The 72089-nt window shown below is 41.7% G+C and overlaps 2 protein-coding genes and 1 long non-coding RNA gene across 4 annotated transcripts; 2 read left to right on the forward strand and 1 right to left on the reverse strand.

Annotated features, from left to right (window-relative positions):
- Positions 1-1645: 1645 nt before the first annotated feature.
- LOC121869984 (titin-like) lies at positions 1646-28490 on the reverse strand. Its single transcript, XM_042371653.1, has 10 exons — positions 28373-28490; positions 27744-27835; positions 13800-13841; positions 13545-13601; positions 12738-13327; positions 12413-12487; positions 11234-11376; positions 7224-10720; positions 5871-5983; positions 1646-4006 (listed from the first exon to the last, which is right to left on the reverse strand). Exons 4-10 carry the CDS (start codon positions 13576-13578, stop codon positions 3665-3667), a joined length of 4794 nt encoding a protein of 1597 aa, XP_042227587.1. The 5' UTR covers positions 13579-13601; positions 13800-13841; positions 27744-27835; positions 28373-28490; the 3' UTR covers positions 1646-3664.
- A 6888-nt stretch (positions 28491-35378) lies between these two features.
- On the forward strand, positions 35379-46756 carry LOC121869985 (28S ribosomal protein S31, mitochondrial-like). 2 transcript variants are annotated; one of them, XM_042371654.1, is made up of 7 exons: positions 35379-35512; positions 35905-36460; positions 37342-37462; positions 38895-39036; positions 40374-40535; positions 41787-42022; positions 45350-46756. In XM_042371654.1, the coding sequence occupies exons 1-7, from the start codon at positions 35460-35462 to the stop codon at positions 45589-45591; spliced, it is 1512 nt and encodes a 503-aa protein (XP_042227588.1). In that variant the 5' UTR covers positions 35379-35459; the 3' UTR covers positions 45592-46756. The 2 variants fall into 2 exon arrangements, with proteins under 2 accessions (XP_042227588.1, XP_042227589.1); XM_042371655.1 differs by lacking the exon at positions 35379-35512 and adding an exon at positions 35664-35820.
- Positions 46757-53707: 6951 nt separating this feature from the next.
- On the forward strand, positions 53708-66671 carry LOC121869986. Its single transcript, XR_006089620.1, has 3 exons — positions 53708-53799; positions 64991-65126; positions 65552-66671. It is a non-coding gene; the product is annotated as an uncharacterized LOC121869986 (long non-coding RNA).
- The last annotated feature ends 5418 nt before the right edge of the window (positions 66672-72089 follow it).

A 72089-nucleotide genomic window follows, 5' to 3' on the forward strand; every position in this document is an offset into this window, starting at 1 on the left:
TACACAAGCACCAAGAATGACCTCAAAACCCACAAATGAGAATTATACTAAAAAGTAATAAATATTCTAAAAATCATTTGGAACATTAAAAAGCCATTTGAAAGTTATAATCAGATATCAAATTAAACAGATCCCACAGCATAATTCAGAGACTATACTGAAATTAACAAAAACCATTTTTTGCCGAAAATGACGAAAAACTGTAGTCTTATACCTCAAAGAATCTCCAAAAACACGTTTTCTCTGAACTAAAATTTAATGCGCCTAACTATTTAAGTACATCCAGACACAAGCACACCAAGAAATGACCCCGAAAACCCATATGCGAGTAATTAGCATTGCAAAAACTAATTAAAATATTCTAAACAATTGGAACATTTTCAAAACACATTTGAAAAGTTATAATCAAGATATCAAATTTGCTAACAGATCCTCACAAAAATATTCACAGAGTGTTTGCATTAATTTGAACAAAATCATTTTTTATTAAACAAAGAAAATTGTAAATTATAGCTCAAAAGGATTTTTGACCAAAAATACGTTTTCTCTTCTGAAACTAAATTTCTCAATGTGCTCAACTATTGAAGTGATCCAGAATAAGACACAGCACCAAGAAATGACCTCGAAAACTATATGAGTAATTAGTATTGCAAAAGTACTAAAATTATTCTAAAAATCATTTTGAATATTTTCTAAAGCCATTGAATGTTATAATCAAGATATCAAATTTGTTAATAGATCTCAAAATATTTATAATTTATACTGTTTTTGAACAAATCATTTCGCCGAAATGATTAAAATTAAGTCTAGCCTTTAAAAGGATTTTTACAAAAACATGTTTTCTGAACTAAAATTAATGTGCCTAATTAAGTACATCCAGAATTAGGCTACACCAAGAAATGACCTCTAAAAACCCATATGGGCGAGTAATTAGTATTGCAAAAGTACCAAAATGATTTCTAAAAAACGGCTTGAACATTTTCTAAGTCATTGAACAAGTGGTGCAACTTAGGCCAAATTTTAGAAGCTATCAGATCCTTAAGCAGCACATTCAGGAGCAATTTTATACTGAAATTTTGGAACAAAATCTTTTAGCTTGAAATGATTGAAAATTAAAGCTCATAGCCCAAAAGGATTTTTGGCCAAAAAGATGTTTTTCTTCTGACCAAAATTAATGTGCTTTCAATTTAGAAAGGCATATCCAGAATACAAGCACCAAAGAATGAGACCTCAAAACCCATGGTGGCGAGTGAACATTATGTAAAAGTATCAAAATATTCAAAATCATTTTGGAATATTTTCAGGTGTCATTTAAATGTTATAATCAAGATATCAAATTAAGATCCTTAAGTAGTATTCAGAGTACTCTATATCAAATGGAACAAATCATTTTATTTAAATAAAGGAAACAAAGTCTATATAGGCCTATATGATTTTTTGGCCGTGTCATGTTTCTTTTCCTCCTGAACTTGTACTTTCACTGTGTGCTTCTGAATCTTATTTTTAGTACATCCCGTGAATAATACACACACCAAGAAAAGACCCTCCATTTTTTGGCCGAAATGAAGAAAATTGTAAGTCTATAGCCTTAAAGGATTTTTGGCCAAAAATACTTTTTCTCTCAGAACTAAAATATAATGTTCCTAACTATTTTAGTACATCCAGAATAATACACAAGCACCAAGAAATGACCTCGAAAACCCATAAGTGGCAAAATAGGTCCAAAAAGTCCAAAAACAAACGAAGAAAAAATACGTTAGGTTAGGTTCTGCAGGGTTTTGTCCAACTTGGACAAAATTGGTTGGAATATGTCCGACTATGTCCCAGTAGGTCGAAATAGGATTCCGCCTCAGAATACGGTATGATTCCGCCCAAGAATAGGATAGGATTCCGCCTCAGTTTACGGTATGATTCCACCACAGAAGACGGTCGGATTCCGCACACAAGACATAAGACTGTGGATGTGCACCATGGTGTGTTAAGCACATAGCAAGGTTCGTAATTACACTATTCTAACGACATTAAACAATTGAACGAGATAGAGTATAACTCTGTATGAGTTAAAAAACATTTAATTCACTTATCATATACAGTAAACAGTTTATAACAATGATATAACAAATATGGACATGCCTGCTTATTGACTTAAACATCTACAAGTACAGGTATCATATAATAAATTCTTCATACAAAAATATTACTTCTCTGTACAGTAATTTAATACACAAACTAAAAGGCAGAAATCTAACTAAAACAAGCATTAGAATCTTCTTAAAACTATAATTTGCAATTCTGATCAGAACATCCTAAGGAACTTTCTCCATTTTAATGCTCAAAGCATACAGTACATATATGATTCGGAATTGTAAATAAAAAAGAACACATAGATAGGGATAGCCGTTGATTAATCTTTACAAAGTAAATGACAGTTTTGGTTTTCAAAATAACTGAAATTAATTTGAATACAGTAGAGCCAAATTTGCTCCGTTTCATTTAAGACGTCATTTACCTTCGTAATATAGTCAAATTATATCTGGAGTATGCTAGATAAGGTATTATGTACGTATATCTAAATGATCGTCTATGGTCTGTCAGAAGTTCCAAAGAAAAGAAATACATAAAAATTATCAATATTAAGCAATTTATATATATATATATATATAAGCTAGGCTACACAAAATAATAACTGCATGGGACTAGATTACCACAGTGAGAAATATAAATGGAAACTACACTAGGCTTGGGTATCAGCTGACAAATATATTGTATTTAAATCAAAGTGACCTCCACTGCAGGATGACCTTCGACTATACTGATGATGCATTGTCTCAGTGTTAGTTAATCTTCCTGATAAATTAAGTTTTACACTATAACTTTCCATTGGCCTCATCAAAGCTCTTCTTATTCTAAGAACACTTTTATTTCATTTGTAAGTAAAATAAGTCAATTATTCATGGAAAGTGATGATACTCGAAACAAACTGACAAATCATTGCAACTTTGTCTTTGGTTGATCTAATTGATCATGAAACAAAAAGCTTTAATTGTTTGGATCTGCTCTTAGTGGGAACTCGGTGCTGAAACGAGTTGTGAATAGTCTAAGTATTGTGTGGAAATAAATACTGTACACAACTTCGTTAAATTTTTCTAGAAGACTTTCTTTAACCCCTCCCCTCCCCCAAAAATTATAAATGGATAATTACTAATACAGTCTTACTGTACTGTCAGTGATACCAGATTAATTCTTATATTTTACTCTATGAGGCAGGGTCAAAGATGGATTCACATAATTTTCATTGGGTGTTTGTTTTTTTTCAATAGGATTTGAGCCTGCTTGCCCAGTTTCTCATCAAGAACGATCAATCTTTTTTTAACTTCTGAATGTTCTCAAGAATGAACAAGGATGTAATCTTTCACTATATACAATTTGCATATTCTTCTTTTTTCACAGTTGTTCAACGTTCTCAATTTCACACACTATACTGTACACCATAGTTTCAGCTGAAGGTTTGAAAATGACACTTGCTGGATATCTTACAAGACATAAATAACGGATTTCAATTGATATGGGGATGTTCTGTCTAGCCTAGTGAGGCATAGTTGGGGTCGAGGTGACCCAGATGAGGCTTGATGCTAACTTGTAGATGTGGTGATACGTGTATCGATTATGGTGGAGAGTTCGATGATGGTGGAGAGGCTGCGTTTGTTTCGTGCAGGAGGGTGGCATGGTGAGGGGTGTAGTGAAAGGGGATGGGAGTGGCATGGTGGTACTGTTGGGGATGGAGGGGTGGTAGATGGTGGATGACATGGAGATCAGGCTCAAATGCATTTCTGTGAAGTGGTACGCCAGGGTGACCAATAGCAGCATTTACAGGGTAGAAAAAGGGTGCGTCCTCGCAGGCGAAGTTGTACCACCAGTCGCACACGAAGTACTTCTGGTTAAAGATGGTGCCATTTGGGCACAAGAAGGAATCTTGGCGGCCACTGCGGTGACAGATGTGGAACACCTGTGTAGATAGAGGGATTATACTTACTGTAGGTAAGAAAAAATAACAAGTGAAAATACGAAGCAATTATTCAGAAGGGTGTGCAGAGGACACTGAAGTAGTGAACGAATTGGAAGGAGGCATACTGTATGTGCAATTATACAAAGCAGACGGACGGACATACACTTACTTATCACTGAATAGCGAAATAGATTTGAAACTATAGTCACGTATAGGCCACACAGTCACTGTACAAAGTCTGGTGAAATCGAGGGAAAGTTGACAGAGTGTGAATAAGAAGAATATACAAATTTACCAACTAAATGGCATATTCAACACAAAAAACAATGGAGTTTTTATTCAGATAGACTACCATCCATGGCCCAAGTTTATTGGATATTGAACAAACGATGACCGAAACTATAGTACATAAAACAAATTGAGCATGAAAAAGAATATGAAAATTGAGTACCTAAATTGTAAATAGACTCCAAAAGTAATGTAGTATTTGTTCTGGATAAATTAAACCTTTCACTAAATTCGAAGAAAAAATTATTGAGATATAAGGCTAAGGAACTTTTAAATGGACGGAAAGAATACACCTTTTCACATATCCGTTGAGACATTGTTACATAACTATTTGACAAATTTCATAACCGAATGCCAGAACACATCTCGAATGACAATCTAAAATAATTGTTCGTTCAAACTAATGGAAGTGACTGACATAAGTTATGAAGTTGACAGACGTGAACAATAAACCGACAGTCTACATATAGTTTGAGAATGTAACAATTGGAGAATGACATACCACCAACAGTTATTTTAGATTGTCATTCGAGATGTGTTCTGTCATTCGGTTATGAAATTTGTCAAATAGTTATGTAACAATGTCTCAACGGATATGTGAAAAGGTGTAGTGCAAGACAAATGCTGAAAAATACATGAAAAGGCAGTGTAGAAATCACACACACACACGTGTATCCCGTTTGTTTACACATTCAAATTTAATCCTAAACCTCAACAATGAAGCATTAAACTATACAGTACATTAATTCCATAAGACTAGCCATGATACTAATACAGTCACAGGAAGCGTTTCTACTGTAAACATCTACTACTGTGTATCATTCAATGACGTCAACATACAGTACTGTACTTTATGGGTGGGGCAAATCTTATATTCTTAACACCACATCCACTGAGTCATGAGTCACATTGTATTATGAAGGTGCCAGTACTTACCTTATAGTAATGAATACGGATCACCATTACAGGACCAATGGTGTTAGTATAATGGTACACTGTAGTGGTGCTAGTATACTAGTACACTGTAGTGGTGCTTGTACTGTATAATGGTACACCAGTGGTGCTAGTATAATGGTACACTGTAGTGGTGCTAGTATAATGGTACACTGTAGTGGTGCTAGTATAATGGTACATCATAGAGATGCTAGGACAATGGTACACCGTAGTGGTGCTAGTATAATGGTACATCATAGAGATGCTAGGACAATGGTACACCGTAGTGGTGCTAGTATAATGGTACACAGTAATGGTGCTAGTATACTAGTACACTGTAGTGGTGCTTGTACTGTATAATGGTACACCAGTGGTGCTAGCATAATGGTACACAGTAATGGTGCTAGTATACTAGTACACTGTAGTGGTGCTTGTACTGTATAATGGTACACCAGTGGTGCTAGTATAATGGTACACTGTAGTGGTGCTAGTATAATGATACATTATAGAGATGCTAGGACAATGGTACACCGTAGTGGTGCTAGTATAATGATACACTGTAGTGGTGCTAGCATAATGGTACACCGTAGTGGTGCTAGTATAATGGTACACAGTAATGGTGCTAGTATAGAGCCACACTTACCTGACAGCCAGCCTCCATGTCAGCATAGTAGCCTGGGTAATCAGCTACAAGGTCACAACCGAAGGAGGTGAGAGGGATGTAGCTTAGGATGGGGTAGTCTCTCCCAGCTCGACCTGTGGGAGTGTAGTTCATGAATCAAAACATCTCCTTTTGTTACATAATTCTCATATTACTCAGTGAGGAATGAGCACCTATTTAGGGTATGTGTTACGGAATTATTGTCTGGTTATGAAAAAGATTGCAAAAACTAAGCTCACCCAGTCAACTGTACTGCACTATATTGTACTCTTCACGGATTGGTAGATAAAGGAAGAACCATATGCTGTGTGGTTGATATCTCTTTTATCATTTTATGTATTTATTTTTACGACAATACATGTAAACAAATATGAAAGATTACTATAAATTAAACAATATTAAATATAATATGCAGAAACCTTCCTAATAACTTAAAATACAGTACCCGTATATCTAATCAAGACGAATCTAGGTAAATTTCTCGAAATCAATTGCTCGACAGTAAATTGCTCGAAATAATTTCTCGAACTCGACAGTAAATTGCTCGAAATCAATTATTTAACGGTTGAATACTGTAGCAGTTCGAAGCTCGAAGCACCACGTCAGTTGAGCACTGCGCCTGCGCCGTCTAACGACACGTCAACGTAGCAGGTTATATAAGGAGCCTCAACACTCGCCTTAGCAGTCAGTCTTCTAGGGCTTTCTCTCTGGGCTGATATTGTACATTTTCTGGATTTAACATTAATATAACACCAAGAAAACTTCAATTGTTTCCATCAACCAACCACAAAAATAATAAAAATGTACCCGTTCTTATTTTAAACTATGACGAAACAAACAATGTAGAAGAATATTTAAGAACTGTTGTATAATAGAAATGTACCCGTTCTTAATTTTAACTGTTCAATTAACAATAATAAAGTTGTACTTTTTTGTCTTATTTTTGGATATTTTCGAGCAATCTGCCTTTCGAGCAATTGATCGTTCGAGATATTATTTTTCGCGCAATTGATTTCGAGCAATTTACTGTCGAGCAATTGATTTCGAGAAATTTACCGGATACCAATCTAGACATATGTTTGATGTCATATTTTTCTTTTAACTCTAATCTTTTTTTGCTACTACAAATTATTGTCCACAAGTTGCAAAGTCGACCTTATGAAGAGCAACTTTCTCTTTTTTAGCCAGCCAATCCTCAAAATAACTTACAAAAATATAAATGAGAAAAGAATATGATCTTTTAGCATCGTGCGGTTACCTTATATGCTAAAATAATTTAGTGTTACAAAATGAGGCCATGAATTCAGTTTTGTATACAAAAACAAATCATCTTACCTGGGATGCCGGCAATATACCCAAAATCGAGGATCTCATTGTCAGGGATGTAGCTGGGGTGTCTGCTAAGGTGGTGAGGTCTTCGTACTGGCGGATGATATGGTGCATAGTCGTAGTCATCGTAGTAGTAATAATAGTCATCGACGTCATCGTAATAGTAGTAGTAGTCATCATCGTTGTCATCGTAGTAGTAATAATAGTCGTCGTAGTCAGGCGGGTAGTGGGGCGGGTCAGTCGGAGGATGACGTTGTAGAGGTTCGGCACTGATGGGAAGATCGTTGTACCCGGGTTCATAGGTGGTAGGAGTGTAAACAGGTGGAGAATAAGTCGAAACCTCGTTGTGTCCTGGTGACGAGGAAGGGCGGAGATTGGAGAACACTCGACCAATACCAGGATGACTGAAATCCTGTAGATTTTGCAGTTTAGTGTCGAGTGTAGGCTTGTAGGTGGTGATGCGAGAGCTTGTTGGAGGTGCTGTAGGAGTACGATGAGGAACAGGAGTCTTTGGAGGGACATAATCTGGCTTAGATGTAGTGAGTGGATCGTAGTCAGGTTTTGGGGTCTTCGGTGGAATGTATTCTGGATTAGGAACAGCGGGGGGAATGTAATCTGGCTTAGATGTAACTGGTGGAGCGTATTCTGGCTTAGGGGCAACAGGGGGGATATATTCTGGCTTTGGAATAGCAGGAGGATCATAATCTGGCTTAGGGGAGGCTGGAGGGATGTAATCTTGTCTGGGGGAGGTTGTAGGAACATATGGAGGGCTGACTGTTGTATGAGGCATGATAAGTACAGTGGTGAGGTGTGGTTTTGGAGTCGCTGGTGGGACATACACTGATTTTGGGTGAGGAGGAGAGTCTGTCTTGGGGAAGGATGGCAAAGCATGGGAAGGTTCTGGGTGAGTCGGAGGGTGATAGTCTGGCTCAAGATGTATTGGAAGAACATAGTCAGGATCAGGGGGGGCCAAGGGATGATAATCTGATGCAGGACTTACAGTGGGAGCGTAATCAGGCTTGGAGTAAAATGGAGTAATATAATCCGGCTCTGGATGACTGGGAGGATCGTAGGTTAAGGAAGGTGGTGGATGGGTTGTTATGGGGCCATCATAACCAGCTGGAGCGCGATAGTCAAGATTGGGAGGGAGGTAGTTAACTGATGGCTCTTTGGTCGGCGGTAGGTAAGTGGGGTCGATGGGGAGATGCAAAGGTGGAGGTGGTGGTGGGATATAAGAAGTCTTGGTTGTTGCTATGTGATAATCTCTTACGGGAAGTTCGGGAGCACTGAGAACATCCGGTGAAACTTTGGGGGGAACATAAACTTGGGCAGAAACCGATCTAGCAGTGGTGGGGAGGTATTCTCTGAGGGGTGGCTGGTAGATTCCCACAGGAAAGGAGTAAACTGGGTTTGGTGTCGACTGTGGATTTTCAAGAAGGAAATGGTCGGGTTCAGGAAGATGGTACGAAGTCTCAGGGGGGTGGTATACAGGTTTAGGGGCATAATATGTAGCACCAGGTGATTGATAGACAGTTTCATAATAAGCTGGAGGTTTTGGGCTTGATGAATGCTCCCTTCTTGTGGAATGGTCTGGGTGATAGCCTGGAGGTGGGGTCGGATTTGGGGCATAACCATGAGGCTCATCTTTGTATCCTGGAGGACTATGGCCTTTTTTAATGCTCACCAGCCAATCAGGTAAAACAGTCCCGTGTGGTACAGGTTTCGGTGGCAAATAATCCTTGTTCGGTGGCTGGTATCTCTGTAGGGGTGTTTCGTAAGCAGTAGCTGGTAACGTAGGGTGATGTGGGGGTGCATATTCTGAGGCAGGAATTGGTGTGTGGTAATTGCGATGGGGCGGTAGGTAGGTTCTTGCAGGGAGTGTGTAAAGAAGTGATGACATTGTGGTCATTGAAAAAGAGTCTGAATGGATATGCGAGTCTTCACTCTTTGGAGGTAAATATTCTTTACTAGGTGGCACATACGTTTTTCCAGGTGGAGTCTTATACTCCACTGGTGCTTTGGTAGGATGGGAAACTCCAGGAATGTGAGGGGCGTCAGGCTTTGGAACTATGTATTCTTTATTAGGTGGAAGATAGTTTCTTGTTGGGGGAGTTGGACGTTTCCTGTGCTTCCTTCTTCTATTGCCCGGTCGACGTTGTCGGTGAGGGGGTCGTCCACTCCCCGGTAACCTCCGCTGCGGCTCAAAGTCTATATTTGGTGGAAGATATTTTCTGGGCGGTGCAGCATAACCTTCTCCTGGAGATTTGTGACCTATGGATGGTAGATGAGGTCTTTTGGGTGGCGCCATATATATTCTAATAGGTGGAAAATGGTTTCCAAGCTGTTCTTTGTGAACTTGGCTGGGAGTATTATGTTCACTTTTTGTAGAACCATATTCTCTGGTGGGGGGAAGGTACTTGCGCGAAGGCTCATTGTAGGTCTCATTTGGTGGTTTTGGCTCAGGTTTAGGAGCCTCATATCCTTGGTTGGGTTGTTGATACTTCGGCTGAGGAGGAGTCTGAGTCTTCAAAGAATATTCATACTCACTTTCAGGGGCATCATATTCTTTTTGAGGTGGCAGGTACGTCTGCGATGGCTGAGTGTACGTCTCGTTCCTATGTGGTGAAACTGGGGCAACATATTCGTTACTGGGTGGAAGATACTTTTGAGGAGGTACGTAATGGTCTTCTACTGGGGGCTTGTATTCAGCTTTTGGTTCCTGATGCAGACTCACTGGAGGTATATACTCTTTATTTGGTGGCAGGTAATGGTCGGAGGGTTTAGTGTGGTTCTGTGTCTTTGCTTTGGACGGTGTGGATTGAAGGGGAATATACTCAAGCTCTGGAGGCAAGTACGTTTGTGGGGGCTTTTTGTAACCTTCTGTTGTAGCAGCAATGCTACTGGCATGATCAGGAGTGGCTGTAATGGCAGGTATTAAGTGGGGTGAAATGGAGCTGATGTCGGGGTAGGCCTCGGTAGTGTAGACCCTCTGTGTTGTCGTGGAGTGTTGGCCGGAGTCACCCTGGGGTAATGCATCTGTCCTACTATACTTGAAAGAGACGGGTCGCCGATACTGAAGATGCGCTTGCAGACTCACACGCTCTGGTGCAGGTGTGAAGTAGTGAGGTCCACCAGCGGTTGGTCGGCGAAGAAGGCCGTTCGTACGACGACGCTGACTACCTGGTGGACGTCGAGGAGGCCGGAACACCAGACTAGATTTGTCGGTCCCATGGTTCCTGTTGAGAGGGATGTAAGGTTTGGTTATGCCTTTACCTGCATTATCTGTATACCCTGGCGTTACCAAGGCTCCCAGAGGGACATACTCTGGAGATTTAGGCAGGACATACTGCTGGAACTTTCTGTCAGCAGCAAAGCCATAAACTTCGTCAGAGTAGCCAATGGTGGGCCTGGGGTGAGGCTGCTGGAGGTCCTTGGGCGTAACCGAAACTTCTGTTTCGTAGATGTCTGGGATTCCTATGTCAAAACGGGTACTGCCAGGCTTCCTGGAAGGTAACCAAACGTCATCATACATCGGTAAATACATGAGAATTCAAGAATGGCACGTAAAAGCAGCCATACAAGTAATATGTGTGAGGTAGAATCTGGTTAAAAAACAACACAAGTTTACAATACAGAAATGTTATTCAGAATGATAAAGGAATGAGTAACTTAATTATAGGAACAGTATTTGAAACATTCACTTTCAGTAATTACAAACTTAATATTTTGACACTTGTATTAAATGCTTAATCACAACTTATCTTAGATTTAACATTACATGGTATGTTTCACTGCAATTAAAATCTACTTTGATACTAGTGTTATATGTTCCATTAAAACTGAGTACCCTGGTTCAGCCACGGTGACACTAACCAAATGCTTTATGTATGTAAAGTTTCAGGTTTCCAACTGCTTCATGTTTTGGAGCTGTGGCTAGAACAGACAATCTTACTCGTTTTATTATTATTATTATTATTATTATTCAAATGGAGAATACTGTATTAAGATAATCTTACTTGGACGTATAAATGGAGGGTTTCTTCTTGAGGCGGTAGCGGATCCTAGAGGGAAGGGGGGCATTGAAGGAGGTTTCTAGGTCTTGCAGAAGTTGCTGCCGGAGTTCCAGAGTCTCGTTAGCAGACATACATATCGCCGATTTCTGCAGGTGTGTATTAAGTGTGTTAGCAGACATCTAGACACTCGTTTAGAACGTACCACTGATCAAATTGTACAACATTTATAGTGAAGCGCAATTAATGAAACTTGAGACCACACAACTAACTCTATGACGTCAACTTACCACACAACTAACAGTATGATGTCAACTTACCACACAACTAACTGTATGATGTCAACTTACCACACAACTAACTGTATGATGTCAACTTACCACACAACTAACTGTATGACGTCAACTTACCACACAAGTAACAGTATGATGTCAATTTACCACACAACTAACTGTATGATGTCAACTTACCACACAACTAACTGTATGACGTCAATTTACCACACAACTAACTGTATGACGTCAACTTACCACACAAGTAACTGTATGATGTCAACTTACCACACAAGTAACTGTATGATGTCAACTTACCACACAAGTAACTGTATGTCAACTTACCACACAAGTAACTGTATGATGTCAACTTACCACACAACTAACTGTATGACGTCAACTTACCACACAAGTAACTATGATGTCAACTTTCAACCCCATAATAAGAGCTGACGGCTAACATCAGGAGTTGTCAGATTACATTTATTTTTTAAACTATTACCAAAAACTATGTTAATTTAATGATGAATGACACTTGAGGGAGGATTAAGTAAAGTTTACGATAGTTAAAACTACGTTTTAGTTTCGGCAGCTGGTGATGACATGTAGTGGCGTTTGTCGGTATATTATTCACCCCTATTACATAAACAAACGTGTTGTCGTTCTCTCTTTATATAAACAAAAATTATCTCCTTCCCTTTATTAATTCATGATTTCATTATTAATTATTTATCTAATTTTTTACACTCGTGGAGAGGAAGAAGGATCGTGGCTCGGACGGACACCCACCACTTAAGATTTTCCTTCATAATCCGAATGATTATGGGTTAAGTCACAGATACTGGTACTAAGACCATTTTGTAAGCTTGAAGTGGTTTTTAAACACGGGTTTAATTCAGTGTAGGGTACTCACCTGGGTGTTACAGATGACATCTTCCCCAGGTTGGTAAAGGAATTCCTCAGGTGCAGACACTCGCGTTACCACCACCTAAACCGAACAACACTCGCTGTACTAATTCCAAAAGTTTGATGTCCTCAACAACAAACCAAAATAATGGTATACTTGACTGTCAATAATATGCGTGAAGAAAAATCAGTCATGGCTGTTTACCTTATTGGGCAAAACTTACAAATACTGTTAATGCTAAATGCTGTTCAAGAACGGATGGTTTTGATACAGAAAGTGACAACTATCAACACATCGAAATATCTTCTACACTTGCTGATTTATATTTCACCTTAGATGCGGCCTCGTTCTGACTGCTGTTGGTGGTCTGTTCGACTGCTCCTCCCTTAGTACCACCGTCGACCCCTACTGCTGGTTCTCCTCCCCTGTTGACGCTCTCCAGATCCTCACCGCTCCCGAAGATCTTATTGGTGAGTTCTTCAAGGAGGCTTGTATTCTTGAGGCGCCAGGTAAGCAGGTCCTGGGTACTGGAGGTGGACTTGAACGTTGGAACCGAATCCTCATCTACCAATAACATGCGGGAGGTAGCGACATTCGGGGAGGAGTCACTGGCAGACTCCGCCCCATTACCAGTTACTTCTTCCTTTTTACCTTCCTTTATGGATTCATTTTTTGTTCTTTCTCCTTTATCTTCATATGTTGTTCCATTCTCTTCGTTGTCACCTTTATCGTTATTTTCCGCAGACATTACTTCAATATTGGTACCTTCTTCATCTTTTGCTTCAATGCTCAGTTGTGTTGCAGCGTGTAGTTGGTGGGTTGCTGGCGCCACGGTGTGGATAGCAGCTGCCCAGTTCTCCAAGGTGAGCCCCACTTCACTCTTCTCCCCCAAAGTCCCGGGGACTCCATTTCTCACCAAACCTGCCACATATAATGACATTTATGTTTCGTCTGATTTAACTTTAATATTTAATTAACTGTCAAAGGTAAGAAAACATTAGACAATTGTTTCAAAATAAATTTGGTTAATAATAAACATAAAACAATGAAATATACACCAAAATATTCATACTGTATATGGATAAACCGAGAGACAAGTACACTGTATGATAAAAGGCAGACAGAGGAAATAACTCACCCAGCAGGAGCAACAAGAGACACGCGCCGGCCATCCCGTCTCTGCTCGCCTCACTTACTGTAAACGAAAAGTTATTTATTTTGTTGACGAAACGTATTGTTTGTTTTAGATGGTGCCGTACGCGTCATGGGACACTAAATTCAAGTAACTGATCAGAGATTAACTCTTCGTAGTATATCAGATAATACAGTGACAAGGCGAATCAATAAATAAAATCGCTAGCTTTGATAATTACTGTACCTGTAGGGGACCCACCTGGACACGTTAGTGCGTCATCAAACTTGGAACCCGAGGAACCTGCAACACCAAACACACTATATGAACATTACTGAAGTATTTGGAATTTGTCTACTGAATATTTAAATAATCATATTCACACCTTTTAGTCGGTTTTTACACTGTTACCCCTGTATTTCTCTTTAAAAAAAGAACATGCACACAATCATCGTTTCTGTATCACACACAAACATAAATGTACAATCGTTTATTTTTATCTTCCAAAACTAAATTATGTTCTACTATGGCTTAAGGATCCTTATGAAAGACCCAGACCCATTGAGTACCTACTGTAGGCGATAGAGTGAGGTCGAGGTTTTAAATGAGAGGGGGAGAATCTACGACAGTGAAAGAGAGAGGTACAGTACAACACCGCCATATCCCCACACGCCATCTGGCGTGGTCCAATTGCCTCCTCCTTCACTTAACACCAACCACACTCCCTCCCCGCCCCCAACACCAACAGTCCCTCCACGTCACTAATCTAACATGTTATCACCCCCTTAAAGTTTCTTCGTTATCAAGTAACCATGCTCCCTCCCGTGCCTCTACACCACCAGGCCCTCCTAACCGCTCGCCTCCACACAAGCATGCCTTCCTAGTTAAGTTATGCCGCCACTTTTATACTACGTTACATGTAATCTAAATTTACATTCTAAATTATGTTCACACATTAAGCTTATTCTACACTTCATGGCCTTTAAGTTCATGCTTTATCTAAGTTTATGAAATTTCTTCTAAAATTAATTTAAAGTTTTACCGTAAGACGTATTCTAATTCTAAGAGGTTGCCGTATGCTGAAGTACGTTTATCCCGGGGGAACTATAAAAAACACTTAAATCTAAATAAGTTAAGTACAGTACAGCACATCTTACTCTCGTACTTCCTCTCTTACATTCTTTCACTTCTTCTACTGTATATCTTCCTCTCATTCCTTCACTTCCTATTTCTCTATCTCTCACCACTCCCTTACACTTCTCGTTATGGACCAGCTCTCCTCCCCGAGTCCAAACAATGGCCACAACAGCAGCCGATGGTAAAATATAATAATGTTGTTATCCTATAGCTAAGTGATAACCATTAGCTCTGTCAGTGGCTGTACAGTCCATCACTAATACCAGTCTTTCTCAGGGCCGAATTCAGGAGTGGGCAAAGCGGGGAGCTGCCCAGGAGCCTCCACAATCTGGGGGCCTCCACATATTACAATATTTTATTTATTTGTTTATTCATTTGGATTATTTTTATTTTCATTATTTGCGTAGAGGTTTATCTGATTAATAATGCAAAGCGTCATCTCTCTGTAATAACTAATAATATATTCTTTTCTGTGAAGTCTCTTGAAAATTTTTGACATGTGCGGTAGTAGCTATATCAGGGCTGGTCGACTTGAAACCACATGAATGACTCCAGTCATGTCTCACTTTTGTGTGTGTGTGTGTGTGTGTGTGTGTGTTGGGAATTTGTACACTATCAATAAATATACAGTTAATTAAAAATGTCTCAATGTTTTAATTTCCTCAATATAACTGCATATGGCTTCAAAATTCTCCAAAGAAGTGTTCAAATTACAAAATTTTCCCGGGGGACTTACAGCGCCCCCCGGAACTCCCAGATGTTTAGGCTCGCTTTACTCGCCACCCCACCCTCTTGGGTAGTTATAATGAGGGGGCCTCCACAAAGAGGCTGCCCATGGGCCTCCACAGGTCTAAATCCGGCACTGGTCTTTCTTAGTTGATGACTGGGATGGTGTTCATGTAAGATGGACCAGCCACAGTATCTTGCATGGGTAGTGAGTGAGGTGTAATGCTGACCATGTTCCGGGAGTTAGGTTAGGTGGGCGAAGGGTTCTTATATCTGAATGAGATAACGATTAGTTGTGTATATGCGAGTGACAACAATCCTCGTTGGTCAAGAGGTAGTAAATATTTTATAGATGGTTGGAAAATCAAAGGAATAAATTGTAAAAAAAAAAAGTTACATAAACACCTACCAAGCGAGATTTAACTTCTCAATCAAATTAATATCTTTACCTTGTGTGGAAAATAAATGTCAATCATGTCATCGAGCATGTTACCGCCTGAATAGGGACTCCAAAACTAATTATTTATTTTCATTCAGAGTCGATGATTTTTGACCAGGATTAAAGTATGGCGGCGGCGTCATCTTCGTCATGTATAAACATTCTGTGTTCACGCCCGCTTGGAGATAATACTCACTGATTTACGTTATAAGCATGAGTCTCACAGTGTCACGCCTCGAGTAACTTAAAAAGTGTTTCTTCCAATCAGATGAGGTACAATTGTGAGCTGATATCTGGTATTAGGTTATTTTGTCTAGTAAATAATTTGTGGCAACTTTCCCTTAGTCATGGTTAAAAGAGACACAGATAAACGTGTTAACAGACGGTAAAAAAAATGACTTCGTGTTCCTCATGATTTTCTTGCCATATAAGCGTCTCCTATATATATATATATATATATATATATATATATATATATATATATATATATATATATATATATATATATATATATATATATATATATATATATATATATATATAACTGATATGCCGATTATCTAAATTGCCAAGAAGTTGCCGTTTTTAAGAAATTTTGACCGCGTGAATTTAGGGGAACTTGCCGGTCAAATTTGATCATTGCTACACGGTTTTGGGAGTTCATGTAAAGTATTCGGTGACATTTAGGTCATCATTCCCCACAAGACTGTCATCCAAACACTGGCCACATCTTACTGCCTTATACAATCAAGCGTTGACGAAATGTTATTACAATTTACAACCCTTTAGGGTAGTTTTTCCGTCCTGTCTCTCTATTTGTCTGTGTCCCCCCATAAAAACTAGAGAACGGGCTTATATATTTGACGGTTTTGACCACCATCTGACAAAGTCCACATGATAAACTTGATCTACATCGCAACAAAGTTGGCCAAGCGTTGCCTCGGTTAAACAGTTTTTAGTGTTCTAAAGAAACCGGTGACACGAAGCACTCTCCAACGGTGACTACATTTACAGTGGTTTTTAAATCACTGAGGGCGTAATCAGTCAAACTTTAAAAACAAGATGGCGTATACAGTAATAAAATTGCAAGGAGTACTGGAATCACCAGGGTAACTATTTGACAAACTAACTGTACTGTATTGTAATGTACTGTACTGCGTCAGCTTCCACTCTGATATCAAAACGTACTGTACCTGGAGAAAAAAAAAAAACGTTACAGCTATCCCGTGCTAACTTTGGCAGCAAGTTAACATAGAATGGACATTAATCGAACTTTGAATTCGTTCAAACCATCTTGCGAGTTTGGTCCTGGGCAGAGGAAGACGCTACGAAACCTATACTGTATATTACCAGCGTGGTGGGACTAAACTGATCCACCATATGTTATATATTCTTGACTATTTGGTTATAGGTTTAAATGCTTCAGTATTTTTTTACCCCACTTTACCAACATAATGGTCTGTACTGTACTAGGGCGTAGTCAGATTTTAAGTCATCAGAACAATCTTGCATGTTGCGTTATAGTCTAGTCTCATCCCGGAACTTGTCTTTCCTTTGTCTCAGTGAGCGTAAAAGAGAAAGGATGAGTGATTTATTATACTTAGTAAGTGGCAGAAAGGCAGGGTGACGCAACACTACTACAGCTGGATTGTAAGTGAAAACTGGAGTACCTGTGTGTATGTGTTTATCAGGATTTGTTCACCCAAAACACCAACAGTACACCAAGGTTCACCAGTAACAATCTGTAGGAACCTGCATCATTACCCTATACCGTGACCAATAATACCAAGCACCACTTTCACCAATGTCATTTATCACTGAGAATAGAGAACAGAAAGTGATCGATGGGCTCGTTGAGATCTCTGAAAGCCTCATACTACTGACCAATAAGAGATAACCTTATTTTTTAGTTCGAAAGATGATTCTTTTTTTTTTTCAAATACGAAGATTCTGGTCATTTCCTTTTTATTATGTTAAAAAAAGATCTCGTGTAGATGACAATAACTTAAATCGATAAGCCTATTATTATCCTCCCTCCCCCCCAAAAAGTCAATTACTGATTGAAATATTTTTTGCCAAAGACCAGGCCTTTCATCAATTAAAATAAACAATTGTCTTTATGGATGGTCAACACCTCGTATATAAAGGCCACAGTATTCATTTAAACCTCACAGAACAGAACAGAACAGAACAGTATTGAACCATCATACGAACAGTCAAAAAATATAATATATAAATCAAAAAGAAGGAAGAGTTTATTGCTGAAACGTGAGTAATTTTGTTGGAGAAACATACAATCAAGTGAAAGTCTTCTGACAACGTTTCCATAAGACTACACAGTACAGTACAGTTTCTGAAGTAAATCATCAGTTGGCCTCCATCACTCACTGTCTGAGTCTCTAAGAGGTGTTGTCTGACATTCTCTCTCACTAGTTGTCCACAACTAAAGCTAACTGGTGTATAAAACTCATATAAATGAAAGTTAAAAGCAAATCTAAACTTGTAAGTGCAGACGATGATGTGACCTACCCTACGTCGGTACACTGGGTTTTCCCGACTTCACCCGTACCATGGGGTACGGAGACACCCCATTAAAGAAAATTCACGTATTGTTATTAATTTGCAACATATATCCATATAGCTGTTTCACCATATTCTTCCACTCACTAGGGAGCAGATTGATTTCATTGTAGCTGTTATTTATTAATTTTTGAGTAAAAAATTGAAAAAATTTAATTTTTATTCGAATGCTCATTTATTTTGTGAAGGCGTACATAATTCTGCCTTAAATTATTATAATTTTTTCATTATCATGATAAAAAAGATGAAAAGATAGAAAATATTCTTTACTACATATCTAACTATATTTGGCAGTGTTGTGACATAAAAATGTTTCTTTACTTGGTTGGTTCTTTTGGGGTGATGCCACACCCCAGGAGGAAAAATGGCGTCTAGTCCTCACAAGCAGTAACTGAACTGAGCGACTCTTGCTGCTGCCTTCCCTCACCAAATTAGGAAACTACTGGAAACGACAACAATACTCTAAATACAAATTGGAAAATATAAGCTTTCAAAAAATTTTGGGGTGCCAAAACACCCCAGGGTACTGAATTGGGCTATGTTTTAGATTGATGTATTAGTTAGGGTGATATTTTAGCGTCTGCATCAGTACTGGTCCTAGAATAAATAAAATAGCACGACTATAAAAGTACTATAGAAATTTTCAAATCAACTGGTGAAATTACCAGAATCATCAAACCTTAGACCGAACTTGTACTACAGTAATGGCATATCAGCATAAGTGATGGTCACCTTACTGGTTATTGTCTTATAGTTTGACAATATTTTTGCATTTTATTGTCACTAAGGTTGTCAATGAGTTGTCTCTCAAATGGCCTGGTTAACGTGATAATAATGAGCCTGCTTATATAATGATAGCATCCGATCGCATTTAGAGAAAAGCAAACATCAACCTAGAGAAGTCGACTTGTGAAAGAGACCTAGGGGTACTTGTAAGCCCGGACCTACGGCCTAGAAAACAGTGCGTTAATGTTCGAAATAAGGCAAACAGAGTATTGGGTTTTATATCTAGAAGTGTAAGTCATAAGAGTGCAGAGGTCTTATTGCAACTATATCTTGCACTAGTCAGGCCGCACCTCGATTATGGGGTTCAGTTCTGGTGCCCTTATTATAGAATGGATATCAATTCACTAGAGTCGGTGCAGCGAAGAATAACGAAAATGATTCCGGGACTTAGAAACCTTCCATATCAGTATAGGTTAAAGAAACTAAACTTGCATTCCCTAGAAAGACGAAGAGTGCGGGGAGATGTGATAGAAGTATTTAAGTGGGTGAAAGGAATCAATAAAGGGGATATAGATAAAGTTCTTATAATATCCGAGCAGGATAGGACTCGAAGCAACGGATTTAAGTTGGATAAGTTTAGGTTTAGGAGGGAGATAGGAAGGAACTGGTTCACAAATAGGGTGGTGGACGAGTGGAACAAGCTTAGCAACTTTGTAGTAAGTGCTGGAACGCTGGAAAGTTTCAAAAGGAGGCTAGATAAATTCATGGATGATAGAGAGTGGTAGTAACTCTCGACAGGAGCTGCCATGCACAGGCCAACCGACCTATTGCAGACTCCTTATTTCTTATGTTCTTGTGTAAAAAAAAAAGCTATAGACCAAGAGTATTTCTGCTGTACGTCGTTTAAACGGCATATTTATCATTTAACAAGCAGTCTTAAGTGTCACTGGTCTCTACCCTCAGGTTATACTCTGTAGTGGACAGCTGAACATCCCCAGTTCACACCGCTGTTAATGGGTAGCTAACTTTACACATGAGGAAGTGATTGCAATGCCGGCCACGCTTGCTCTTTTTGGACCGAAGGATTCGTATAAAGTGATATGTACCAGTGGTTCCCAGACTTTAAGTCAATATTCGTTTTTTTTTCACGTGGCTTACTACCTTACTGCCTGAACCACCAACTGTAAACATAATATTGATGGAAGAATATTTACAGTTCAAAAACAAGTTTTATTGCTTACTCAACTCCGGTTCACAGCAACAAACAACATAATGAAAATAGTCGCTAAGACGGATGGGGATACTTACCTGCAGTCAGGATGATACAGTTGTAAGATTGTAATAGTAAAGCTTCTTCGGAATTATGTGTATCAACGAATACTGTATTACCAAAATGCAGGGAAAGTTTTGTTTTTAGAGAAAGACGAACAGTAAGCTCGGCCGCAAGATACTACACGAGAAGTTATCAACCGCAAGACTTATTAATGCCCAAACAAAGGTGTATCGTGGACTGTAAAAAGAAAAAAAGTGTAATAAAAGCTTTCTCTACAGTAATATAGTTGTGTGCCACTTAGGGCTCGTTTACACGATCAGTTACCACGTATGGTGGCCGAGCACGCTTCGGATCAGTGGCGAAGCATGGGGTCGGAGCAGGGTACTGACCACTGTTTAGTGGACTGTGTGTTTACACAGAACTTTAAACAACTGCCACACAGTCGTTACCCGTGAGTGTGTGGTAGACTGCTGGGCAAGAAGTTCATGGCTCCCAGACAGACGAGTCGGCGACGGACGGCCGCACTGTTGTGTGTTTTGGCCGCTGGGATGATACTGAAGAAAAAAAACAAACAAGAAAACGGAGTGTGTGGGTGAAAAACTGGTTAAGGAACAAATCGTGTGGTACTTATAACCAAATAGTTGTTGAAATGCAGCGTGAGGACACACAGGAAGGGCAACGATACATTCGCATGACCCCTGAAATGTACAACACTCACTTGGATAAAGTACGTCCACATATTTCCAGGACGGATACAAATATGAGAGACTATACATTTCCCCATAAGCTTTACATTGTTCATTTTTATTTCTGTATCCATCACTTCTGACCTGCCATAGACATGGCCGGTCCCTATACAGTTCAATAATTTGTAACGTTAACGTCTTTGTCTACTCAAACCTTGACTCCTGAGGGTCACTGGTGGGAGGTGTAGGCGACGGCACAACGTCCATCCTTGCTTTTAACTTGCACGTCTGTATGGAGTGGCAGGGACCCACGTGGGTGGCCACGCAACTATTAAGCCCCGTCCACACGATCGAGCAGTGCCCGGCGGGCTTTGCCCGTTTACCTGGCAAAGCCTGTGTGTTGTTGTACACACGGGGGTAGTTGGCGGCAGTCATAGTCTGGCGCCGGTAGCTAGTAGGTGGTTGGCAGTGGCGGGTGAAGTACGATCACCATGGTGTGTCGCAGGAATAATCGCTGGACAGTTAAAGCGAAGAGCATAGCGTTGTGTACTATAATAATTGCTGCTATGTGCAAAAAGAAGAACCAAATGCAGAAAAGGGAATGGTGCAAAGAGTGGTTAGGTTGAAGAAAAGTATTGTGAAGTCATGCCACGATTTTACGTGAACTGCAAGATGGACATGAGCAAGACTTCACCAATTACATGAGAATGGACCCAACACCCTTGACAAACTTCTAGGGAAAATGGAACCATATATAAAAGAAAAAGGATACCAATATGAGGGAGAGTATATCTGAAGAGGCTCGTCTAGAGGCAACGCTCATATATCTTTCAACTGGGTGCACCTACACGTCACTTCAGTATAGAACGAGGATATCAAAAAAGTTTGTCTCGCATAATACCTGGAACTTGTCAAGCCATGTATGAAGTACTCAAGGAAGATTACTTGCAGGTGAGATTTGTAATACATAAAAATTAATTGAATAATGTTAGAATTATGATATGCATAGACAGGAAGCTATGGGACTAGAGTGGGGAGAGCGGCAGGAACGAAGAACACACACGAATGTCCTCATTACATAATACATAAACAATCTCCCGTTTATTATCACGCCAATAATATACATTGCATAAGCTTATTTGGTTATACACTGGACATCTGGACCAAGCCGGGAACATATACGTATCTCATTTGCAGTACTTAAAGTCGCCGCTCCATATCCGGCAGCAAACCACCAGGCAGGCCCACCATGATTTCTCTCAACGACGGGCACGGGCACTCCGCTGGTTTGCCCGCCAATTTTGCCCAATAACGGGCATTTAGCGCGTGCCCGCCGGGCACTGCTCGATCGTGTGGACTGGCCTTAAGGCTCCCACACGTAACTGCCGGGGAAGGGTTGGTGGTTCAGTGTTGCCATCTACACGATCACTGCTCGAGTACAGCTTAGTTACCATGCTTCGAAAACATGCTCCGAGACTGATCGTGTAAACGAGCCCTTACAGTTTACTCTACTTACAGGAGATGCTCTTCCTACACTAAATAAATACTGTGCTCAATTACACTAAAATTAATGGTCCATCTATACTGTAGAATGGGAACCAGAATAAGATGTGTGTGGAGCATACTCATCTTCCGGATCATTACGTCACGATACAGACCAATAATATCAAACAATGTTATTTGTTGAGCAGTGTGGCGCGTGCGACGCGCGGTGCAGCAAACAATCAACAAGGAAGAGTTGGTTAACGTTGACAACCGCAGGCAAGGCGTTGGTAGGACATTGCTTAATTTGCGGTAACCGAGGTTAAGATGACGGTCCGCACGAAGTGACGGGATGTTAGTTGAAGTACCTTGTATAATGAGAGAGAGAGAGAGAAAGAGACTGGAATTAACAGGTCATTACATAAGTGATAAATATATCGTTTTGTTATATTCGTCCTTTTCTATGTCTCCCATTGTTTACACGCTCACCAGGCAGAAATAATTAGTTGCGTTAATATTTAGTTTTGATGAATATTTGTACAAGTTGCATCTAACATTGTACTGGTGAACCTCTAAACGTGCCTTCATTTCAATTGTATATTGTACGATTTAGTCGCTAAAAGTTCAGGTTTCAGATTCCTCCATAACTTTAAGTATAGAAAAAAAAGGTTATAGTGGCTCCAGGTGGAGGCCGTCCTCGCTGGCTTTCTCAGCCCCGTTAACACTTTCTTTTGAGAGTGACAAACTTTTTTGTTAATCATAATTCAGGGGTCAGAGTGAGAAAGTTGAGACAGGGAGCTAGGAAGGAGTGGTGGTAACATATGGTTGACACAGAGCAGCAGGTGCGGGCCTAATAGCCCGTCCTGTCTCCTGTGCCGCGCCATGCTCGTGTTTCTCCCTCCGTGTTTTATGTTGTTTCGATTTACCTCAGTGAACTGCATGGTGTCGTGACCTACTGGGTATTCAAAAACATTCCCGTTCATTCGTCTGTATTATCCACACATTTATTCATCTGATCCAGATCTTCCCAAACCGAGTCACTTCCAGGTGAAAAATACCTGTTTAGTTAACTGTTTTATATTAACTTTTATACCGCCTGTCTGTTATTCTTAACATTTTCTCTTTTCCCCGCACGTGTTCTCTTTCCTTCTGTCTCTCCTTATTTTAACTCTCGTTATTTTCTATATTTTTTATACCTCTCCTTTAAATGTTACTTATTTGTTTGTTTGTCTCTTTCCTCGACGCAATCTGATTGTTGGCGACAAACTGTACACTAGTGTGGCCGCGAGTCGAGGCCTTCACATCAGGGAGGTTATTCTATATTATGGATAAAGCGTCACAAGAAGATATAAGGTTGACGCTAAGAATAAATAGGTATTTGTTTAACCACCATAACCCTGAAGGACAAGGTTTCATCCCAAAGTTTTTCTCTAAAATATCATAATTGAATGTTACGAAAGTTCCCCCTCACTCCATTCCTAGCAATATTTATATCCTAATACCTCAGAGATTTAGGTGATCCTAACGCAGATCTTCAGTGTTGTATGAAGAGGAAAACCAAGTGTTAATTGTTGATCTTAACAAGTTTGGAAACTAGACACATACGTCAAATACTATTATTGACAGGATACTCGATATAAAATTAGTCAGGAATAACCCGCGTTAACTATGTGGTCCTAGTAACATTTTACAGACTCAGTTAAAAAGCTATCAGTAAATCTCACCAGTCCATATATACTGTAGAGTACAGTATGCGGGGTCAATTAAAATACGACTAAGACCACATAGGTGACACGAGGTATCCCCAGTGGAGGTCACGTTGCCTAATAATAATACGAAGTAGCAGCTTTGTGTGAAATACAACCTGAGACCATTCCCACAGTAAATGTTCAGTTATACCCAAACATACAGGTCATTGCACCACCAAAATAGGTCAAAAAGAGTTTCCCCGTGAACACACCGCAGCTCCATTAATACCTTTCTCTTTAGCCTTGTTACTGGTGAAAGTGTCGGAAAATGTAGAATAAAAACACCGACATCTGTCCAGGTGTTAAGTCAATTAAGGCACCCCCAAATTGACGAGAGCACAGCTGCAGGTTGGCAGATGTTGAACTGGAAGTAGTGAAGGCAGATGTATTTTCTCATGAAACGTCCACACATCTGGTGTCCTTTTGGTTTTATTTTCGCAAGTAAAAAAAGAAAGTTAGAAAATGCAATTGCTTGAACTTACAAACTAGCGTGAGGTGATTTTCTTTTTTACTTTAAACCTCACCATTACTTAAGCTTGTTTATTTAGCTAAACACAAAACGTTAATTTTTGTAGCTAAATTTACATATTTTCAATGGATTTATTGTTCACTACGATGCGTGTATTCAACAGAAATTTTTAATTTTGCCTGATACACAGATGTCTTCGCTGCTGAAATGCCCCACCCATATGGTGGTCTCTGGTGCATTTCTACACCAAAATAAAGAAACTTGAAAAAAAAATGATGATTGCATTACTCTTCAAATTTATCATGTGTTCAGTCAGGTTAATGTTCAAACAATTCTTTCTCCCGTCTCGACTCCGGGTAGTTCTTCCAAAATGTAAATAAACTTAACGAATACTATTTTGATTGAGGTTTTATTGTTGCAGACATTGTGGGGCAAACTTCCGAGAATATTGGTTACTTTATTGTATTATACTGTGTCTTCCAGGCGGTCCATCTGTAGTGTCAGGTATTGTTATCAATGTGGACACAGAATGCAATGAAATACTATAAGATAAATACTATTAAACTGTTCAAATACAACAATGCAACACAGTGCAACATAATATAACAATAAAATGTCATTCACTACAAAATTATTTAATTTAATATACTATAGGAATAGCCGTGTGTCTGTCTAGCTGTCTGTCTGTGTGTCTGTCTGTGTGTCTGTTCCAGGCAGCCGAAACAGCACAATCGTTTTTCATCAAACTTGGTGGAAAAATCGCAAAAAATTCGTAGAGTGGAACAAACCTGGTCCCATGTCGATGGTTTCTTTAGGAAGGCATTAATTAACAATTTCATTTACGATGGAAAATGATGGGAGTCTACAGACTTGGCACACCTTAATTAACCATCCAAGTCTACGGACTTAGCGCACCCTCATTCGCTGTACACTGTCACAAGCGTTCAAACTTTCATAAGGGCACGAAGGGCCCGCGATCACTTGTACTTTACTATGATTTCACAGAAGTCAACTTAAGCCCCCTTTAGCATAACTTGTTTGTTTACTTCACTTTTGTATAGGTGTGTGTGTGTGTGTGTGTGTGTGTGTGTGTGTGTGTGTGTGTGTGTGTGAGAGAGTTCTATTTTATGAGAGAGAGAGAAAGAATGTCTGTCTATGAATGACACCAAAGCGAAGGTAATGTTTTATCATCATGTTCTCATTGGAGGCTGTGCACCACATAGTTATGTTTGTAGTGAAGTTATGTCATTTTAAGTAAGTACTGTACTCTTTCTCTCTCTCTCTGCTTAAGCGTCTGACAGCTCTCTCTCTCTCTAAACCGCCCACACATCCATACCACCCACACATCCATACCACCCACACATCCACATCCCCACTCATCCATACCCACATCCATACCACCCTCATCCGCCAATCCACACTCAATCGCCAACCCACACTCGCCCGCCAATCCACACTTACCCACCAACCCACACTCACCCGTCAACTCACACTCATCAGCCAACCCACACTCATCCGCCAATCCATACTCACCCCCCAACCCACTCTCACTCGCCAACCTAAACTCATCCGCCAACCCACAATTACCTACCAACCTTCACTGTCTACCACCCTCACTGCCCACCTCCTGCCCTGCCCACCACCATAACTGCCCATCACCCCTTACTGCCCACCACCCTCACTGCCCACCACCTTCATTGCCCACCTCCTGCCCTGCCCACCACCTTCACTGCCCATCGCCTTCACTGCCCTGCCCACCTCCTGCCCTGCCCACCACCTTCACTGCACACCTCGTGCCCTGCCCATCACCCTCACTGCCCACCTCCTGCCCTGCCCACCACCATAACTGCCCATCACCCCTCACTGCCCACCTCCCCAACTGCCCACCACCGCAACTGCCCACCACCCTCATTGCCCACCACCTTCATGTGGCCTTGGCTAACTTCTCCGTGTGGGACATATAATATAAAGTGATCTTGAATTATCATACATCGTTATGAACAAAATTCAAATGTAATTTAAGGAAATATCTCAATTTATAGGGCAAATACCATGCCTAGAATGTGAGGTTAACATTATATGCGCGTGAGGGGGGCAGCATCCCCCTCCCACTCTGTCAACATCAGCTTTCGCAACTCTTGACCTCTCATTAAGGCTTTCTGTATATGACATTAATTTAACCAAGGGTTCTATAAATTATTATTGAACGTTTCTATCAACTCGACTTGTGACTTAACAAAACGATTCCTTCCGACTTGGGTACAACACACTCTTTCCTTGGCGTGTCCCCCGAGTGGTAGTAACTTCTCAGTGCGTCCATATACTACTGTACACTCCAGTGTTCCTTCAAACCAACAATAAGTGTTTAATTAATGCTCTATTGGAATTGTTCTGGATCTTCGTCAGATGGAAGAACATAATGCCCTGACTGACATACACTATGAAATAGTTTAGCTGCGATATGACCGAGTAGTCAACAAGATCATTTTTTAAGTATTGTGCGAATGATATTTGTTGTTAACTATATTCACTGAAGACTGGGAAGTTTTTGTCTCGAAGAAAATTAATGAAATCTAGTGGCAGCGTTATTTTCACCAGAACAGAGCCATATGGCTTTCAAAATTTCTAATTTCACTTCCAAAACGCCTGAGAATCTAAGAGAGAATTCGTAGTTAGCGGCGAAACTCAGCCCAAAGTTATCATTATAAATATTACCGCCACTGTACTCTTATGATTACTTTATTAACTAGATACCAACTTAACGTTTAGTTGTTCTAGCCCCCAGACCATGTTACATTATACGACCACAACTGCACCGTCACAAAGAAAACATCTATCTGGGGGCTACCTGCACCACCTTATATTATACACAATTGTACCGTTACTAGACATCTATCTGGGAGCTACCTTGTTGAACTTGATAATAAAAGTATTCATACCTTGGTGACGAGTACTATCCTCCTGTAGGGTAATCCAGACGTGATACTGTAGGAGGTTCTTGGTAGGCTGGAGTATGGTATAAGAGGTTATGCTGGGAACAAGAAGAAAAATAACTTTGTAAATATGTCTGTATAACAGGATTGTATAATATAACATTGTTTGGTGTGTTTCTGTACGTCTTTCAGTTTCTCATCGCTATTTTTTTCAGTATGAGAATGTCATCTGATACATAAATTCATCCATATCGGTGTTGTATGGTAGACTGAAAGGCTTAGGTGTAAGTATAGGCATTGTAAGTGTTAAAGTTTATGACCAGTAGTTATCTTTTATGGTGAGTAATAGTTGTAGCTGTGTGACTCCTTGGCTGGGTCCTAAGGTCTGAGTTTACTCGTGTGTGTGTGTGTGTGTGTGTGTGTGTGTGTGTGTGTGTAGCTGTGGTTTACCTTGAAGTGTGAGTCAAAGAGAGCAGTGATTATTTTCTTAGTTAAGAGTGTGGCTAAGTGTCTCTTAGCTATGGGTAATCTTTTTTCTTTAGCTGTGGTTGTAGTTAAGTGTGTTTTAGGTGTGTGTCGTTAGCTGTCTCCTTTCTGTGAGTATAAATGTGTGTGTGTGGTCACTGTGCACGTACTTATTTGTGTGGTGTCTAGGAGTGTGTATCAAGCATGAGCGCCGCCAGAGACGCTCCACCAAACACACAAGACACGTGCTCCTTCTGCCGAGTCTGGCTGACGACTGATCACAGCAGTTTCCACTCTCCACTCTGTCACTCTCTCGAGGAAACGACACCCACTTCTTGACTCCCTCCTCCTCCACTATCTCAACCACCGTCCTCCTCCACTATCTCCACCCTCAACCACCGTCCTCCTCCACTATTTCCACCCTTAACCACCACCCACCTCCAGTATCTCCACCCTCCTCCACTATCTCTACCCTTCACCACCGCCCTCCTCCATCACCACCACCCTCCTCCATCACCACCACCCTCCAACACCACCACCACCGTCATGTTAACTAGACAACACCGGCTATGTGGTATGAACTCATTCATACATAAAATCATTGTAAGACAAAAGTAACCATAACGTTAGGTAAGGTAGAGGAGTGTGTTACAATATGTGTAATACAACAAAACAACTCTCTGTATATATGATTAAAAGAAATTTATTTTAGAGATAAAATGTTTAAGGAGTCTGGCTGTTCGCTGGAGAGTTTCTCCTTGATAGCCAACATCGACTCTTCCTTCAACAAGAGTTACGTGGGGGTGATCAGCGCGTGGATTAATTAGGTGCCGATCTGTTCTAAGTGACACGCCTTTACATCAGTGACACTGGTTTTATAGACTACAGACGTCTGAGAGTCCTTAGGAATAACACCTTTGAACCACAGCAAACTGTCAATAGTGAACCTGGACGTAAATTCAACTCCAATCTTTAACGGGATAACTGTCATTCAGTGATATAGTGTCTTTCATTTATGAGTTAATAACTTCAAATATTACGATACAAAGTTTCACAAGCGACCCACAACACAACACTATTTCCTTCCATAAACTTTGATAAATGGATAAATTGTAGAATTAATGTCCTTACTGTTAATACGACGATCAAGGTCCGCAGTCTCTCGTCCGATTCCCGGGCACTCCCAGTTAACCCACTGTAAATGGGTACCGGACACTTCCAGTTAACCTAGCTGTAAATGGGTACCGGGCACTCCCAGTTAACCCACCTGTATATGGGTACCGGACACTCCCAGTTAACCTAGCTCTAAATGGGTACCGGGCACTCCCAGTTAACCCAGCTGGAAATGGGTACCGGGCACTCCCAGTTAACCCAGCTGTATATGGGTACCGGGCACTCCCAGTTAACCCACCTGTATATGGGTACCGGACACTCCCAGTTAACCCAGCTGTAAATGGGTATGGGTACCGGACACTCCCAGTTAACCCACCTGCTGTTAATGTAACCGACGCTCCCAGTTAACCCTCTAAATGGGTACCGGGCACTGGTAAATGGGTATGGGTACCGGACACTCCCAGTTAACCCACCTGTATATGGGTACCGGGCACTCTCAGTTAACCCAGCTGTAAATGGGTACCGGGCACTCTCAGTTAACCCAGCTCTAAATGGGTACCGGACGCTCCCAGTTAACCCAGCTCTAAATGGGTACCGGACGGTCCCAGTTAACCCAGCTCTAAATGGGTACCGGACGGTCCCAGTTAACCCAGCTCTAAATGGGTACCGGACGGTCCCAGTTAACCCAGCTCTAAATGGGTACTTAAATTTACAACTTGGGGAAGTGAATGTGATAAGAGTGCAGCAGCAGCCATGCTGCTTCCTTGTGTACCGAAGGCTTATACAGTGTGCTGTCTCCACATTCTCCTTACCGGGACAAAGGATAAAGGCGGAAGGAGTTGATAAGGTGGAGGAAATATTGATAAGCTTGGGTGAAGAAGGGTGCAGATGGGGGAGGAGGACAAGGGGAGAGGGGCTGGAGGTAGAAATAGTAAATACAAAGAAATAAAAATATATTCTTTTTTTTTGCTATATCAAGGTAAGATACAAAGGAAGATTGACTTAAAGAACAAGACGAACTTACAGACGAAGACCAACAAACAGACAGTGTAAAAGTCAACATATGCTTCATTGCAGGGAAAAGTCGCTATCTAATTTGGTTGCTGGTATTGCAGGTCGCTCGTGTTGTTGTTCGTTGGTAGTGTTGGTCACTGGTGTTGTTCGCTGGTAGTGTTGGTAGCTGGTAGTGTTGGTCGCTGGTAGTGTTGGTAGCTGGTATTGTTGTTCGCTGGTATTGTTGGTCGCTGGTGTTGTTCGCTGGTAGTGTTGGTAGCTGGTAGTGTTGTTCGCTGGTAGTGTTGGTAGCTGGTAGTGTTGGTAGCTGGTATTGTTGGTAGCTGGTAGTATTGGTAGCTGGTAGTGTTGGTAGCTGGTAGTGTTGGTAGCTGGTAGTGTTGTTCGCTGTTCTTGTCGAAGGCTGGTGCTGTTCTTATGTGAGGCTGAAAACAAACATAACTGCCCAGGAAACAATATTAATGCAATTGACTGAGACAAGTATAAGAATATTGTACATCTTATTAAACGTCTCCAAAGTGAGCTCTACTGGTGGGTGATATTACCGATATGTTGACAATATTTAATCCCTCTTTATGGTATAGCCGAGTCGCGATAGTGTGGCGACCCCAGCACTTATAAAACCCTTCTGTCTGACTTCTTCCCGCACGTGTGAGGATATAAGAACTATCGACTAACTGCGGAGAAGAAAACAATAATAGTAATGATATTAACAAAAACAAGTTGCAGGAGAGTAAAATACTTTAAAAGAATTAAGATATATTAGCAAAGATTCACCTCCCAAGCCAATGGTCACGAGTTCGATTCCCGATCGGAGTGGATGACTGGGTTCCCTTGTGGACTCCCAGCAAATGAATGCATAATTGGATCAATCTGCGTGTGCTTCCTGACGGTGGTGGAGGACCAGCAGGTTGAAATACACATTAGGTTTCGAGATCATTGAACACGAACTCACGTAGTACATGCAGGGAGGAATTATGTACACTTAAAAACCTTCCTCCTATAGGACGGCGTCGTACAGTGTACAGTAGAGCCAGCACGGTTTTAAGAGTCAGGTGGGGAAGACTTGTTACCAAATTGTTGGCGAGAACCTCACCTGCTGGCTCGCTCAACCGATCATGCACACGGGAGCTTTGGATAGGTGAGTGACCTAATTATGTTTATTCGCTCTCACTCATATTAATGATAATTAAGGCAGTGTTTCACACGCACGCTCGTTTACTATTTTGTGGTCCTCCCGTCAGATGCACAGACTGTGGTCCTCCCGTCTGGTACACAGACGGTTCCTCCTGTCAGATACAGAGATTATGATCCTTCCGTCTGGTACAGACTGTTCCTCCCGTCAGATACACAGACTATGATCCTCCCGTCTGGTACACAGACGGTTCCTCCCGTCAGATGCACAGACTATGATCCTCCCGTCTGGTACAGACTGTTCCTCCCGTCAGATACACAGACTATGATCCTCCCGTCTGGTACACAGACGGTTCCTCCCGTCAGATACACAGACTATTATCCTCCCGTCTGGTACACAGACTGTATTCCTCCCTTCTGGTAAATATAGACTGTGGTGTCCCCGTTTTACGCCCAAAATGTGTTTATCTTCTCTGGTACACAAACTGTAGTCGTCCGCTTTGGTCGGTCACCTCACTCCCACTCAACCGGACCAAAACATTTATAAAGTTTTTTTTTTACGGGAATTAGCCCACCCGGGCACAGGTCAAACGACCCACAACGATAGATAGAAATAATTAAGTAATGTAAGTTATTAGCAATATACGGCCACAGAAGCATAATCAAAACTTCCGCAAATATTATTTGCAGTTTATTAATACACAGTATAAGTGTAAATTCTTGTCATGCTAACTTGACTGAGGTAACAAGAAGGATTAGGACGAGATACACAGGATAATTAAGGTTATGTAATGCGCTGTATAGTGTATGGATGAGAGTTGAGGTATTCGTTTGTGTCTTTATGTGTATTTTAATGTTGGAGTAAATGTATGAACGTGCATGTGTGTGGTTGAGACCCCCACATAACATCATCTCTCACCCCCACTTCGTCTTCTCCACCCCTTTCCTCGTCCCTCTCCCTTCACCCATCCCTCTCTACCTTTTCACTTTTCCTCCTTACATCACCACTCCTCCCTCCCCCTTTCACTGTTTCTCAGTCCCTCACAACACAGCCTCACAGCTGTTACCTGCGTTACTTTCACCTAATAAACAATAATTACATGTTGGTTTACCTGAGAGAGTCTGCATGATGCTGCTTCCCAAGTTTCTGTCACAAACTCACAAAAATATGTTTATTTTTATGTGCAGCTATTTTAGCTGAGAAAATTTGATTATTTGTTTAATACTTCAGAAATAATTAATACTTGTCTTGTAACTCAATGACATTACCGGTACAGTATTGGATTGTGTTCATGTCTATTTCATAACGTTTTGTGCTGTGCAGACAAAATACCAACAAGCTATAAAGTTGTAACACACGAGTTAGATAATAAATAGCTAATATCATTGCGCTACAGATTCAATAAAGTAAGGAAAATTAAGGCTCATGGTATCGAGGGGAAAGTTTTAAATTGGATAAAATCATGGCTCACCGATAGAACGCAGAGGGTCAGCGTAGATGGTTTTAAATCTGAGTGGGGCCGTGTAACAAGTGGGGTTCCCCAGGGGTCAGTACTGGGCCCACTCTTGTTCATAATCTACATAAACGATCTTGATACTGGGATCAGCAGTGACATAAGCAAGTTTGCGGATGACACCAAAATAGGGCGGCAAATTAATTCAGGGCAGGATGCAAATGCATTACAGGAGGATCTAAATAAACTGCAGGGGTGGTCTGAAAAATGGCAAATGAAATTCAACACCAGCAAGTGCAGCGTACTTAATATTGGAAGAACAAATACTTATAATGTATGCAGCCTTAACAACATCAACCTAGAGAAGTCGACTTGTGAAAGAGACCTAGGGGTACTTGTAAGCCCGGACCTACGGCCTAGAAAACAGTGCGTTAATGTTCGAAATAAGGCAAACAGAGTATTGGGTTTTATATCTAGAAGTGTAAGTAACAAGAGTGCAGAGGTCTTATTGCAACTATATCTTGCACTAGTCAGGCCGCACCTCGATTATGCGGTTCAGTTCTGGTGCCCCTATTATAGAATGGATATCAATTCACTAGAGTCGGTGCAGCGAAGAATGACAAAAATGATTCCGGGACTTAGAAACCTTCCATATCAGGATAGGTTAAAGAAACTTAACTTGCATTCCCTAGAAAGACGAAGAGTGCGGGGAGATATGATAGAAGTATTTAAGTGGGTGAAAGGAATCAATAAAGGGGATATAGATAAAGTTCTTATAATATCCGAGCAGGATAGGACTCGGAGCAACGGATTCAAGTTGGATAAGTTTAGGTTTAGGAGGGAGATAGGAAGAAACTGGTTCACAAATAGGGTGGTGGACGAGTGGAACAAGCTTAGCAACTTTGTAGTAAGTGCTGGAACTCTGGAAAGTTTCAAAAGAAGGCTAGATAGATTCATGGATGATAGAGAGTGGTAGTAACTCTCGACAGGAGCTGCCATGCACAGGCCTATTGCAGACTCCTTATTTTCTTATGTTCTTACGTATATCATTACGCTACAGATTCAATAAAGTAAGCAAAAAAATATTTCCTTCGACGAACCTCAAAAGCAGCCCATTAATTATTCCTTTACCTATCCGTTGCCTTAAGTAAGGTAAAGTTATCCCTTTTCTTATTAGGGAGGAGGATGTATGTATGCTGCTGAAAACTGTTGTTCAGGTGGAATTATATTCACCATAAACTAGTGGTAAAAATAGTCGAGGGCACACTACAAATATTCTATCCATGTGATGTCTTGACTGTGGAAGACGCTGCAACATTGTATATGTGACCATTCTGGGTGTTATGGAAACCTTTGTCCATCCACTTTGAATTTTATTTAATTCAAATAACTATAATTAGCCCACTGGGAGCGCCCTCCTTGATTAAAGTTTGATGGTTGATTCCATGAGGGTGAAATTTAATTCCTGTAAACTGTTTTTCGACTAAACCTTTTGCAGTGTGGCTTTTACTGATAAACTACGCGTAGTAATTACAGAATCATCCCCATTTGCACTTAATGACAAACTTTCATAGAACACCAAATAAGTGTCTTGATAATGACACGCGTGTGGCGAGTGAAGAAAGAAGCAAAACATTATTTACTGTTACTCTTGCGATTTAGTCGTGGACCAGTGAGTGGAGTGGATTAGTTTCAACAAGTAGTAGTGCATGAGACAGACAATAAGACATTTATTCAAAAGTTTACTTGTGTGAAAGGTCAGAATGGTCGACTCCTAAAGTGATTAAAAGATTCAGTTTTGAGGATGATAGTTATATGTCTACTCGACGATAATAATATCTTGGACATGTTTCGAGAGGTCTTATTAAGATGACAACTGTTTTATTTGTCTCACTGGCCCCTTCAGGCCTTTGACATACAGAATCATGATATACTATGTGAAGATTGCTGACTGGTGCAAGTCCACCCCTTAACAACAGTCCAGCGGATAACTTTATCCTCTTCCTACTGATCAAGCTGCTTGGCGACCGGTCACGTCAATGTTGCACAGTGTTGGCGGGTACTCGTGACTTCTTCAACCTATAGTAAAGTTAAGCTGTGACCTCTCGTGAGCCGGGCATCCGACAGCCCCAAGTAATGAACACTTCATTTTTTTTTTACGGGAATTAGCCCACCCGGGCACAGGTCAAACGACCCACAACGGGGCCTGAGATGTTTATAAACTTGTATTAAATCACCCCTTGCCCACCTAGGATATAAGCTAAGCAATTACAGGCGTTGTTATCTTGAATGCCTCTCATAGCGGGCTTCACACTGCCTCTCATAGCGGGCTTCACACTGCCTCTCATAGCGGGCTTCACACTGCCCCTCACATCACGCAGGTGTCAGTGTCTGTATATGAGACTTGTAAACCACTTATATATTTTAATATTAATTTAATTTTAATTCATTATTACCAGTTTATTTTATTATAAATATCTATTAATAAAGGTAACGTACATAATTTCCATACGTTATCTTGTACAACGTAACAATAACAACAATGATGGCCGCCGCCTTAAGATTGTCTGCGGCTTTACGTCTGGTGCTAAATGGGTATGTTGGAACCATTGTGTCACTATAACCATGATCTATGATTAAAGTACGTCAGTAGACATGATGGTGTGAGGCACAATGATAGTTTCTCTTGTAGGGTATCCCGGTCGTTGTGTTCCCCTGCCTAGTTGTTGTGTTCCCCTGCCTAGTTGATGTGTTCCCCTGCCTAGTTGCTGTGTTCCCCTGCTTAGTTGATGTGTACCTCTGTCTTGTCCTTGTCTCCCTCTTCCTAGTTATTGTGTCCCCCTGTCTAGTTGTTGTGTCCTAGTCTTGTAGTTATGTCTCCCTGCCGCTTCGGACTCGTCATGGTAATATCTTTATCATATTTTAACTACAGTAGTATAGTATTATAACTAGTTACTGTATGTTATGAATTTGACATTCTTTTTCAGATATGCTGTACGACCTCAACATCATGCGCGAGCATTTTGTAAGGCTCCACCAGATGATGCCAAGCCAGTGGAAGAAGTCAAGGAATCACTTACAAAAAAGCAGCAAGAGAATGGAGACAAAGTTATAATACTCCAGAGACCTGAAGACTCTCTTATAGATGAGAAGCTGCAGCAAAATACTAAGAAGTGTGAGGAGACTCCCATGAAAGACAGACCACAAGCATTTGAGAATGACAAGGAAGAGAAACCTGAACAGTCATATGATAAAAAGATCATATTCCAAGTGAATCATGACCACCACACAAATGAGAGGCAAGAAGCATCCCAGATGGGTGAGTTGCCAGTCACTGAAGGCAAACATGATATAAACACTGACTTTTCCTGTAATGAAAAACAGGTTAGGTCTGAAGATGAGCTAACAATGCCACAGGATGTTACTGTGTCTGCCTCTAAAGAGGAACAAGTGGTGAAGGAACATTCCCCAGTAGAGAAGTCAGATGACAGAAGGGCGACAGCTCAGAAAAAACTACATGATCTTCTTACATCATTGGCTTCAGTAAGATGGTTCTTCACCCTTTAGTTTAAGTAACTTTAATATTATTTTAACTTTTGCTCCATCATATTACTTCCTATATTATTATCAGACACATCTAATACATACTGATACAGTACAGTCTAGTTAGAAATTAATTCATCTCTATTTAGATTTTTCAAAACTATCCTGAACCCTTGGTAATTTAATGTTCACAAATTCAATAATTATTGTTGATACAGTTGTCTCCAAACAACGTTATGTTACTCTCACAGCCATGCCTCCCAAAACATTTTTCATTCAGAAAAAATCACAAATTCATAAAAAAACATAAAAACAAACAAATACGTACATTTTAAATACAATTGAAAGTTGTGTGTCCCCATCAGACATCAACTGATCACCCAACACCAAGCCTCAGTACTGTACTATAGGATCCCACGTGATAAACAAACAAGAATATAATTGTATGACTACAAATAGAGGTACACTATTGGGCTATTGACTGAATGAGAACTTCTTTCTTCTGGCAAATGAGATGACTCAGTAGAAGCTGCTGGGACATAAGCAAACCAAATTGACTCACTTTTAGAGAACTTTCAACTTCAAATTAGATTTTACTTTATTTTGATATTTGTTTAATTTAATGCATACTGTGATGTTTTCATTGGTTTTTTTTTTAAGTAAACCAAGCATTCAAGTGAGTGTGTGTGTGGAAACAAACTCTAACCTAACTCGGGGAAGAAAATCTCAGGTGTACTGACATCAGGTTTTGTGGTCTGTACCTGTAGTATTTACTATTAATTCAGTGCATTACCTTTTTTTTATAAGACTTCATTCATTAAATCCACTTCATGTTGATGGAAATTTAGTTGTAGTGAATGAAAATGACTTGTCTTTTATAGGCAGATCCTATACCAGTGGAGCCCATGGTGAGGCTCTCCAGGCCAAAAGCTCGTCAGAAGAAAACTGGGACCTTCAAAGAGCAGAAGAAAGCAACTGAACAGCCAACTGAATCAGTCATTGGTAATTTGCATTTTTTTTTTATAATACAGTAATAATAATAATAATTGGTCGATTTGTTTCTCAAAAGTCCCAATTCGTCTAATGACTTCACTAGCGCTTGATATACGACAAAGTCAAGGACTTTTCAATAAAAAAAGAAAACAAACAAAAAAGTAACAGTTCAACTTGTATCATTCGTACATTCTTTTTTCATCATCATCATCATCACTGTTATATGGCCATTACACGGTTAGCTGTGATTACCTGATGGCTGTTTCCAAGTTCATAATCTCTTGTTGGTTCTTATCTCTCACACCCTAACCTCATTTCATTCTTGACTTACCCCTAACATTCCTCTCCTCATTCATCTCTTGACCCAAGTGGCTCCTACATTCTCTCCAAATATCCAAACCATCTCGGCCTACCTCGTGTAACACCTCGCCTGTACCGACACTCCTCGGTTAACACAATATTGCCCGGACATAATTAGAACAAACTTCACACAACACAATCAATATTCAGTTTAACACAATCATTAGATGAATATATAACAGACGTATTGTGGACAATTTCTAAAGTCACCAAAAGTAAATGCAGTTACAGGACTGAGAAAAAAGACATTCTCTAAGGTACTGTACGGTACCTTGGGAAGCTGTTGAGACATTACAGGTACGTATATAAAATGTATATTAAACCACAGTGTGTGTGTCAGGTCTGCAACACATCATGGTGGCATTGCAGTTGCGTTTTCAAAGATGTAATAATAATTTTGTTTTACTGTTATAAGGGCTGGCAGAGCCTATATACATCAAGTATACATCATATTGTAAAGTCTGGAAAAAATGGGTAAAAAAAAAAGTAAAATATTTTATATCTGACATTCTGTATTGTGAGAACCTTAATCTTTTTTTTTCCTTTATCATTCCACCATCATGTTCCTACATGTCTGACTGGGCTCTTCATCCAGGCACAGATATTGTCAGCCTCACTTTACACACCAACCTTTAATGTGACCCAGCATCTCATTATACTACCCCTTTCCCTCATACTGTCTGGCCATTTCCACTCCTCTCAACTCAACATAAAATACTTCCTTTACATTGTTGCTTCAATTTGCACTCTTTCCATTTCAGAACAAGCACCTTCTTCCTTTCTCTGCTCCTATTTTATGACAAGTCACACACATTGTCAGACTAACCCTGGGTCCAAAGATTCATAGATATTTGCCCTATAGTTATAAGAGCTGTCTGACTCGGAACTTTACCAGACAATAAGATTTCAGAATCAATCATTTATTTGTTCATATTTAAGGGCTTGAATATTTTCTGTTTTGTGAACCTGTTGGTATTTCCTCTTGATGGTTATGATATGAGTGTAATTTTGTTTGCCACATGTTGGTTTAAATCAAGAACAGTTTATTTGAACTAAATTCATATGATTAATTTTCTTTCAGAACCTGAACTTGTGCTCGCTACAAAAGAAGTGGCCGAGAGTCTAGGTGGTGACGTGGAGACCACCGAGTCGGAACTGTTATCTACTCTGAGATTACACTCCACAAGTACATCATGTGATGACAAACCTGCCATTCAACTGAGGTATTCATCTCAGTGTTATTTAAGCTAACATACAGTCCTTAGTTTTTTAACTGAAAACCATTCGAAAAGTGATTACGGTAACATCTTTTGAACGAAAGAAAGCGAAAGTCATTGCTTTCGTAACGTTTTATCCCACTTTCCACTGTAATACGTACGTCATTTCAGCAAAATTATTACATTTCCATATTCTCAGAAATAAATAGTAGTTTTGTTGAAACGTAATGTATTTCAATGTAAATGAGGATAAACTACATGAAAGCAAAAGACTTTACCTAACCTTTCGATATTCAAGATATGTTACTCGTTTTTTTAATAGTTTTCGGTTAAAATACTCTTATATTAGTGATATTCTATTCATACTGTGCTTGATATAATACATTCACGGAAATGTAATATTTTTGCTGAAATGATGTACATATTACATTGGAAAGTGGGATAAAACCGTGACGAAAGCAATGACTTTCGCTTTCTTTCGTTCAAAAGATGTTACCGTAATCGCTTTTCGAATGGTTTTCAGTTAAAGAACTGTTGTATTACAATAATATTCCCTCCTAATTGACTTGAATAAATACTTGAATGGAAATATACAATATTTTTGTTGAAACTACCTGCGTTTCAATGTAAAGTGTCATAATAATAAATGGTAAACAATTTGCCTTCGGCACTCGGTGTTTCAGGCACGCCGAGCCTCAGTTTATAGAATGTAGAGCGTTTTTACTGAAGGTTTTGTTGTTCCATTACCCTCAAAAACTTGGGTCGACCTATAAACAAGGAATATCATAAATTCACGATTTTTTGGTCAAAAAATCAGGGTCGATCTACAATGCTGATGTCAACTTAAGCGTGGTTACAGCGAGACTGACTGAGTGAGGGAGCGCGGGGTGGCGTGATGCGTGTGTGTGTGTGTGTGTGGGGTGGCTGGCGTTGTGCGGTGCCGCGCGATTTGAATGTACTTCAATTACTTCAATGTACAGAATATTCCTTCGGCGTGGCAATCCGCGTATTTGCAAATCCATGTATGCTAAACCCGCGTATGTGAAGGGCTGACTGTATATATATATATAAGAAAGGAAATGTTTCTCAACGGCTAATTGACTGTTTCTATTACCACAACTTGTGTTATGTTTGGTGGACAGAAACCATGTGAGTAAACTTACTTCAATCAAAGGTTTTCTCTTATATTTTTAATTTCTTTTTACTCTTATCCCCCCTGGCCCCATTGTGGGTCAATGACCTGTGCCTGGGTAGGCTATTCCCTGTTTAAAAAAATTAATAAATAAATAAAAAACAGTATCAGACATTCCTTGGCACAATTTAAAATTTTTCTATGATTCCAGTGACTTGTTTGTGGGTATGAAAGTAGAAAGAAACCCAAGGAAGCCAGTCAAAGACTTACCCCGCCATAAACGGTACGACCAAGATACTCAACAGTCAAGTCCAAGAAGTGGTGTGGAGTATCAGAAAATGTGGCCAAGGGCTACTGGTAGACCTGTACCCAGGTTAGTGGTACTGTACAGTAACAGTCCTTATTATGTTACATATTTTCTCTTATGTTTGAATTGGAACAACTGACATGTATTTTTTCATAGTCTATAAATCTTGAGTTCACTCAGAGAGAGTTCACAGTCTACTAAGTTTGCCCAAGATCTGCTCACCGGGACTCCTGTCACGTGTGATTGGTCTTAAATAGACAGGCTTTTCAGCTATCTAATCCTGTCAATTAATCCCTAATTCATCTTATCTTTCCCTAATATTACCGCTACAGTCATTCGGATGATAACTGGAAGCATCGGTTTAAACAAGGGATGAAGGTTTGGAAGTGCTACATATTATGTGTTCAATCCTAACCACATGAGCCTTGATTACCATATTTCCAGGCCGATAAAACGCACTTTATTCCCTTAAAATCACCCTGCATCATATCTGTCGAAGGTCAATTTTAAGTTGGGAAGTTCTGTTCCAAAAAATAACCTCCAGAAATGTAAAATACACTCCCCAAATGACCCAGAAATATTACACAAACTTATACTATGTTTTGATAATGAGAAAATTATTACTGTGTAGACTTAAAATTGGTATGATGATTAACTTATAAATATTACGGGGCAATAATTCTCATACTCAGGGAACATTTCCTTTTACTGTCATCTCATATATCTCTGATCATCTCTTCACTTTAAATGTTCCATACATCCAAGGTGCTTATCTTTCTTCTCTCATCTTTCTCTGACTCCTTCCCTACCTCTTTTCCCCACCCACCAGCCCCAGGAGGTAGAGGTAGTGCCCCTCACCAGTGGTTCCATCCCTCCCCCCCATGTGAGGAAGTAGGTCGCTGTATTCTACCTCCACCTGGCTCACTCCTCCTCCCATTCACTCTATCAATTTGTATAAAACCCAAGGTAAATTGTTTCTCTTACTTTGACAACACAACATACATATATCGTTTCTCACTATTAATCTTTTTTTTAATTTTGGTATTTATTTATAGTTCTTTATTCTTATTATGTTGTTGTTATTATTTTATTTTTAATTTGGTATTTTTTATTATAAATTTTATTTACTATGAACTAATTATTATTATTATTGTTATTATTATTACATTTTTGCCCCCAGACCCCGTTGTGGGTCAGTGATCTGTGCCCAGGTGGGCTAATCCCTGTGTAAAAAAAAAATAATAATAAAAAATATATAAATAAATCCATGTACAGTAAGTGAATGAACACTTACAATTACATTTTTATTTTTTTCAGAACACTGGCTCGTGTTGAACTTTTTGGCACCGAGCATCTTGATATTTTTAATGCCAAGTCACTAGAGTGCAAGAAAGAAGCAGTGCCTACTAGCACTTTACTGCCAGTGTGGGAGGTTGCACACAAATGGGAGCTGCAGCAGTCTGTATCCCACCCAAATGACAATGCTTTCACTGAAATGATACAGTGGACAAAGCAAGGCAAATTATGGACATTCCCAATTAATAATGAAGTTGGTAAGACTATAAAGTTCTTTGTTCTATTCTAGGAAATTTTCTTCATTAAAACGTTTGCCCAAACATAATATGCATGCACCTTATTTATGGTCAACCAAAGTTTCATCAAACATTGTCAAGGGTCGTGAGAACACTAAGATTTCAGCTCAAACACTTGCTGGTTAATATATTTGAGCTAAACCATCCAGAGGACTTGAGGAGCAGCTCACCTTTTATGGCTAAGCCTGAACCAGACAACTCAGATTCTTCCCTTCCCCTACACAATGACTTTGAAGTTGGCTAGAAGTATGGTGGGTCCTACATTATTGATCATCGGGGCATCAGAGCTGAGCGTTCTGTTGACAGACAGAAGGTAGTTACACTGTTATTGTGGCACCATAACTTGTCACCCTTCAACTTTGCTTCCAGATACAGTTCTGTATTGTATTCCTTTTTTGAAAGCTGTGCTGAAAGTGGGAGCTTCACTACTTGTGCACAAAGAAATGTACTGTATATTCCCTTTATGTGTTTGCCTTAGGACAATTATTCGTTTACCTGTACTATATACAGTGGGGTATGCTATAACGAATCTAATTGGTTCTAGAACCTTGTTCGTTATAGCATTCGTTCTTTATAGGATTAATCCGTTCCAGGCCCCCAAATACAACCACTTAACACTGAAAAACATAATATTAAATTGTAAAAATTGTAAAAAAGTGCATAAATATGCATCTAAACCCTTGAAATAAAGAATATCATTAATATTTTTAATACAGAAACAATAAATTAGTAAAAAAAAAAAAAAAATTATAATGTTCGTTGTAGGAGTTTCGTTCGGTATAGCATTATCAATTTTATAGGTAAAACCGTTCGTTATAGGAATATTCGTAGTAGGATCCGTTCGTTATAGCATACCCCACTGTATATCTGTGTGTAGACACACACACACACACACACACATATTTACAATACTGGTAAAAGAAATTACTGTCTCTAGAACAAATGGCTCCCTGTCCCAGCCGCGAAAATGACGGCAACTTTAAAACTACTCACAGACATTCTTGGGTACATCTAGGGTGTCATCCGCAAATAATAAAGGACCACGAAATAAAAATCCACAAACTTGGGGGACCCCCTGTATATGGGTCTATAATGTTTTATTGTTGTAGTAGGGGGAAGTGCCTCGATAAGTCGGAATTTGGGAAAACTCGGCAAGGACAGAGCCCCACATGTGCCGAGTTATCGGGGATTTACTGTGTACACACATATATTATGTTAACATATACGCATTCATTCGTAATTTTAAATACATATACAGTGGGGTATGCTATAACGAACGGATCCTACTACGAATATTCCTATAACGAACGGTTTTACCTATAAAATTGAGAATGCTATAACGAACGAAACTCCTACAACGAACATTATTTTAATTTTTTTTTTCTAATTTATTGTTTTTTTATTACAAATATTAATGATATTCTTTATTTCAGGGGTTTAGATGCATATTTATGCACTTTTTTACAATTTTTACAATTTTATATTATATTTTTCAGTGTCAAGTGGTTGTATTTGGGGGCCTGGAACGGATTAATCCTATAACGAACGAATGCTATAACGAACAAGGTTCTAGAACCAATTAGATTCGTTGTAGCATACCCCACTGTACAACATAAACACGAGATTCCGTGAGGTTTCGGAAGCGGAGGATAGAGAAAACACACGTCTCGGTGGAGGGACTCAAGAAACTGGCGAGTGTAAACATCCCATAATTGACCCCCCGAAATATAAAAAATTTTGCATGCTGCATTCTAAATGATCTGAATTCCAGAATGTATGTCACACTTCTCCACTTATCATTCGAGAATGTATGTTGCCGTTATTGAGTTAAGCGGCCATAATCACTCTACTGTATTATGATATGCAGTAAACTGCTGATGCTGTATTTACTACATACATTTACATATTTCCCATCTCTGTTTAAACATCCCACAGGTTAGCATCACATCCACAGTGTTCTAAGAGCTAAGTAGATGTTCACCTTTAAAACATTGTTCTGTTACCAATAAGTGCTGTAATATGATTTTTGTAAGCAATTTACTGAAAATATGAATTTTCTTTAGTAAATACTGTACTATATCATTTGTGAAAGGCTTGTGTCATTGTGACCGCTACTTCAAGATGCTTCTAGAATTACAGACGATATATTGCCATTTAGTGGTATTCATGTGTAGGCATTACACCAGTAACTGATCACAGGGTCAAAATTCTTGGGCTGGTGTACATCTAAGTTTTTATCTTTTACTTCACTTTTATCCTCTTCACCACTGATCGGCTCGTTAGCCACTTGGGCGGTCGGTCACGTCTCTGTTAACCACTGTTGGCAAGTGCTGGGCGTGCACTGGCTCATGAATGTATATGAACCTGCTCCAGTGTTGGTCAAGTCTGGGGTTTGGGTTGAACACATCTCAACTTTTAACATGGGATCTTAGGGGAAATTGGTTCCCACTGAACAAGAATAAAACTCATTATCTCCATTATCGTCAACATTTTAGGGCCATTTTCCACATTGGAATGGATTACCTACGATTACCTGATGATAACTGTTGGGTAAAACTAATATGGGATGTAACCTCCTCCTCCCCCCCCCCCCAAGCCCAGGTACTGTACTGTACCAGCCAGGCAAATGCAGCAAAAGCAGGGGATAAATGTAGCTCTGGTGACCTTGTTGTCATCAGACAAATTAAAGTAAAAGATTTATTGCTGGATGCCTTTCTTAACACACCATCCCACAGAATGGGAACAGCTAGCAAGGCAAGGTCACAACTCCCTGGGGTAATCAAAGATTATACCGGCCTACCTAGCAAACACTTTTCAGGAACACATCAATTGTTAAGTGGAGCTCCTACTTGTAACTCACAAAAAGTGAACTTGTGGATACACAGAATTTACTGTATTTCCAGACAACTGTTTTTGAAAGTATTTATTTAAGTCTAATAAAAAATTAAGTTTTTCTTTTTAAATAATAAGTACAAATATTATGTCCAGGTTTCAAGATAAGAATTTAGAGTAATAGCTAAACTACCCAGGTTTTTACTATGTGGGTATCGTTTTTGTCAGTTCTGCCATCATTTGATAAAAAGTGTACAGTACCTACAGTACTAACATGGCCACCTTGAGAAGTTAGTAAGGGACTTGGTTGTTGTTGAGCTGTAACCATGAGGCCTCTACGAGAAGGTAGAATGGAATACAGGTTTTTTGTCAGACTTTTTGTTTTGCTTAATCCCCCCAACCCCCTAAAGCAAAAAATTTTAAAATTTGTACAGTAACCTTTATTAATACTTGCAGGTTTGGAAGAGGAAAAGAGTGTTGGTTTTCATGAACACATTTTCCTGGAGCAGCACCTGGAGGGTTGGTGTCCACGACGGGGACCTATCAGGCACTTTATGGAACTCGTATGTACGGGACTTTCTAAAAATCCCCACCTAACTGTTGAACGTAAACAAGCTCACATTCAGTGGTATAAAAACTATTTTGCCGAAAAGGAAGAAATACTGAAAGAAATTGGAGCAATAGAAACTTCCCAATAACACTTGGGAATTTTAAATTATTAAAATATTGTTGATTAGTAACCTAAAATTTTGTGGAAAATTAATTTGTTAATTTCTTTTAAGGATAGTCTCAGAAGAGACATGCTGTAATTATTTTATTTATTTTTATCATTGTCCTATTGTTTGAGCACAACAACTTTTAGGCAAGAAACCAAAAGTTATGTAATTTTCAACTTTAAGATTTAGATCTGCTGTCTTCAGAAGTACAGTACTCTCCAATGTTGCAGTTCCCATAATGGAGAATCCAACACTTACAAATAAAGTAAATTAATATACATTAGAGAGTTTTGTACAGTATTACAGGCTGGCAGAGTCAACAGCATGTCCAATCCCCTAGTTGATGCCATGCTCCTTAGTCATTTATGAAGTGTCTTTCCCCAATGTAGCCATCCCCTCCTTCTTTTGTGTCTTCCTCAATTCTATCTTCTTTCTATTTCCTTCATCAACCACATGTGAGTTATCTCTCTAAAACCCAACTTTTTCCTGATCCCTTTCTTCTCTCACCCGGTACAGTCAGACCATACATTACTTTTACCAAGAGTGTGATAGGGTTGCTGAGCGTGATTGTGACGTTATTTGCCTTTTTTATTATTTGAAAAAGTCAATTCATACTGAAAAGTAAATTGCATTTTGACAAGTGACAGAATGGGGTGACTGGTAGCTCCATGAATTACTGAAGTCTGTTATACCATGGGTACGTTATACGTGGAACTCCCATCTAATGTACTGTATATGGAGGTTTCACTGCACTACATTTCATCACTAATTAGATCACCACTCTTATTTAACTAATGATATTGCTCTTGTATGTAAAGAGTGATGTATTATGTTTCCAATTATTCAGAAAGTTTTCCTTGTAAAGTTATTATGAAAAAGGAAATAAATATAACTAACAATAATTGATCATTTAACAGTTTGTTAGGTAATGTCTTAAACGATGGGATACTGTATGTAAAGACACACATCACTCCATGAAGCAGCTAAATTCTTGCCTAAAAATTAATCTTCCCTAAGAAAAATAATTCAAATAACAATGAAGTAAAGTAAAGATCAACTGCAAAGTTTTTGAAAATTATTGCACATAAATTGGTGAAATGTTTAATGTTATCATTGTAAACTATGTAAATAAAACTAATTGTTTTAACCATAAATTTAACTTGTACATTATGTCCTTTCATAAGAACACAGCACACTAGTTGTCTAGTAGCAACACAATCATTAATCAGGTATTACAGTGGTAGTGAGCAGCGAGAAAGATGTAGATTATTGAGACAAGACACATCACCGCACACTAACTAAACATACCATCAGACAATACAATGGATCAGCAACACAAATTAAAGGAAGAACCTTTTCTTCGAAATTTGCATAACAATATAATAAGTGAAGAGCCACACAATCATATCCTATTATATATCATTTCACAACAAAACCAACAAACACTCACTGAACTGTACTTTGTATAATCCAGTTTTGTAAGAAAATGGACACTTGCACTATGTACCACATCATGAATATTCAGAAACTGAGTAACAGGACAGAAATGCTCACACTGTTATGCAATACTGTACTCGTAACACTAACCCAGTTACACCCATAAAGACCCGCGTAGTTAAAGTGCAGTGCTGTACATGTACTGTACTGTACTTTTAACGAATTATTACATAAACGTCACTAGATCCACTTCATATATGTATATAGAGTGGATTGTGTTCACACTCGGGGAGGAAGTGTGGTATGCTGTGAAGTGAGGAGCTAAGCCTAGTCAATGGAAATTAAATTTCAAGTACTGTAGAGCATTTAAATTGTTGCTAATAACTCTCAACATTATTTAAATTAAAGTGAAATGATTCAGATGAAGTAAAGGTTTGGATTACCGGTACTGAGGTACAGTACAGGGGTCCTGAGAACTTTCTTAAGTCGGAACATATGCTAAGTGCATACCGTACCGTACTTACAGATCAATGTTTAAAATCCCACTATATCATAACCTAAATCCTTATATACATCTAAAATCACTTAATTTAACACAAAAGAATAAATAGGATGACAAAATGCAGTAAATGAAAGTAAAAAATAAGTCACCAGGTAAATAAAATACCGTACCGTAAATTTCAAGTTTAACCCCGTTCGTGTTGGTGAGAGTTCATAAGTCGGGGACCCCTTGTAATGTGATTGAGTTGGTGTCCCATTTAATTTCCTGCTACATAAAAAAAAAAAAAAATCAAATCTCCAGTCATATTTACTGATATAACCAGGTCAAGGATTCTCTTGTAGTAACGTGTACATCTGAGAACAACATCAGACTGACTCATTTCGGGTAAAACAAAGCTGATTTATAATAACTTGGTGGATTATATCGTCCACAGTAAAAATTAAAATATCTAATATGCTTATCTTTGAGAACTGAGAATTTTTATCAAGAAAACTAATGGTGTTGATACTTACATGGACTTGCTGATGTTACTGAGGACTGGAGTGCCTGTGACTGACTCATAAGCATATATGATGACCAGGGAGGTGAAGGCAACAGTAGCCAAGATTTCTATCAGCAGACTCACATTGTCTGCTGATAGGTCAGTGTTTACCAACGTTGTTGCCAGTTCCAGACCCATAGTGCCAAGTTGTTCTATGAAAGTTAGGTACAAAAAAGTGGGATATCATTCAAAATGCCCAAAAACTTAGTGAGGAATATGGAATACAACATTTAAGAACATACTGTACAATATTCATAAGTCAAGATCGCACAGTAATGCAGAGGAAACAGCGCAAAGAAATCCTTGTGAGTTTCAAGCAAAATAGAAAGGTATTGATGGATCCCCCAGCCCTACAGCCTCTCACCCAGGAAGAGGTGCACACACCATATAAATAATGATATATCTGATCACACCCCACACAGTATGGTGAGTATAGTAAAAGAGGTGCAGTATACATCTGCTGAGAATGGAGACCAGATCCACTTCTAAGTTTGGAGCCACTACTGAGGACTATTTCTGGTATTTAAGTCATGTATACAAATACTGACACTTTCCTCTATAAGATAGCAGAGTTTGAATGCAATAAAGATCCATCAACCTGATACAGTTGGTGAATATTACCAGCATACTGTAGTGTGTAAAGCACTAAGAACATTACACAAGGTGCCATGATTGAACATCTACTACAAAACAACCTAGTAAAGGACTACCAACATGGTTTTGTGCCGGGACGCTCCTGTTAACGTAATTTATAAGGTGCTGTATACAGATTCAGGAGTGTGGTGGCAATATTGATGATATATATATATATATATACTGTATATATATATATATATATATATATATATATATATATATATATATATATATATATATATATATATATATATATATATATATATATATATATATATATATATATATATATATATATATATATATATATATATATATATATATATATATATATAGACTTTGCTAAGGCTTTTGACAGCATAACTAATGAAAGATTGAAAATTAAACTGGAAGGCTCCAGAATTTGGGGGAGCATCATAGCGTGGATCAAAAATTGTGTTTGTCACCCCAAGTAATGAGTGAAGATTAATGGCACAAAGTTATCATGTGTACTAATGACAAGTGGGTTACCACAGGACAGTGTACTGAGACAGGTTGCTTTTATTGTTTCACAAACCGGTATGCCAGAAGCTTACACTCCTCCATACAAATGTTTGCGGACGATGCTAAGTTATTCTGGAAAATTGAGAACCAAACAGACTGTGAACACCTACAGAAACATCTCTGTCAGCTTCAGGATTGGTCAAAGGAGGCATATCACATGTCCCAACAGGGCGAAGAAGCATCATTAAGTGAGTTCAGATGTAAAAAGGACCTGGGTGTGTATGTTGACAACGAACTGAAGGTCTTGGGCCACTTTGAAAGAAGGTAAACTAAGCAAGTAAGTCTTAAAGAAAGGTGGTCACATAACTAAACGGTCCAACCCTCACAATGCTCCTCCACATTGAGGTGCTTCCCAGTTTGGAGTCTTGTACTGTCACCCCGTTTGGTCCCCGAGATATGCTAGAGACTGTCAGTTGTTTGAAAATGTCTAAAGGACCAGACATTGATGCCTGCACTACTGCACCTCAGGCACGCAGAGAAACTGAAATGCCTTCAATTGCTTAGCTTATACTATAGGTGGGCAAGGGGTGACTTAGAAGTTTACAAACACCTCAGTGGACATTACTCAGTCGAGAGTTCATACTGGCAGGTGCCCGCCCCACTAGGGGTCACAAATTTTAAGTTTTAGGGTAAAAAAAATTAAATTAGCTCACAATCTCAGCATAGGCAGTCCACGACATGCTGATTAAAGATCTATGGTCGAAATTTTGAAAATAATTTGTCTTAATTGGAGTTCAATAAAACTCGCTGCACAAACTTGTACTGAAACTACCGGTGAACTCTAACAAGAGCATAGAGATAAATCTGCAATATAGGAAATGAGGATAAATCTGCAGTTATTAAACGGTCAATGCTCAACACATACAGGTTGTCTGAGTTAAGTAGCGTGTATTAACAACACTTGTTCACCATGCTCGACTCGCCCGCATACTGTACTTGTGACGTTCACCCTAAATGTCTCATCCCTGCCCCCATTTTTTTTTCTGAGAACTCTTCCCTGTCTCTCATTACCTCCCCGCCAGACATTTTTTTTAATGTAATCATCTGTGAGGTGAAATTTCCCTTATCCGTGTGAGAGTTGTGGAAGGATTGCGGTAGAGGAGCCACATGTTACTTTCCTTTAGAGAGTTACTGCCGTCAGGGTAGTTGTCAATAATGCCTCAATTTCCAAGTAAAACAAATTATCAAAGTAAATATCTGCAATACGGGTACATTATTTTATTGGCTAATATTTACGGTATCATGCATATAGAAAAACACGACAAGAAACCATCTTACTTTAATTTTTAACATAAAGCGTAATCATCCTCCGGGTGGGGCTGTTATATTCTTCTGCCAGAGCTATGAGCAAGTGTGTGGTGATCGACGGCGTCTACACACGTGCACACACAAAAAAATAGGAAAATTAAACAAGTTTGAGAAATTATTCATTATTTTCAAGACTCTGCTAGGCTTTCTTCTGCCTTGTTCTACAATATTAGAGACTCTTGGGAGTGACATTGTGTTGTACTTTATAAGAGAAAATTTTAATAATATCTGTTACTTTACCTTTTGTCTCTGATAAATATTGAGGAAATACGTTTAAAATAGTAAAGCCAGTGTTACCAATCTGAGGAGTTGATGATGAAGGGGTAAAGACTATTCAGGGCCGGATTAACCATGAGGCACTTGAGGCACTGGCCTCAGGCCCCCCTACTCTAAGAGGCCCCCAAATGCAAACATTCTCGAAGTTGAAGCATATAAAACATGAACTTCGTTCAACGATGTCTTAGCAACGTCTCAATTTTCTGTCTCTTATGAACATTGAATGTGTTATTTTGCAGAAGCTTAATATTGATGATTGATAAATATATATATATATATATATATATCATGTAAATCCACAATGAAAACGTGGATAAGATAAATCTTGATAAAATCACACGGGAAAATGGAAACAACGGAGCACCTTAGCTTTCGTCTTTATTCAAGACATCTTCAGAGGCAACTGGATTACATGGACAGAGAGAGGCTTAAATATACAGGGTGACCTTAAAAACATGAGGTCAGGTCATAATGATGTCATCCACTAATCCCCACACCAACACACACGTAGAGGAGCTTAAGAGAAGGGGGGTGACGTGACTAGTCAGGTCACGCACTGTTTTTCCAGGCCGTAGGTCCGGGCTTGCAAGTACCCCTAGGTCTCTTTCACAAGTCGACTTCTCTAGGTTGATGTTGTTAAGGCTGTATACATTGTCAGTATTTGTTCTTCCAATATTAAGTACGCTGCACTTGCTGGTGTTGAATTTCATTTGCCATTATTCAGACCACCCCTGCAGTTTATTCAGATCCTCCTGTAATGCATTTGCATCCTGCCCTGAATTAATCTGCCGCCCTATTTTGGTGTCATCCGCAAACTTGCTTATGTCACTGCTGATCCCAGTATCAAGATCGTTTATGTAGCTTATGAACAAGAGTGGGCCTAATACTGACCCCTGGGGAACCCCACTTGTTACACGGCCCCACTCAGATTTAACACCATCTACGCTGACCCTCTGTGTTCTATCGGTGAGCCATGATTTTATCCAATTTAAAACTTTCCCCTCGATACCATGAGCCTTAATTTTTCTCAGAAGCCTCTGATGCGGTACTCTGTCAAATGCTTTGCTAAAGTCTAAGTAAATAACATCGTAATTTTCGTCATTATCTACTACCTCGAAGACTTTCCTAAAAAACGTCAGCAGATTTGTTTTGACAAGATTTTCCCTTTGTAAACCCATGTTGCGAGCCGTAGATCAATTTGCCTTTCTCTAGATGCGATCGGATGCTATCTGCTATAATTGATTCACTAAATTTCCCCACTACTGACGTCAAACTGATCGGCCGGTAATTTGACGCTGATGCTCTGTCTCCCTTTTTGAATATGGGTACTACATTTGCCTGTTTCCACAAGTCTGGCACAACTCCCGCGTCTAATGATTTTGTAAATAAATTTACAAGGGATCCGCTAATCTGTTCCCTTCACTCTTTTAAGACTCGAGGGAAAATTTCATCCTGCCCTGGGGATTTTGTCTTCTTTAGTTTATTTATCCTCTTAAGAACATCCTCTTTTCTGATAGTGATATTCCTTAATTTCACTTCTTCCTTTCCCCTAAATATCAGTTCCACCTCTGGAATTTCCTCGCGAATTTCTTCTGTGAAAACTGATAAGTAGTAGGTGTTCAATGCTTTGCTTATTTCTTCACTGCCATTTATCATTTCTTCCCTCCCTGACTTTAAAGGCCCAACTTTGTCCTTGACTTTTGCTCTATATACCTGGAAAGGCCTAGGAGTGTGGAGTGACACTATACAGTACATAGCAACACCACCACCACCTTTAGGAAATTACTTCACCATACCCTGACTTGCACCTTCTCTCTTCTTACAATTTGTTTACATGACTCAACAAACGTGACGTAATGGTACACCAATCCTGCACTATACCGGGAATGACAAAAATTAAGTGAACTTGACTTGCCAGTGTCGTGTCCTTCACTTAATGCTTTACTATAACTAGTAACTTAATCACACTGGGGACACTCTGTTTCGCTCAGATCTCAGATATGTACAGTGTATGTCAGGCTCAAAGAACAAAAATTAACCACAACGCGTTGTGGTTGTTTGTAAAATAACCAGAAAGCTAAATTTTGCTACAGGTTAGGTAACGTTAGGTTAGGTTACGTTTGTTTGGGTTGTGTTTGATTAGGTGTGTTGAAATTGGGTCAGGTTAGGTTAGATTGCATCCGGTAAAACCCAAGACGCAAAATTTCGTTTTCTGGTTCTTTTGAAAATATCCACAACGCGTTGTGATCGTTTTCGTTCTTTGAGTCTAACATGTTCATTAGATTGATTCTTATTGAAGCGTTTTTAATAGTCCACATATGGTTGTGGAGGAGACAACATGAGGTTATATTTCACACGTTGAGGGATATGAACAATGCTGACATGACGTTCTCATAGTGAAGTGTTCGCTCTCTCGCCGGACAGTGGCCTAGTTTGCGGACAACTTAACCACCGTGTTCCGGTTTCTTTAGACATACGCTCTCATTATGCTCACCAGATGGTACGTAACGTAACCCCAATATTACAATTGGTTACTCACTTCACTCTTGAGGCTCCGCCCCCTTGAGCGATCCTTTATGTAAAAGCCCAAAAACTGAATCGAGTCGTGACGGTGTTCAACAGGTCTCTGTAATAACGTTACTGTTATGGCTCAATGACCCCAAGTTTAACACTATGATTAGCGACGTCTGGCAGGGTGACTGTGGTACAGTGTTTAAAGACGTCACTATTATGGCCCTGCCCCCCCCCCCTCCAGAGATCTTAAGTTTACTGTAATAATAAGCTGAACGAGGCGCGCGACGTGATGACCGAGGCGGAGTGTGAGGTCCAAGTTATTGTGTTTGAGTAGCTGCCGTGAATCTGGCACTTCCCGCTCCGTCCTCCTGATGTACACACGTTGTTGCTCTTCAGGTGGTCGTCCCCGCGGCTGACATGAGTCAACTGACGGGTGAGTTGTGATTTTTTTAACATGATTTCGTTAAGCATACTTTATAATTATATTAGAAACACTTTTACATGTCGAATGTTAAAAACTACTTAAGGTTATTCAGTATCAGTAATATTGATATTAGTTAAGTCTTTAATGAAGAGTATTCTTATATTACAAGCATCACACACACAGTGTGTATATATATATATATATATATATATATATATATATATATATATATATGTATATGAAGTTAAACAATGCCCAAAACATCATTATCTGTATTTAAATTATTCCAAGAAGTAAGTGATGATAATTACCAGACACAGAGAGGTAGTGGTGGTGAGTACAATACATTAAAACTCTCAAGGCTGAAGTGAGACTGATCCAGAGTGTGAGGGAACAAATGCTTTGGCAGAGGAGAACTTTATATAGTAACCAATACAGTGTAGAACACTTAGTGGTAAGAGGACTTGGTAGTAGTGAGTAAAGAAGAGTGTTTATCATGTCCACCATTTATCGCTTTGTTACAGTACAGTGTTACTAACCTGCCGTGTTTAGTTAAGATACAGTGTTAGTAAACCTGCCGTGTTTAGTTAATATACAGTGTTAGTAAACCTGCCGTGTTTTGTTAAGATACAGTGTTAGTAAACCTGCCGTGTTTAGTTTAGATACAGTGTTAGTAAACCTGCCGTGTTTAGTTAAGATACAGTGTTAGTAAACCTGCCGTGTTTAGTTTAGATACTGTTAGTAAACCTGCCGTGTTTAGTTAAGATACAGTGTTAGTAAACCTGCCGTGTTGACCCTGCCGTGTTTAGTTTAGATACAGTGTTAGTAAACCTGCCGTGTTTAGTTAGATACAGTGTTTTAAACCTGCCGTGTTTAGTTTAGATACAGTGTTAGTAAACCTGCCGTGTTTAGTTAAGATACAGTGTTAGTAAACCTGCCGTGTTTAGTTAAGATACAGTGTTAGTAAACCTGCCGTGTTTAGTTTAGATACAGTGTTAGTAAACCTGCCGTGTTTAGTTAAGATACAGTGTTAGTAAACCTGCCGTGTTTAGTTAAGATACAGTGTTAGTAAACCTGCCGTGTTTAGTTAAGATACAGTGTTAGTAAACCTGCCGTGTTTAGTTAAGATACAGTGTTAGTAAACCTGCCGTGTTTAGTTTAGATACAGTGTTAGTAAACCTGCCGTGTTTAGTTAAGGTTCACACTGGTCAACATCTTCACACTTAACCCAACGATTCGAACCCATGATTGCATTGCTCAGGTGGCGAGACCGGTAAACTGAACCACCACTAACCTTCTACACGTTTGTTAAACCAACCAACTAATGCTGAAAAATAGTTAAATTACAATGTTTACAATACGACCGGCAAATACCACACCCCTTATCCTAACCCACACCCCATACCGTGACCCACACCCCATATCCTAACCCACAACCCATACACCTGACCCACACCTCATACCCTAACCTACCTTGTCATCCTCATCCTTACCTTCCCCACCTTGTCATCCTCATCCTTACCTTCCCCACCTTGTCATCCTCATCCTTACCTTCCCCACCTTGTCATCCTCATCCTTACCTTCCCCACCTTGTCATCCTCATCCTTACCTTCCCCACCTTGTCATCCTCATCCTTACCTTCCCCACCTTGTCATCCTCGTCCTTACCTTCCCCACCTTGTCATCCTCATCCTTACCTTCCCCACCTTGTCATCCTCATCCTTACCTTCCCCCACCTTGTCATCCTCATCCTTACCTTCCCCCACCTTGTCATCCTCATCCTTACCTTCCCCACCTTGTCATCCTCATCCTTACCTTCCCACCTTGTCATCCTCGTCCTTACCTTCCCCACCTTGTCATCCTCATCCTTTACCTTCCCCACCTTGTCATCCTCGTCCTTACCTTCCCCACCTTGTCATCCTCGTCCTTACCTTTACCTTGTCATCCCTCGTCCTTACCTTCCCCACCTTGTCATCCTCATCCTTGCTTCCCCCACCTTGTCATCCTCATCCTTACCTTCCCCACCTTGTCATCCTCATCCTTACCTTCTCCATGATCTATTAGTCTCCTTGCCGTCGTCTTGTTTACTCAGACCCCCCCCCTTCACATCATACCTGATCTTCCTCATGTCATAATCTTCCTCCATTTCTGATGTCTACCCCTCTCCCTTCCTCCTCCTCTCCCCCTCATCTCCCCCCACCAACTCTTGGCCCTCAGCAGATGGCCAGAAGTCCCAGTTTTCCCGTTGTGAAATTATAATGAAGAGCGACAAAGAATTGGCCCAAAGTGCATTTTAGTGTTACGTTCATCGACCTCTTTATAATGCTGAGTGAACAACCGGGCCAAGTGGGGAGCAAACGTTCTGTCAGCGCTCAATTATCAGTCATTAAATATATAAGTTTTTTGCAGTAATATATACCAGCTGTTATAGTTAGTGGTTAAAGATAAAAAAATAAAGTAAAACAAATCATCAACATGAATCACGTGTTTGGTGAGTCCTACTTATGGCTAATGTTAAAAAAAATGACAAAAATATATATAACAGATTTAAACCTCAGTTGTCTGGACTCAACAGTTAATCTGGGTCATGTTATCGACTTGTCATGTGTACATTAACAACATGAGCCTGTGCTGGCAGCCTCCACCACCTTACCACCAGTATTAAGTGATGAACTACAGTATCGAATTATTTGGTTCACTACTTCCAATACATTCTCATCCTCCACCCCATCCTTGTCCTCCACCCATCCTTGTCCTCCACCCATCCTTGTCCTCCACCCATCCTTGTCCTCCACCCCATCCTTGTCCTCCACCCATCCTTGTCCTCCATCCCATCCTTGTCCTCCACCTTGTCTTTGTCCTCCGCTCCTCCCTTATCCTCCACCCCAGCCTTGTCCTCCGCCCCATCATCATCCTCCATCCCATCCTAGTCCTACACCCCACCATCATCCTCCATCCCACCCTTTTCCTCCACTCCTCCTTTATTCTCCACCCCATCCTTGTCCTCCATCCCACCCTTGTCCTCCATCCCACCCTTGTCCTCCATCCCATCCTTGTCCTCCACCATCCTTGTCCTCCACCCCATCCTTGTCCTCCACCCCATCCTTGTCCTCAACCCATCCTTGTCCTCCAACCCATCCTTGTCCTGCACATCCTTGTCCTACACCCCATCCTTGTCCCACCCCATCCTTGTCCTCCACCCCATCCTTGTCCTCCACCCCATCCTTGTCCTCACCCCATCCTTGTCCTCCACCTCATCCTTGTCCCACCCCAGCCTTGTCCTCCCCCCCAGCTTGTCCTCCACCCCATCCTCCCACCCCAGCCTTGTCCTCCACCCCATCCGTCCCACACCCCCACCCTTGTCCTCCACCCCAGCCTTGTCCTCCACCCCATCCTTGTCCTCCACCCCATCCTTGTCCTCCACCCCATCCTTGTCCTCCACCCCATCCTTGTCCTCAACCCCATCCTTGTCCTCCACCTTGTCCTCCACCCCATCCTTGTCCTGCACCCATCCTTGTCTTCCACCCCATCCTTGTCCACACCCGCCTTGTCCTGCCCCATCCTTGTCCTCCACCCCATCCTTGTCCTTCCACCCCAGCCTTGTCCTGCAAATCCTTGTCCTCCACCTCATCCTTGTCCACACCCCAGCCTTGTCCCATCCCATCTTGTCCACTAGCCTTGTCCTCCACCTCATCCTTGTCCTCCACCTCATCCTTGTCCTCCACCCCATCCTTGTCCTCCACCCCATCCTTGTCCTCCACCCATCCTTGTCCTCCACCCCAGCCTTGTCTCCACCTCATCCTTGTCCTCCACCCCAGCCTTGTCCTCCACCCATCCTTGTCCACACCCAGCCTTGTCCTCCACCTCATCCTTGTCCTCCACCCCATCCTTGTCCTACATCATTGTCCTCCACCCCATGTCCACCTTGTCCTCCACCTCATCCTTGTCCTCCACCCCAGCCTTGTCCTCACCCCATCCTTGTCCACCCCAGCCTTGTCCTCCACCTCATCCTTGTCCTCCACCCCATCCTTGTCCTGCCCATCCTTGTCCTCCACCCATCCTTGTCCCACCCCAGCCTTGTCCTCCACCCCAGCCTTGTCCTGCACCCATTCTTGTCCCACCACCCTTGTCCTCCACCCCAGCCTTGTCCTCCACCCCATCCTTGTCCCCACACCCACCCTTGTCCCCACCCCAGCCTTGTCCTCACCCCCATCCTTGTCCTCCACCTCACCCTTGTCCTCCACCCCATCCTTGTCCTGCACCCCATCCTTGTCCTCCACCCCATCCTTGTCCCCACCCCATCCTTGTCCTCCACCTCACCCTTGTCCTCCACCCATCCTTGTCCTCCACCTCACCCTTGTTCTACCCCATCCTTGTCCCCCACTCAATCCTTGTCCTCCACCACACCCTTGTCCTCCACCCCATCCTTGTCCTCCACCCCATCTTTGTCCTCCACCTCATCATCATCCTCCAACTCATCAGTCTTCCACTCCAACCTGGACCTCCACCACACCCTCATCCTCCACCCCATCCTTGCCCCCCCACCTCATCCTTGTCCTCCATTCCACGCTTATCCTCTCTCCTCCTTATCCTCCACCCCATCCTTGTCCTCCTCCTGTTGCGTTCCTCTGTTCCCTTATCCTCCACCCCATACTTGCCCTCGGCTCCATCCCTGCCCTTCCTCACCCTTATCCATGCTCCATCCTTGCCCTCCACTTCATCCTTGCCCTCCACTCCACCCTTGTCCTTCACCCCATCATCATCATCCACTTCACCCCATCTTCATCCTTCACTCTATCCTTGTCCACCACCCCATCATTATTTTCTGCCCCATCCTTGTCCTCCACCTCATCATCATCCTCCCTCCCATTCTTGTCCTCCTCATCGTCATCATCCACCGCATGGTCATCCTCACCCAATCCTTGTCCTCTACCCCAACCTTCTCCTTCACCCCAACGTCATCCTCCACCCCATTCTTGTCCTCCAACCGTGTCCTCCACCTCATCGTCATCCTCCACCCTATGTCCTCCACCACCCCATCCTTGTCCTCCACCCATTGTTATTATCCACTCTATCGTCATCCTCCACCCCATCTTTGTTCTCCACCCTGTCCTCACCACCCCATCCATGTCCTCTACCCCAACCTTCTCCTTCACCCTAACATCATCCTCCACCCCATCCTTGTCCTGCATTCTTGTCCTAACCTTGTCCTCCCACCTCATCAGTCTCCTCCACCCCCATATTTGTCCTCCACCACCCATCCATGTCCTCCACTCCATTGTAATATCCACTCCATCGTCATCCTCCACCCCATTATCATCCTCCACTCCATCGTCATCTCACCCCATCATCATCCTTCACTCCATCGTCATCCTCCACCCCAACATTGTCCTCCACTTCATCGTCATCTTCCACCCCATTATCATCCTCCACTCAATCGTCATCCTCCAACCCATCGTTGTCCTTCACCCGATCGTTGTCCATCACTTCATCGTCATCCTCACCCCATCGTCATCCTCCACTCATTATCATCCTCCCACTCCGTATCTTCCGCCACTCCATTGTCATCCTCCACTCCATCGTCATCCTCCACTCCATCGTCATCCTCCACTCCATCGTCATCACCCCTCCATCGTCATCCTCCACCCCAACGTCATCCTCCACTTCATCGTCATCCTCCACTCATCGTCATCCTGCATCCATCGTCATCCTCCATTCCATCGTTGTCCTCCACTGCATCGTCATCCTCCACCCCATCGTCATCCTCCACCCCATCGTCATCCTCCAATCCATCGTTGTCCTCCACTCCATCGTCATCCTCCACCCATCATCATCCTCCACCCCATCGTCATCCTCCAGCCTATCGTCATCCTGCACTCCATCGTCATCCTCCACTCCATCGTTGTCCCCATCCATCGTCCTCCACCCATCGTCATCCTCCACTTCATCGTCATCCTCCACTCCATCTCGTCATCCTCCCACTCCATCGTGTCCCCCCACCCCATCGTCATCCTCCTCCATCGTCATCCTCCACTCCATCGTCATCCTCCACTCCATCGTTATCCTCCACCCTATCGTCATCCTCCACCCCATCGTCATCCTCCACTCCATCGTCATCCTCTAATCCATCGTTATCCTCCACTTCATCGTCATCCTCCACTCCATCGTTATCCTCTAATCCATCGTTGTCCCCCACTCCATCGTCATCCTCCACCCCATCGTCATCCTCCATTCTATCGTTGTCCCCCACTCCATCGTCATCCTCCACTCCATCGTCATCCTCTAATCCATCGCCATCCTCCAATCCATCGTCATCCTCCATCATGATCATCCTCTATCATCGTTGTCCTCCACCCCATCGTCATCCCAATCCATCGTCATCCTCCACTCATCGTTGTCCACCCCATCGTCATCCTCCACCCCATCGTCATCCTCCCTCCATCGTCATCCTCTAATCCATCGTTGTCCTTCACCCCATCGTCATCATTCACTCCATCGTCATCCTTCACTCCATCGTCATCCTCCACCCCATCCTCATCCTCTAATCCATCGTTGTCCTCCACTCCATCGTCATCCTCCACTCCATCGTCATCCTCTAATCCATCGTTGTCCTCCCTCCATCGTCATCCTCCACCCCATCGTCATCCTTTACTCATCGTCATCCTCCACTCCATCGCCATCCTCCTCCATCGTCATCCTCCCTCCATCGTCATCCTCACCCCCATCGTTGTCCCCCAACTCCATCGTCATCCTCCATCCATCGTCATCCTCCTCCATCGTCATCCTCTAATCCATCGTTGACCTCCCACTCCATCGTCATCCTCCATCATCGACATCTTCTAATCCTTCGTTGTCCACCCCATCGTTGTCCTAACTCCATCGTCATCCTCCCTCCATCTCGTCATCCTCCACTCATCGTCATCCTCTAATCCATCGTTGTCCTCAATCCATCGTCATCCTCCACTCCATCGTTGTCCCCCACCCCAACGTCATCCTCCACCCATCGTCATCCTCCACTCCATCGTCATCCTAATCCATTGTTTCCTTCACTCCATCGTCATCCTCCACCCCATCATCATCCCTCCACTCCATCGTCATCCTCCACTCCATCGTCATCTTCTATCCATCGTTGTCCTTCACCCCATCGTCATCCTCCACCCCATCGTCATCCTCCACCCCATCATCATTCCTCCGTCATCCTCCACTCCATCGTGTACTCCACTCCATCGTCATCCTCCACTCCATCGTCATCACTCCACCCCATCGTTGTCCCCCACCCATCGTCATCCTCCCACTCCATCGTCGTCCTCCACCCCATCATTATCCATGTTCCCTCCTCATTGCCCACTCCATCGTCATCCTCCATCCATCGTCATCTCCACCCCATCGTTGTCCCCACCCCATCGTCATCCTCCACTCCATGTGATCATCCCTCCTCCATCGCCATCCTCCACCCCATCATCCTCCTCCATCGTCATCTTCTAATCCATCGTCATCCTCCACCCCATCGTCATCCTCCACCCCATCGTCATCCTCCACTCCATCATCATCCCCTCCACTCCATCACTGTCCTTCTATCGTCATCCTCCACTCCCATCGTCATCCCCTCCACTCCATCGTTTGTCCTCCACTCCATCGTTGTCCCCACCCCATCGTCTCCTCCACTCATGTCATCCTCCATCCAAGTCTCCTCCACTCCATCGTCATCTTCTAATCCATCGTCATCCTCCACCCACATGTATCCTCACCCCATCGTCATCCTTCACTCCATCGTCATCCTCCACTCCATCGCCATCCTCCCACCCCATCGTCATCCTCCACTCCATCGTCATCCTCCCCTCCATCGTTGTACTCCCACTCCATCGTTGTCCCCACCCCATCGTCATCCTCCACTCCATCGTTGTCCCCACCCATCGTCATCCTCCTCCATCGTCATCCTCCACTCCATCGTCATTCCTCCCTCCATCGCCATCCTCCCACCCCATCGTCATCCTCCACTCCATCGTCATCTCCCCTCCATCGTTGTCCTCCACTCCATCGTCATCCTCCACCCATGTGTCCTCCACTCCATCGTCATCCTCCACTCCATCGTCATCCTCCACTCCATCGTCGTCCTCACCCCATCGTCTCCCTCACTCCATCGTCATCCTCCACCCCATCGTCATCCTCCCTCCATCGTCATCCTCCACTCCATCATCGTACTTCACTCCATCGTTTGCCCCCACTCCATCGTTACTCCTCCATCGTTGTCCTCCACCCCATCGTCATCCTCCACCCCATCGTCATCCTCCACCCATCGTCATCCTCCACTCCATCGTCATCCTCCACCCCATCGTCATCCTCCACTCCATCGTCATCCTCCACTCCATCGTTGCCCCCACCCCATCATTGCCCCCCACTCCATCGTCGTCCTCCACCCCATCGTCATCCTCCACCCATCGTCATCCTCCACCCCATCGTCATCCTCCACTCCATCGTCATCCTCCACCCCATCGTCATCCTCCACTCCATCGTCATCCTCCACTCCATCGTTGCCCCCCACTCCATCGTCATCCTCCCTCCATCGTCATCCTCCACCCCATCGTCATGCTCCCTCCATCGTCATCCTCCTCCATCATTGCCCCCACTCCATCGTCGTCCTCCACCCCATCCGTCATCCTCCACCCCATCGTCATCCTCCACCCCATCGTCATCCCCCTCCACTCCATCGTCATCCTCCACCCCATCGTCATCCTCCCACTCCATCGTCATCCTCCACTCCATCGTTGCCCCCCACTCCATCGTCATCCTCCACTCCATCGTCATCCTCCACCCCCATCGTTCATCCTCCTCCATCGTCATCCTCCTCCATCAGTTGCCCCCCTCCATCGTCATCCTCCACTCCATCGTCATCCTCCACCCCATCGTCATCCTCCACTCCATCGTCATCCTCCACTCCATCATTGCCCCCCCTCCATCGTCATCCTCCACTCCATCGTCATCCTCCACCCATCGTCATCCTCCACCCCATCGTCATCCCCTCCACTCCATCGTCATCCTCCACCCCATCGTCATCCTCCACTCCATCGTCATCCCCTCCACTCCATCATTGCCCCCCCACTCCATCGTCATCCTCCACTCCATCGTCATCCTCCACTCATCGTCATCCTCCACCCCATCGTCATGCTCCACTCCATCGTCATCCTCCCACTCCATCGTTGTACTCCACCCCATCGTCATCCTCCACTCCATCGTCATCCTCCACTCCATCGTTGCCCCCACCCCATCATTGCCCCCACTCCATCGTTGTCCTCCACCCCATCGTCATCCTCCCACTCCATCGTCATCCTCCACTCCATCGTTGCCCCACCCATCATTGCCCCCACTCCATCGTTGTCCTCCACCCCATCGTCATCCTCCACCCCCATCGTCATCCTCCACTCCCATCGTCATCCTCCACTCCATCATTGCCCCCCACTCATCGTCATCCTCCACTCCATCGTCATCCTCCACCCCATCGTCATGCTCCACTCCATCGTCATCCTCCACTCCATCGTTGTACCTCCACTCCATCGTTGCCCCACTCCATCGTTGTCCTCCACCCCATCAGTCATCCTCCCTCCATCGTCATCCTCCACTCCATCGTCATCCTCCACCCCATCGTCATCCTCCCTCCATCGTCATCCTCCACTCCATCGTTGCCCCCCACCCCATCATTGCCCCCCCAATCCATCGTTGTCCTCACCCCATCGTCATCCTCCACTCCATCGTTTGCCCCACCCCATCATACCCCACTCCATCCATTGCCTACATCGTTGTCCTCCCCCATATCATGCTCCACCTCATCCCCCATTTTCCTTCCCATTATCAACACCTGCCTCATCTTACACCTACTCTCCTCTCAGTGTTGACGAGGCCAAGTTAATGAACTCATAATGCTGCATAATATGTACATTAATCCTTCTATATTGCAGATCGTTGCAGATTGTTGTAATTGTTGTTGTACCTACCCCAAAACCCTAATCCAAAAACTCATAATACCTTATAATCCTTGTGTGTGTATTTTCCATATCCTGTATCCTAATCCAAGCTTCTAAATATGTGTGCTCTGGTCTGGTGTATAATCCAAATCATTAATATAATTTGACCCAGAATAATTTAAAACTTGTATGTTGACCTGTAGTATAATCCATATCTCCCATGTACTATTGTCTTGTAATATAATCCTCCAACACCCTCCCACTGTAATATCCTCTCCTCCCTCTCCCGTACCAACACCCTCCCACTGTAATATCCTCTCCTCCCTCTCCCGTACCAACACCCTCCCACTGTAATATCCTCTCCTCCCCCTCCCATATCAACACCCTCCCACTGTAATATCCTCTCCTCCCTCTCCCATATCAACACCCTCCCACTGTAATATCCTCTCCTCCCTCTCCCATATCAACACCCTCCCATGCACATCCCCTCCCTCCTCTCCCATACCAACAACACCTCCCACTGCACATCCTCTCCTCCTCTCCTATACCAACACCCTTCCACCCTCCTTCAACCTCTCCCCCCCACACTGTAATGTCCTCCTCTCCCATACCCTTACCCTTCCACTCCCCCCCACACTGTAATGTCCTCTCCTCCCCACACCATCAGCCTCCCACTCTCCCTCACCTCAACAGTAAGGGCGGTCATATGTGGAGAAGTGCACCGCAGAGTCACCGTGAGCACCACCACCTGTTCCCTCCTGATGGGGAAGGCATTCATCGGCTGCAAGTTGGTGTGTTATGTTTTAAATCATGTCAACATAAGTCTTCACAGTGTTCACCCTGGCGGAGTTAGTGCATACAAACCTCTTTAATATGATACTGTAGGCGTCTAGCTACAGTAATCAGTCTTTATAGTTTATATTACCTACAATATAATATATTGAGAAAACATTAATGATACTTGCAGTAGAGACTGGGTGGGTCGCCCTGCTACAGTGGAGCCCCGACCTGTGCATCAATATCTTTACCAGGTCGAGTCTGTGTGTGTCTATGAATCTAAGGAAAAATTTAGTGGACAAAAAAAGAAAAAAAGATAAACGGTTCATACCTCAACCAGTACTATTTCTGATGGATCATTACGGTATTGGCTACATCTCCATGTAGTTCATCCCCGTAATGTAAGAACGCCCCTCAATCAGATCCACATTACACTGTCAGCGAGTAACCTTGATTGTTTGGCAGAGTGCGGTGATGACCTACAGTCCCTGGTGGTGCCGGACATCAAGGCAAAACACAACACCATCAACACAACTTGCTGGTGACTACAGATACTTATCTTGCAGCACTACGGAGGCTCAGTGACGGTAAACAAGACAATGTACGTTTATAATATTGTAACAGTGTAAAGGAAACATCCAGGTGAACTCATTTTAGTATCAAAAGATTGCGCCTGTGATCTACAAGAGGGGAATGTATAGTGCGTGTGTTTAGATAAGCGGTGACGTATATAATAAGATTCAGGTTTTATCCTGACTAAAAAAGCTTTAATGTTTTTCTTATTAATTCATGAAGAGAGCCGAGGAAATTTAACGCACAAAACACCTGATCAGGGAACTATGAATTAAGAGCTAAAACTAATAGATGTTTTTAAACTGTTTCTTCGGCTGTCAGTACTGTACCTTCTTGGTTTAAAACTTTAAATAAATAATAAATACAAAACGAATATAAAAAACCTAAGATATTCGTTGTATTCAGGGAGTTATGAAAGAGTTGTATTATTATATTGTATCTTTTCTCTCTTAGGTTTGTGTATTGCTTCACCAAGCACTGTGATGCAGCGAGGGACTTCCTCATGTCTGTCAGCCGCGACTCCTACCATGTCAGCCGCGACTGTCACCCTTGATCAACCTTACAAGAACAACACAATTACATGTGACTAAAACTGTGACATATGTGACCATGTGAATATGACTATGTGCCATAATATGTGACAACGTGACAGACTGTGTGATATGTGACTACGTGACAGACTGTGTGACATGTGACCACATGATAGAATGTGTGACATATGTGACTACATGATAGACTGTGTCATGACCACGTGACACTGTGACATATGACCACGTGACACACTGTGACATGACCACGTAACAGACTGTGTGCCATGTGAACACGTGACAGACTGTGTAACATGACCACGTCACAGACTGTGTGACATGACCACGCCACAGACTATCCCATATGTGACCACGTGACACTGTGATATGTGACCACGTGACAGACTGTGTGCCATATGACCACGTGACAGACTGTGTGACATTACCACGTGGCATACTGTGTGACATGACGTGACAGACTGTGCCATATGTGACCACGTGACAGACTGTGTGCCATATGATCACGTGACAGACTGACATATTTGACCACGTGACAGACTGTGACATGTGACCACGTGATCGAGACAGAGTGATACATATAAGAGACTTTGTAACATGTGATTGTAGGAGCCTGTATTATACATATGTGTGTGTGTTAAGGCTGGCATATATGACCATTACACCTGACTGTGAAAAGCGTGAGCAAGACACCGTGACACATGTGACTACCTCACGACTGGGACACATGATGAACGACTATGAGAGTGAGACACGGGTGACTATGAAACAGTAGGACACATACGACTGAGACTGACACAGGGGACTATGACACATACCACTACATGACAGTATGACACAGGGGACTATGATACAAACTACTACATGACAGTATGACACACGGGACTATGACACAAACCACTACATGACAGTATGACACACGGGACTATGACACAAACCACTACATGACAGTATGACACACGGGACTGACACAAACCACTACATGACAGTATGACACACGGGACTATGACACAAACCACTACATGACAGTATGACCGGGACTATGCACAAACACTACATGACAGTATGACACACGGGACTATGACTGAAACCACTACATGACAGTATGACACACGGGACTATGACACAAACCACTACATGACAGTATGACACACGGGACTATGACACAAACCACTGACATGACTATGACACAGGGGACTATGACACAAACCACTACATGACAGTATGACACACGGGACTATGACACAAACCACTACATGACAGTATGACACACGGGACTATGACACAAACCACTACATGACAGTATGACACAGGGGACTATGACACAAACCACGACATGACAGTATGACACACGGGACTATGACACAAACCACTACATGACAGTATGACACACGGGACTATGACACAAACCACTACATGACAGTATGACACAGGGGACTATGACACATACCACTACATGACAGTATGACACAGGGGACTATGACACAAACTACTACATGACAGTATGACACAGGGGACTATGACACATACCACTACATGACAGTATGACACAGGGGACTATGACACAAACTACTACATGACAGTATGACACAGGGGACTATGACACAAACTACTACATGACAGTATGACACAGGGGACTATGACACAAACTACTACATGACAGTATGACACAGGGGACTATGACACATACCACTACATGACAGTATGACACACGGGACTATGACACAAACCACTAGATGACAGTATGACACAGGGGACTATTGACACAAACCACTACATGACAGTATGACATACGGGACTATGACACAAACCACTACATGACAGTATGACACGGGACTATGACACATACCACTACATGACAGTATGACACACGGGACTATGACACAAACCACTACATGACAGTATGACACAGGGGACTATGACACATACCACTACATGACAGTATGACACAGGGAACTATGACACATGGTGTTCATAAGTTGTCAACCAAACACAATGAAAGTCAATAAGTTTTGTTTTGTGTGATATTCCTGTATCACGACGATAAGTGCGTCGCCAAGTACCTGTATAGAATGTGTATGTGTTTATTTATGTGGCTATGGCCGTGTATATACTTACATATGATCATAACTATTTTATTTGCCTCAGTGTACATAAAAACATAAAGAATGGAGGAAACTGCAGCGGGCCATACTGGGCAGTCCCATTTACACCCAACTCCTATCGCTCATATATCCATCCAACCTATGTTTGAAGCTATCCAAGGTTATCGAGTTACTTGAATCTGATAGTAACACAAATAATGAATTACTGAGGAAGAATTATGGAGATAAAGTAAATATTAATACAAATACCACATATTATTATAGTCAGTAGCTGTTGGCTGGTCACTAGAGGACAGTGGTCGGCGGGGAAAGGTGGTCACTAGCATACATTGGTCACCATTAACTCATCTGAATCAAGTCATCAACCACTACACCCTGACTTGACCTGTGTGTGTGTGTGACCGTCAAGTCATCCACCACTACACCCTGACCTGACCTGACCTGTGTGTGTGGCCGTCAAGTCATCCACCACTACACCCTGACCTGACCTGTGTGTGTGGCCATCAAGTCATCCACCACTACACCCTGACCTGACCTGTGTGTGTGGCCATCAAGTCATCCACCACTACACCCTGACCTGTGTATGTGGCCGTCAAGTCCTCCACCACTACAACCTGACCTGTGTATGTGGCCATCAAGTCATCCACCACTACACCCTGACCTGACCTGACCTGTGTGTGTGTGGCCGTCAAGTCATCCACCACTACACCCTGACCTGTGTATGTGGCCGTCAAGTCCTCCACCACTACACCCTGACCTGACCTGTGTGTGTGGCCGTCAAGTCATCCACCACTACACCCTGACCTGACCTGTGTGTGTGGCCATCAAGTCATCCACCACTACACCCTGACCTGACCTGTGTGTGTGGCCATCAAGTCATCCACCACTACACCCTGACCTGACTTGTGGGTGTGGCCATAGTGAAGATTATATGGCGTTAGGTGACTGAGTCTTGATACATATTATCTAAACCACAAACCTACTCGACAAGGATGACTCAAGAAATATTAACTACGTACTGTATATCCCTATAAGAACAGATCTTAGTAAAGTATCGAGTGTACATAAGAATAGAGGAAACTGCAGCGGGCCTATTGGCCAATACTGGGCAGTCCCTATTGCTCATATATCCATCCAACCTATGTTTAAAGCTATCCAGTGTATTCGAGTTAATGATGATGTTTGGTAACTTGCTCCATTCATCCGCTACTCTATTTCCAAACAAATGGTTACCTATCTCGCACCTAAATCTAAATTTGTCTAATTTAAAACCATTGCTACGAGTTCGCTCCTGTTTGGATAGTTTGAGGACCTTTGTTATATCACCTTTGTTTAGCCCTGACTTCCATTTATACACCTCGAATATATCGCCCCTCACTCTACGTCTTTCGAGGGAGTGCAAATTAAGATGCTTTAACCTGTCTCTGTACTCAAGGTTCCTAATGCCCGGGATTATTCTTGTCATTCTCCTCTGAATGCTTTCTAGGGATTATATATCCATTCTGTAGTACGGTGACCCGAACTGAATTGTGCAATCCAAGTGAGGTCACAAAAGCGCAAGATATAGTTTGAGGATGATCTCTCTAATCCTGTAACTAACACTCCTTTGTATGAACCCAAGTACTTTGTTAGCCTTGTTTCGACTTCTCAATCTTTCTCCTGACCTAAACGACGCAATAATTCTCAGTTGCACCGATGTCTGGCTTCATTTATTAAAGGTTCTAATATAGATAAATATAGTCTTACTTCACCTACCAACGCCTCTGGCCCCTACAAGTGTGTTGGTGTTTTAACCCCTTGTGTACGTGGAGAGGGGGGGGGGGGTGTTAGATAAATAAAGTGTTAAAAGCGGCGTCCTGTAGTGAAGGTGTTAGTGTATAAACTGTGTTCTGGTCTAGACCAATCACATCATCACGTGACCCTAAACAATCATACACAGAAAACAAACATTATCTAACCTCGACTATACCATGTGACCTATACCATATACGAGTATACACTGACATAAACCACCACGTTATCTTGACCACTCACACACTAAAGCACCACGTTATCTTGACCACTCACACACTAAACCACCACGTTATCTTGACCACTCACACACTAAAGCACCACGTTATCTTGACCACTCACACACTAAACCACCACGTTATCTTGACCACTCACACACTAAACCACCACGTTATCTTGACCAATCACACACAGTATAAGGAGAGCATTACGACACAGACACACACACACACACACACACACTCTCTCCTCAACCAAATGTTAAGAAAGCGAGATAACAATGAAGACAGCGGCAGGTCAGCCACTGGGAGACTTATTTACCTGTACTTATTTATGTGTGAGTCTTACTTGTGTGTTGTAAATGTTTCTCTAGATCAGGGGTTCTCAACCAGGGGGGAATTCCCCCCAGGGGGGGAATTCAGGTTTTCAGGGGGGGGAAACTGATTCGGGAGCAAGAGATATGTTCGATGAGAAATCAATCACAGAATTTTGGCCCTTGATGTGCGATTCCTACCCAAAAGTGGCAGAAAGAGCTATCCGTGCATTGCTTCCGTTTGTGTCGACATATCTTTGTGAGTCAGGCTTTTCAACTCTGTTGCAAATTAAAACGAAGCAACGTAGTAGATTAGAGGTAGAAAATGACCTGCGTTGTGCCCTTTCAAGCACTCCTCCGCGTATCCCAGAATTGGCGAAGAAAAAACAATCACAGGTTTCTCATTGACTGTAATCTTCATCTGAATAAAATTAATTACAAATTTACAATATCCTGGTATTCTATTGAACTTTTTGTTTATTGCATTATGCTTCAGTTTGGTCTGTTAAGTAATTCATTATAAATATAAAAAAAACTATTTTACTTTTATTCAAGTTTTATAAATCCATCAACATTTTCAATTGGCATTTAATTTGTAAAACTCCACTATAAATATAATCCATGTAAAATTGTAAATGTATATGTACTAATATGGAAAAAATAAAGGATTTTCAGTATTATATTCATATTATTTGGAATGCACTTTTTGAGGCAGACAATCTTGGAAAGGAGGGGGGAATGACATTATGACATAATAATAATAATAATAATAATAATAATAATAATAATAATTAACGGTTTATTGAAAGAGCTTGGCAGCCAGAAGGCTGAAAATATACAGTTACATATTTGGGGAATGGGTTACGAGTTACAAATAATATACAAGTGACATAAGTGACATAAATAAGACATATAATAACTTAGATGGGGATCAGCTCAAACTACAGTTCATTTCAACATAGTGACAGTGTAGGGAGCAGCGTTTACTGGGAGTGAATACACTGATTTATTACATGTTATTGATAATTTTTACAATGGTTGGGACTGGGCATAGGGGTGCATGGGGCAAACGAGGTTGAGAACCACTGCTCTAGATGATTTATTTATCATTTATGTTATTTAATGTTACCATATAATGAGTAGTGGTGTTATGGCGCTGTATTATAATGACTATGGTGTTATGGTGCTGTTATAATGACTGGTGTTATGATGACTATGGTGTTATGGTACTGTATTATAATGACTGGTGTTTTCTAGTGTAATAATGACTATGGTGTTATAGTACAATGGGTTACCGTGATCATGGTGGTATGGTAACATGTCTTATGGAAGCACCTGTAACCTTAGTACCCACCATAACCTACAGTGACCATGGTAACTAACCACGTCTCTCTCTCTCTCTCACCTTTCCTCCCCTCCTCACGACTCTTCCTCTTGACTGAGTGTGTACCAAAAGACCCTGTGACCTATTGGGGGTGTGTGTGTGTTACCCACTTCTCACCTTCAGGGTTACCTTATCTCTGTCCCTAACACCCATACACACACTCCACCTGCCCAATCACAGTACCGAGAGAGAGAGAGAGAGAGAGAGAGAGAGAGAGAGAGAGAGAGAGAATTTTAAGCCATTCCTCAGCAAACTTTTTTTCTGGAGAGAGAGTTTGCCTGAAGGCAACTAAATCAATTATGGAACCTGAACTCTCGTTGGGACGCGCGCGCGTGTGTGTGTGTGCGTTTTGTGTACGTATGGTCGTTTATGCGTGTAAATATCCAGGAATGCGTCTCATAGCTCCCCCAGCTGAAGGGTCGGTAATCAAGTCATCGTCCTCTCAGTGTGAGACTTACAGTGCCTCGTGCAGGTGTGTAGTAACAATAGTTGTCCTTGAGTATCCAGTGTGTTTGTATATGCTCTGGGGAATACGTGTAACTAATGATTTTGTGCAATCCCTAAAGTAATCAGGAATTTCACGTAATCCCTAAAGTATTGAGGATTATGATCCCGAATTATATTATCATTATTA

Source organism: Homarus americanus, unplaced genomic scaffold, assembly GCF_018991925.1.
Source record: "Homarus americanus isolate GMGI-L3 unplaced genomic scaffold, GMGI_Hamer_2.0 scaffold14467, whole genome shotgun sequence".
Classification (NCBI taxonomy): domain Eukaryota; kingdom Metazoa; phylum Arthropoda; class Malacostraca; order Decapoda; family Nephropidae; genus Homarus; species Homarus americanus.

Bases quoted from the DNA above. Each gene is read 5' to 3' on its own strand.
- LOC121869984 (XM_042371653.1), bottom strand. From the start codon at position 13,578: ATGGCCGGCGCGTGTCTCTTGTTGCTCCTGCTGG. The intron at 5,984-7,223 runs GTAAGATGATTT...ACACTCCCACAG, and splicing joins GTATATTGCCGGCATCCCAG to GTCGAGCTGGGAGAGACTAC. The intron at 4,007-5,870 runs GTAAGTGTGGCT...CTATCTACACAG, and splicing joins ACATGGAGGCTGGCTGTCAG to GTGTTCCACATCTGTCACCG.
- LOC121869985 (XM_042371654.1), top strand. From the start codon at position 35,460: ATGATGGCCGCCGCCTTAAGATTGTCTGCGGCTTTACGTCTGGTGCTA. The intron at 40,536-41,786 runs GTTAGTGGTACT...TATTTTTTTCAG, and splicing joins ACTGGTAGACCTGTACCCAG to AACACTGGCTCGTGTTGAAC. The intron at 42,023-45,349 runs GTAAGACTATAA...TAATACTTGCAG, and splicing joins CCCAATTAATAATGAAGTTG to GTTTGGAAGAGGAAAAGAGT.